Genomic DNA, 72089 nt, shown 5'->3' on the forward strand with positions numbered 1-72089 from the left:
TTTTCAGGACCTCCGAGCTAAAAAGTGGAAATGAACTCACGAATGGAGAGAGGAGCTTGCGAACGTCAAGACGAGCAAATATGAGATGAAAAGGGCCACACAATTGAGCAGAAATGAAGAAATAAGTTTTCCTGTTCCAACTAGGAAACCCTGCGAAATGGAGGAAAGCTTCCCAAGCAAGTTTCCAACGCAACCATGAAAAAGAAATGAAAAAAATGAAGTGTCTTGATGTTGGAGGATGAAAAGGCTTGAAGTTGAAGCAATAAAGTCCAAGAACTCTATGGATTGACTTGGATTTTCGGCAAAATGGATCAAGGCCCATGAAAGCCCATGAAATTAGGGTTTGTGACGCAAGAAGTAAACCCTAGGGATGCTTTGTCGTGAAATACCAAGGGAGGAGAGAAAGTTGGCGTGAAAATCAAGAAGAAAATAAAATATTACGCCAAGAGATTTTCTAGGGTGGAGTTTATGGAAAGAAAAAGTGTGGACATCAAGAAACGAACCAAAAGGCGTCTAGATTCATTCCTAGAAACCCTAAGGATATTTTGGCCGAAATAAGAGAAGAAAATCAGAAATATATTCAAGGAAATTCGGCAAGAATATATTAGGGAATCATCTTAGAGTTTTGTGATTGGTTGGATGACACACTAGGGCTTACTTGGCAATTTCTCATTGGTGGAAGCTATGTGGAATTATTAATTTAATTCCTTGGAAAATAAACAGAAAATCCACGGCTTGGAGACCAAGTTTTGCCGTCCCCTATATATTCTACACCCTAGACGTCTAAAGAACTCCCCCTAATTCAGAAATTACTTCATACGCGAAAGCTCTCTCCATTCTCTAGTTCATCTTCTGCATTTTCAAGCAAGGAAGGAAGAAGCAAGAAGAAGCCGTGTTCATCTCCACCATTCCACCTTGAGGCCGTGAAGTTTGAAGCTTGCTTTCAAGTTTCATTAGTTCATCATTCGAGTTCTTCATCACCATCTCCATTCACGGTGTAATTCAACCTTCTTTCTTGTAATCACTTTTGATTTCCCTTATTTGATTTCGTTAGAGATTGTTCTAGTTAACATTGATGTTTGAACAAGGTTTAAATTCTGAAATTTTATGATTGAATGAAGATTTTGATTCTTATTTTGTGATTCCAACGTTGCTTATGTGTGATTGTTCGATTGAATTTGCTTAATTGATATCTCTTATATGTTAATCTTAATTGGTTCGAAACTTTTAGGGTTTATGTATGAGTGGTGCTAGATTTAAGAACATGATTCAACTTTTTGTGTTATGAACTTAAATCGAAAGTAGTAAAGGTTTTGGACAAAAATCGAATTCAATTGAAAAGGATTGCAATTAGGTGGACTTTTTCATACTAAGTTGTACACTTGAGTTGATAGCCTTTCTATGTGTTTCATGTGTTGAATATGTATGATTGTCTAGCTTTTTAGAGCTTGAATGCATGTTTGATAGGATTAGTCTTTGTGCTTTCACTTAGATTAATTAGCGTTGAAAGTAAAATATGGGAAATCGTTTGCTTTCTAACGTTTCACATGATCAACTCCTTTCACATGACTTGGAAGAACAATGTAGGGTTCATTCGAATTCAATTATAAACTTAGTTTTATTCTTTCTTTTAATTTTCGAAAACCAAAACCTAAAACCCCCCTAATTTTGTGAATAGTGTTTATATGTGTAAATATTATACTTTGTTTTTATTTTAATTGTTTAAATTGTCTTACATTGACAGGTGTACCCTCAATCCCCGGAATAGAACGATCCCTACTTGCTTATACTACTAATGATATTTATAGGGTTAAATTATATGCTTGCTTTGAGCGTATCAGAGGCTGCTGGGTGGTGGAGTACCCGTGGCAGCGCGACGTCTCTCTAATCTTTTTGTACTGATTTGGTCGGATCTTTTGGATCTGATCTGGGGAAGAAGCTGATTGGCGAGGGTAGCATGGATCCATGGCTCAAGGGTGATTCCGGCATGGTGGTGGTGGTGGTCCGGCGTTTCAAGCGAGGCTGCGCTGGTGGTGTTCTGCCGATGGCAGTCCATGGTGAATGGTGACTGGCTTGGATGGCTGCGTGCGATTCCCTTGTTGTCTGTGTTGAGGCTTGGGCTCTTTTGGGCCCAACCTGGGCTGGTTTGGCTTTATGTTTTACTTTTATTTTTCATTATGTTAGTTGGTTAGTATTGTTGCATCTTTGGCGCATAATAAGTCCCTGCATCTATTGTATAGGGTTAGTCGGGCTTTGTGCCTGTGTGTGCACTCAAAGTGCCTTGTCTGCTCTTGGTAGGCGGCGAGTTCCTTGCTTGGTCAAATGGTCGCTTCCTCCTAGTGGCAGGGTGAAACTTGGTGTCACTGGATATATTTTCCAATGGCAACATGATGGGAAAGCTGTGAGAATGGATATTATGCTATGCTATATTCGAGTTGCAAATCGAGTTATCTTTCCGTTGTGTCACTGCTGGGAAGCAAATAGAACCGTCTGGAGTGCGTTTTTTGCTAGTTGGTGCGTATTTGAATACAATTGTTTAGTAGAGATTTCTGATATTATTTCAGGATGTACTCTAAGGGCCTATTGTAATAAGGGGTTTAGGCTCAATGTCCCCCCCCCCTTATATTCAACGGTTTTATTAATCAAGGCTTGAGGGCACCCGCACCAGCCCTTTATTCAAAAAAAAAAAAAAAAAAAAAACACCACGAGTGGTGCTACAGATCCAAAAAGTATTACAAAATCTTAATACCAAATGAGGTGGCATATGCTATGTCATTAGCTTTTGTTTAGAAAATTGGTGAGTTAGATTTTCATATTTTGATAATTATATTATTTAGATAACCAACAGATTGACTATTTACCAACAAGGATACATGCATGAATATGATTCATTGGAAATATAGAAAAAGGGATGTGAATCATCTGATATTAAAGTGCAGCTAGCTAGTGCTATAATCAAAACCCAATCAATAAAAAAATCACGATGGACAAAATAATATAGAAAAAATGACGATCGTGTTCAAGTAAAAGAATATGTGTCTGGCCCAAACTCTAGGTTACTTGACCTAGTTGTAATAGAGTTTTGAATTAGAGATATTCTCGGAGATATTCATAGATATCAGATTAATTGTACGATTATCTTTTCTTGTACAACTCTAATTCTATGTCTTGTAATCCTCTATATAAATAGGCCCCTATTATCATCAAAGTACGACTCAATTCTCTCCCAATTTCAGTTTTCCATAAACACGTTATCAACACAACACCCTAACCCTAAAACGTAATAGCCAAAACCCTAAATCCGAATACAAAACCTTGAAACCCTTTCGGCTCTCGCCGCACACCTTGAAGCCCTCCATATCAGGAGTCCAGAACAGGGGCACCACCCCCAGAACCTGCCGGGAAAATACCGAACTAGCCACCAGAAGAAGTTATAGGTTCCCTTCCCAGTTCGAGTTCTTCCAGTCCACATCCTGCCGCCATATTCCGTCAACGTTAGCCCGCTTACCCTAGATTTCGGGAACCGAAAGAATACATCTTGGAACCTGCCTAAAAGACACGAACCGGCCAGAAGAATAGCTGAAACACCAAATTGGCCTGATTTAACTACAAGGGGACATAATAAAGGAAGCAGCTTGGCTTTTGATGAGCATGAGGACATGGCAGCAACTGACAATTATGGAGGGCTGTGTATAACTCAATTTGGTGTTGAGGAAGATAATTGTAGGATGCCGATATCAGCAATGTTCCCACATAATTCAAGATTGTGGGCAAGACTTATCATGTCAAATGATCGTATTGCTACTTGGTAGGCTAAGAGAGTAAATATGCATATCCCAGTCTCAAATATATATATCCATCTGTGTTGAGAGTTAATAGGTACGGTGCTGCCATCGTTGGATAAATGTCTGTAGACAAATGCATGTCATTTGTATTATAGTATGGCATGGTCAATATGCAGGTGAATCCGTGAATGTCTGGAGACAATGGCATTGATCAAATAACTCTTTCCATGTCTCAAAGAGTGTTGTAATCAGTAGTTTTGACAAAACTGCATGCTTTCAAATGAGGAGATAAAGAGAACATAATGTATTGGCTAGTAGAATTGTTTTGTATGATAGTTAGGCACATGTGATCATGCAGAATCGCATTAGACAGAGCTAGAGCATTAGATGCTTGCTAGTGATGTGTCGGCAAGTGATGCTGGCTGCCGTATGATCCGAGCAAATAAATATATACTTGCAGATTGGTGTAAATCATTAATGCTTATATATATATATATATATATATATATATATATATATATATATATATATATATATGGAAGGCTTCCACTAAGGGATCCATTTTTTTGATATTTTATAGGGATAGGCATTTGTTCGCTCAAAAATCATCTCGGCTGCGTGTCACTAGGCCGAGGGCTTCTTTGGCTTACATGTGTCCTTCTGGAGTGGTGACGTGTGCGCGGGCATGCCAACTCGCTGCCGGTAGCCCAAACGAGGTTTTGTTATAGATTGTAGATCTTGCGCCGATCTGACTTCTGATCAGTTGATTGTGGGCCGAGGAATGATCAATCTCGGCCGCGGGGTTCTCTCTGCCTGGAATAGCACGGATCGGCCTTAACTAGCCGCAGTATTCGTGCTGTGTAACTCGGTGATTGAGGTGAAAGTGAAGTGATGATAATTCTTTTTGTGATTTTGTATAAAGTAAATGACGTAAAGTAACAACAAATAAATAGCATAAACGAAAGTGCAGGTAAAGAAAGTGTAGGAACATAACTGTGCAGCAAATAAAGTGCAGGAAGATAAACTGTTTGAATATAAAGAGCAACAAAGTAAAGTGCATGAAAGATAAATACCAGTAAAGAAAGCGATAAGATAAACACGTAAAGATTGATAAGTGTTGCAGAAATATTGAAATATATTGAGATAAAATTTGAGTAATCGCGTAGAGCGTTTGGTCGAGGACCTCTAACAATGAAACCTATGGTCCTTTTTATAGTGAAACTAAACTACTGAATGAAGGAAAAGAAACAATCTCAACCTTTGACAGCTAAGACCGCATTGATTACAAATAGAACAATATTCATGTTTGTGATATCGTTATCAATGATTGATTCTTTCATGAGCAATCAATCAGGTCTTGTAAGTGATGATTGGTAATAACATGCATCTCCTAATGCTCATTCAAGTTAATTGCCCCAAACTTCGGTAACGTTCCTCCTGACAATCAACCTCTTTGATGTGCCGCGGCTAATTAGCCGCATTCTTTCATTACGACTTGTGGGTTTGCGGTCATTCATTACACCTTGTGATTCATTTGGTCACTCCCAATCTAATAACGACTCTCTACACAGGTTATCTTCGGTATAAATTTGACAACAAACATTTAATGTGCCGCGGCTAATTAAGAATCAACTTTGTAAATCTTTAATGTGTCGCGGCTAATTAACCGCAGATATTCATTACCCTTTGTGGGTCGGGCCCACCTATCTACCACGTGAGCCTTGCCAAATATTGGTTCAAATAGCATTAGACTAAATTTTCGATCATATTTTCACATCTTAACCGTTCAGTTTTTAGGTCCTAATGTATAGATCACTTTTGCAAATTTTCAGCCAAATTGGTGATCGTTAAGGCATCCAAAATAGCCTGTACACACACGCGTACACATACACATACGGGCGGGTTCTAGAGAGGACGTCTGCACTTTAGCGAAAGTGCGGACGGCACTGCAGCAGCAGCTTTCAAGCTACGACGAGGCTACGGGGCTTGCTGGATGGAGGCCAGGGGTCGGACGGACCCGTCTGCAGTCGGGCGGAGTCGCTGGCGACCAAGTTGCAGCGCTGCCCAAAAAGTTGAAGTTGCAGGTGAGGTCACTGCCCAGAACCTGGAACCTCGATCTCCTCCGACCTCAATTGCTGCCCAGAAGAGGTCTGAGATACCTCTGGCCTCCGTCCGGCAAGCCCCGCCGCCCCGTCGCCGCCTGAAAGCTGTTACAGTAGCTCCGTCTGCAACGTCCTCTTTAGAATGCCCTGCTATATATATATATATATATATATATATATATATATATATATGCAGGGGCGGATGCACATAGAGCCCAGCTTAGGCACTTGCCTAGACTGGATTTTTGAGTTTACATAGATTTGGTATAGACAAGCTATGTGAAAATGGCAGAAATTGGGCAGTAATATGGTAAAATAGGCAAGCTTGGTACTGAATATATCCTTAATAGGTTTGGCATAGGCAAGCTATATATATGTGAAAATGGCAGAAATAAGGCAAAAATGGCAGAAATATGGCAGAAACGGGCAAAATAGGCAAGCTTCGTAGGATATATTGACCTACTGAATATATTCTTACTATTTACTTTGAGTCTTGCCTTACCTGAGAAACATTTCTGGATCCGCCCCTGATCCTGTCAATGTAATCTTGGACAAGAGGCCATAAATCATGTCAAGGTTGTTTGAATCCAAAATAACATTTTTTCCCGATAAGGGGGACTCAAAGAAAACAGGGCCAATATCCATGGCCCACGCATATATTTTTGACAAGTTTGAAATATATTGTTTAGAGGTTAAATAAAGCCTAGTTGGAGGCCAAGCAATCTCAAGGCAAATCTGGATATTCCCGAATTTACTTGTGATTATCAAATATTTGATAATTAAAGAGTTGGTTTGCTTGCAAAGATTGTGCAAGAGATGGTTTACTTGTGATTATTAAAACCATGATCAACTTAATTGTCAATTAAGTTGCTATTTGCCTACTGGGCTTCATCATAATCAAAAGCATGGTCAAAAGCATGGCCCACCTTACTAACATTAATTTTGCCTTGGCCATGCTACTGGACGTCATGGTGAAGGTGGCCATAATCATGGCCAACTTAATTATCAATTAAGTTGTGGTCTCGAAAAGCCAATCTGTGGCTTTATTAATCAATTCTACTTCAATTTCTTCATCAGTGCTTCAAGGCCAAGAGGTGGCTTTGATATATGTGGAGGATACATCTGCAACCCACCTTGCAAGAATGGCCAAAATAATTATTCTAGTGGCCATGCAGTTTGTCCTTCGTGACTATAAGTTTGAGTATCATCACTACAAGTTAACTCTTGTTTACAATTATCTAGCATCAAATTTATGGCAAGAGAAATTTGTTTATGATACTATACAGTCCATAGAGGCGTCTCAATATGATGCCTGGAAAGAAAATAGAGGCAAACAAATATGTGCTATGCCTATTTTTGAAGAGGAGATCAATTCACCACTTTTTGGTGATTCTAAATATGATCTCAACATGGAGCCAATCTATGATGAATATGATGATAATTATAATTTGATTATTGGTTCCAAAAATCATATGCAGGAGTTCAAGTTATTTGAGACTCTTGATCATGAGAATTTTTACCAATAAGTGGTCAAATACAAAAGCCAATTCGTGGCTTATTCTGAAGACACCATGTTCTATGATATGGTAGTTGGCAACAAAGCCGATCTTGGGACACCATCATCTCCAAAATTGCAATTGAAGATCATGCTTTGTCAACCAACAAAGATACTTGGGGGGCAATATTACTCTTTATACGAGCCAAATTTCTTCCAAGTTTTTTACGCGAAGTATCTTTGTTGCTTTCCTGCAAGCTCTCACAAGAGAGGTTTTCATGCTATAAATTTTGATGCATCGGAGCTTGGAGTGAAGCATAGGTGGCCTCCCACATGGCCTTCTAGAGGTTAGCCAAATGCACTGCTGCTAGCTTCTTTCTTTGCTTTTAATTTTCTGTCAATTTTCAGTTTGCATTTTTCTTTTAGTTAGTTAAAAAAAATATATAAAAAAATATTAAAAAAATAAAAAAAATACAAAAAGGAAAAATACAAAAAGAGTTTCAAGTTCCAACGCCGCGGGGGATGCAAATAGCTGCGAGGCCATACACCCGTGAAACTCCTAAGGGCCGCGAAGGAGATGGCCTCGAAAGGGATGGTCGCAAAGGAGGCCAAATATTAAATGAACGCTCGCGAGGAACACTTCGCGAAGGCTATTCTCGCGAACAATGATCACGTGAAGCGGCAATCACTAAGTGCAATTGGCGTCAACGCGATACGATCCAGCGAAGCGCTGCGCCAGAACTTCTTCCAACAAGATGTGCATACTCTAAAGAGAAGGCAATCTAAGGGACAGCGAATGGACCTTAATAGAAGATCTTATGCCAATCCCAGTGGCAGACGTCGAGGCAACTAAATTAAGTTGCAGGAGATGACGCATCCTATCCTAGTTAGTCTTCCACTGTTGTTGCGAAGATCAAGTTCAATTTCCGGGCAATAGTGATTGGTTGTCTTCTGCGATGATAAATTGATCTTTTATGGGCTGTTCTGTTGATTTTTCATCACAAGTCTGAAATATGCATACAAGGTGTTTGATGGAATGCTTGAGAGAAACATGCTATGAAGATGACGTGCTTTGCAGACTTTGGGGGCAGAACTGTTGCCTCAAGATTACAGAGGGGAATATCAATCCCCAACAGAACTCAATAGTATTCTCGTGATGGTGAACTTTCACACAAAGTTTGAAGATTTCATGAGAAGGGTAGTAGCAGAGTGTTCCTTGGCTATTGCTTCGCAAATGCACCCTGGGATGTTGCCACAGGTCAGCGGATTGATAAGCTGGACGCCGGCAAGTGGCTTTAGTGGAAGTAGGCCAATTGCAATGGCAGTATACATTGGTTCGCACAGAAGGGAATATGTGGGGTGCTGCATAGCTCTATTGTGTTTTGGAAGTTTCAAAGGTTCAGAGCCAACTTGTGGCTTTTGCCTACATATATATAAGTATATTTGAGCCACATAATTATTCATGATTCTCTCAGAGGCAACGAAGGCATTATGCTTCCCATCGTTTTTTATCAGTTCATCTTGATCAATTCAAATAGCATTTCTTGGTGCCTGGGCACATATACAAGTGGCATTCGATGCCTAGGAGTATGGTATCAGCACTGTGAAATAGAAGAAATCCAAGAGATATTTTTTACCAGTAATTGGTGGTGAAAATAGAGGGCTGCGCTTAGAGCCAGCGAAGTGGCTCAATTACAGGGTCTCGCGAAGAAACGGTTTGTGAAGACTGGTGATTAATCGTTCACTGCTCACATATATATGAAGAAGGAGAGCACGTGGTCGCTCAGCATGCAGCGGTTGCAGATTGTTCGCGAAGCTATTTGACATAATTATCAACACCGCCCCACTTGAATAACATGAAAGCACGTGATGACATTGAAAAGCCAGCTTCTAAGGGCCGCGAAGGCTATTCGGTCGCGATCAATAGCTCCAGCTTCTTTTTAGTTCTTCACATGAGTGGGAGCACGCTAAAGGCTGGGGTCCCTACACCTTTTTCAAAGAGTTGTGATTAGGGGTGGGCTCTCGAAACCGAAAACTAAAAAAAAAACCAAGCCGAAGCCAAAAAAACCGAGCCGAAAAAAAAAACCGAACCGAACAAGGAAAAATCGAACTGAACCAATTCTGATCGATTCGGTTTTCGGTTTTCGGTTTTGGTCCTCCAAGAACTGAACCGAATCTAGAATCGAATTCAAGGAAACGACGTCGTTTTATGCTAGTGTCTCCAAGCCTTATTTATCTTCGCCAGTTCGATGCCCCGACATTTCCTTTCCCTCTAATCCTTTCTTGAGTTTCTGTCTCTCGAGCCCTAAGCAGTTCGACACTTCGATGCTTCGTGAAGACGTGAATCATCATCAAAATCATCACATCGGTGGCTCGCTGGAGGTCCGCCCATCAACAGCCAGCCCAAATATTATCCGATCCAGGTAATATCACTCATCGAACTCAAACTCTCAGTCTTTACATCGACCTCATCAAGCTTTTGGAACATCTTCAGTCCCTAATTTGGTTTTCTCCTTCTTTCTCCTTCAGCAAAACCTCTTAGTCTCCTCCAATCGAAGTCGTCAAGAGGCAAAGCTTCAAGGGTTTTTGAATTCCAGATCTGTACTTCAATAGTTCGAAGTTGGGTAATCTGTTTTGAGTGTTTTCTGATTGAAAGGTAACTAATGAGTTCATAAGGTTTACATCGTTCTTTTGTTTAAGAGATTTCATTGTTTAACTTTTATTTTGGCTAATTTTTTGTTCTTATGTTTATTATGCATATGTAGAAAATGAAGAGGCAATCTAAATCAACTGGTACTACTTCTGGTGTTGATTCGAAGATTAAATCAACTTCATCATCTCAGGTAGCATTTTTGTTTAACTTTAGTTTTATTGCTTTTGGATTTTCTGGAATTTGGATATTTGCATGTGTAGAGACTTGTTGCTCCACTTGCTTAGTGGTTTACTGCATCTATTTTGTTGTTATTTTGCTATTTTGTTGGTTTGTTGGTTGCACATATTAGAAATTTTCATTTGTTACTTTCTGGTGTCATTTCTCATTGTAGTTTGAAGTGACATGTTTGCTGGTTTGCGAATTAGAGAAGGTGACTTTGAGCAATCATTCTTTTGTGATTAATCTTGCAGCATGTTACTTAAGCAATCATCAAGAAGGCAAACTAAAAATATACTTGCAGCATGTTAATTTTACTGCCAAATTTTACTCGCTGTTTCTCGTATAGTTGTATCTGTTTGCAGGTAGCATTTTTGCAGTGTCTGTTTGCTGTTTCTTTTTTTGAAACTGTGTTGCTGAAACTGTTATGCTGCTGTTCTGTTTCTATTTTGCTGAAACTGCTTTGCTATAAATTTTGTTTTGCAGATCAACACTAGTATTGGTGAATCTGTAACACCCGTACCGGTTCACGAAGGAAGTTCTGCTGCAACTCCGGAAGTAGAAGGAAGTCAACCAATAGAGGTTGAAGATGATGAAAGTGAGGAAAGCATTCTTGAGGCTTTGAAACGGAAAAAAAGGTCAGATATTTGGGGTAATTTTGTTAGGAAAATGAAGAAGGGTAGAGTTAAGGGTGAATGCAAATATTGTGGAAAAGACTTTTTTGCTGATCCTAAGAAGAATGGTACCACCAACCTTATAAATCATGTGGAAAAGTGTCCAAAGTATCCCCCTAATATTGAGATGTTGAAAGCTAAAAAGCAAAAGATTTTGTCTTTTAAAAAACCAACTAGTGAGGTGTGTAGTGTAGAATGCACTCAACAAGAGCTTAATTTGTTATGTGTGGAGTACATCATTCTAGATGAGTTACCATTTTCTCATGTGGAGGGAAAAGGTTTTAGGCATTTTATGGGTAGAGCTCTTCATTTTTGGAGAATTCCTTCTAGTAAGACAATAGCAAAGGACGTGTTTAAGCTTTATTTGGGGGAAAAGAAAAAATTGATGGATCAATTGAGTAGATATAGGTTGTGTCTTACAACCAATACATGGACTTCTATTCAAAACATTAATTACATGGTTCTCACTGCACATTTTATTGATGATGATTGGGTGTTGCATAAGAGAATTCTTAATTTTTGTGTGATCCCAAATCATAAGGGAGAGTCTATAGCTAAGCTTTTGGAGGATTGTTTGTTAGAGTGGGGTATAGAGAAGATTCTCACAATTACTGTAGATAATGTTTCATCAAATGATGTTGCATTGAGAGAGTTGATTAAGAGGATAGGTGATTGGCGGGTCCCCAATGCACTTTTGCATGGAGAGAAGCATTTGCATGTTAGGTGTGTAGCCCATATTTTAAACTTGATTGTGAATGATGGGTTGGGTGTAATGAGGATGACAATTGAGTCAATTCGTAATGCAGTGAGGTATGTTAGGTCCTCCCCACAAATACTTGATTTTTTCAAACAGTGTGTTGAAAGGGTGAAAGTAGAGTGCAAAGGGCTTGTAATTTTAGATGTACCTACTAGGTGGAATTCCACATTCTTGATGTTAGAAAGGGCTTTGAAACTTCAAAAAGCCTTTGATAAGATAACAGAAGATGATGCTAGTAATTTTTGGGCATGGCTTCAAGGTGACACGAATGACGAGCCAAAAGAAGGGCCACCGGCAAATGTTGATTGGGAGTATGGGGAGCAGTTTGCTGATTTCTTGAGGCCATTTTATGAAGTCACTTTAAGGGTGTGTTGTTCTAATTCTCCTACTATTCATAACACTTTTGGTGATTACTTCATATTTATGGTGTCTTGCAAGAACAATCTAACCCGATATTATTGGAGATTATATCACCCATGCAAGCCAAGTATAACAAGTATTGGGGTAGTTTTGAAAAGTTGAATCCCTATGTGTTCAATGGTTTTGTTCTTGATCCACGTCATAAGATTGAAAATATTGTTGATTATTTTGAGATTATTGATGGGGACATGGATGAAAAGGTGGAAGGAAATACAAAGAGAGTGAAAGATCTCTTGTATGAGCTTTACAATGTGTATGAAGAAGAGGGAAAGGGAAGTGGTGTTAGTGAGGTTAGTAGTACTCAAACATCAAGTGAGGGGGTGTCTTCTTCAAGTAAGGGTTGTACCTTGTTAGAAAAGAGGTTGAAAGAGAAAGAGCAAAGAAAGCCGAGATTATCAATAATGATGTCGATAGATATCTTGGAGATCCTATTGAAGGTGGTGGTGAAGACTTTGACTTTTTGAGTTGGTGGAGGGTGAATAGAGTTTGTAAATATCCCATATTGGCCCGTGTTGCGAAGGAGATTCTAGCTATTCCGGTGTCGACCATAGCTTCGGAATATTCCTTTAGCACGAGTGGGAGGATTATTGATCCATATCGTAGCTCCTTAAGTCCTAGAATGGTGGAGGCCTTGATATGTACACAAAATTGGCTTAGGAGTGAAAATGTGTATTTACATCATGTGCCTACCATTGAGGAGATGAAGTTGTGTGAAGAATCGGAAAGAGGTAATTGTTTCTATTTTCTTATTTAATGTTTTTTGGATTAATGAAGTTGTAATTTTTATGTTATATATGATTGTATGTATTTCAATGTCTAATGTCTTTCTTTTTATTATTCTCTATGCCAATGTAGAATTGCTTAATATGCCATGTGGAGCTGCAGTGGGGAGTAGTCGGAGTGGTATGTTACCTCCAAAGTCAAACACTTCATCTTTCCGAGCTTGAGATCATGCCTTCCTTCATATGTTGATGTTTGTTCATTCTCTTTGCGATATTTAATTTTTTAGTGAACTTAAACATTTTCAATTTGTGAGGTTAGTGTTGATGACTTGATGGACATTATAAACTTTGGACTCTATATTTTTTTACCATTTCATATGTTGATGGACTTTATAAATTTTGGACTAAATTTATTATTTTGAAGCTTTGAAGTTTGAATTGTGAACTATGGAATATGGATATGGACTATGGAGTATAGATTATTGCCTATTGAATGTACAGGTTCGAAGAAACAAAAAACTCCCCGACTTAAAATACCGAAGAGGTAGAATTAAAAGTGGTAAAAATCTGTTTTACAAAAAAAAAAAAAAAAACCGAACCGAACTGAAGTCCAAGTTCGGTTCAGTTTTCGATTTAGGCACAAAACCGACCAGATTTGACCCGAACCCAACCCTAGTTGTGATCTCTGCTACCACTTTTTTCAAATTTCCTCAACCTTTGACTCAACATTGTGCGTGTTGGATATCAAAAATGGGGAGCAGCATGTGGGGCAGGTAATTCATGTGATTGGTGCAAATAATATAATATTGATGTTTGCTAGAAATATAAGCATATGTGATGGAGTCATGATCACCATTCTTTGATGGCCAAACTCACGTGGCCATAGCTTACCCTCCCAGCATGCCTTCTTCAAGTCATGGTATGTGTTAGAGGGAATTGGAAAATTCTGCCATGCTCCAACCATGGCATGCTCGGGCACGTCACCATATTTTTGGTCCATTGATTTCATTGGGACAATCCTAGCCATTCCTTTGGAAAACCGGCTAACTTGCATAGCTTTTCTAAGTTGAATAAAAATGTAAGGGTCCTAGATATAAGAGGCCAGGGTGAAAAAAATTATGGTGTGTAAAAAAATTCATGGCAACAATTTTTTTTTTTTTGTCTTATTGTTTTCTATGAGTTGGGTACGTTCTTGGCGGAGTACTCGTTTTGGTGTTTACTGTTTATCTCAAACCTCTTTTATCTACCTACCTTTTAAGGTCCCACCTTTTAAATCAAAACAATTTTATTTCGAACAATACAAAACTTCAATTTTAGAAATTATTCACCAAAACTAGAAGTAAAATTTATTTAATTGAATAATTAAAATTTAACCTTTTTGATAAAAAAAAATTAATTTAAATTACTCCTAGCTCACCACATAACAAGGTAACTAGCGTACGACGTATATTCAATGTTAATCGAGAGGAGCCATATTAGCGTTCACACGACCCACTCGACACAGTAAAATAAGTGTATGTAATGCAACTAGTGAAATTTTAAAGTGAGAGCAGACAAATTGAAAAAATAAGTTGCTAATGAACATATTAGTTTTATCTAGTATTTAGGGTTGACCTAGTAGATTGAAACCCAAACAACTTCGAAAATAGCTGAAATTTTGACCATAATCATATATTCTTATCATGATAACATCTAACGGTTGATTTTGATAAAATCTATTTCCTCTACATTGTTCCTCATGGAAGGTATACTATTTGATACAACTAATAAATAAGTTAGACCACATTAGTAGACATATAAAGATTTTGTGCGATATAAATAATCGAAATTGGAAATCGATAAATTTGTCATTACCCATCTATTTATAGAATATTAATGGGTATTTTGTAAAAAATTTCACCCTATCCGCCGTCATTTCGACATTAAATAAAGCAGTCAACCATTTATACGCTTCTACTTCCCAAAGGGGAACTGAACCACAAGGAGATAAACTTCCCAAAATTTTTACATTAGCTGATATAACTCATACCCACGAGAGTGTGAGAGCTGACAGATCGAAAAAATAAGTTGTGAATGAGGGGTTATGAGCATATTAGTTTTATGTGGTATTTAGGGTTTAGGGTTCACTTAGTAGATCGAGACACAAACAACTTCGACAATAGCTTAAATTTTAACCATAATCAAATATTTTTTATCATAATAACATCCAACAGTCGATTTCGATGAAGTCTATTTCCTCTACATAGTTCCTCATGGAATGTGTACTATTTGATACAACTAATAAACAAGTTAGACCATATTAGTAGACATATAAAGATTTTGTGCGATCTAAATAATCGAAATTGGAAATCGATAAATTTGACATTACCTATCTATTTATAGCATATTAATGGGTATTTTGTAAAAAAAAAAAAACCCGATCCGCCTTGATTTCGACATTAAATAAAATGGTCAACCCTTTATACGCTTCTCCTTCCCTAAGGGAAGCTGAACCACGGGGAGATAAACTTCCTGAAATTTTTACATTATCTGATATAGCTCATACCCACGAGGGCGTGAGAGCTGACAGATAAAAAAATAAATTGCGAATGAGTGGTTATGAACATATTAGTTTTATGTGGTATTTAGGGTTTAGGGTTGACCTAGTAGATCGAGACCCAAACAACGATGAAAATAGCTGAAATTTTGACCATAATCATATATTTTTATCATGATAACATCCAACGGTCGATTTTGATGAAATCTATTTCCTCCACATTGTTACTCATGGAAAGTGTACTATTTAATACAACTAATAAATAAGTTGGACCACATTAGTAGACATACAAGGATTTTGTGCTATCCAAATAATTGAAATTGGAAATCGATAAATTTGACATTACCCATCTATTTATAGCATATTAATGGGTATTTTGTAAAAAAATTAACTCGATCCGTTGTCATTTCGACGTTAAATAAAGCGGTCAACCCTTTATACGCTTCTACTTCCCCATGGGGAGCTGAATCACGAGGATATAAACTTTCTGAAATTTTTACATGAGCTGATATAGCTCATACCCACGAGAGTGTGAGAGCTGACATATCAAAAAAATAAGTTGCGAATGAGCAGTTATGAGCATATTAGTTTTATGAGGTATTTAGGGTTTATGGTTGACCTGGTAGATCGAGACCCAAGCAATGATGAAAATAGCTGAAATTTTGACCATAATCATATATTTTTATCATGATAACATCCAACGGTTGATTTTGATAAAATATATTTCCTCTACATTGTTCCTCATGGAAGGTATACTAGTTGATACAACTAATAAACAAGTAGGACCACATTAGTATACAGATAAGAATTTTGTGCGATCCAAATAATTGAAATTGAAAATTGATAAATTTGACATTACTCATCTATTTATAACATATTAATAGGTATTTTGTAAAATAATTAACCAGATCCGTTGTCATTTCGACATTAAATAAAGCGGTCAACCCTTTATATGCTTCTACTTCCCTAAGGGGAATTGAACCATGAGGAGATAAACTTCCCTAAATTTTTACATTAGCTGATATAGCTCATACCCACGAGAGTGTGAGAGCTGACAGATCAAAAAAATAAGTTGCGAATGAGCGGCTATGAGCATATTAGTTTTATGTGGTATTTAGGGTTTAAAGTTGACCTGGTAGATCGAGACCCAAACAATGACAAAAATAGCTGAAATTTTGACCATAATCATATATTGTTATCATAATGACATCCAACGACCGATTTTGATAAATTCTATTTCCTCCACATTGTTCCTCATGGAAGGTATACTATTTGATACAACTAATAAACAAGTTAGACCACACTAGTAAACATATAATGATTTTGTGAGATCCAAATAATCGAAATTGGGAATTGATAAATTTGACATTACCCATCTATTTATAGAGTATAAATAGGTACTGTGTAAAAAAAATTAACTCGATCCGCCGTCATTTCGACATTAAATAAAAATTAACCATTTATATTGAAACAGTGACGAATAAGACTAAGTTGTTCACTCACAAACCTTGTGGGAGAGTGGTTTACTCACACACACATGTTTGTTCAAACTCTATTTACTCATGGAAAATAGTTCGTCAAATTTTGTTATTCTTATGAAATTCTAAATTAACATAACATTTTTCATATGTATATATCTTTTATCTAAAAAACTCTTCTCCACGACTCCACTATTGAAATTAAATATGCATACTTATTTTGTCTTATTATAATTTTGTTTGCACATTTTAATGTTTATTATAAAAGAAATTTAAACACAAACCTTTACATTGCATTCCTTTTTCTGGAAGTCCAACAACAAAAAAAGAAGAAACAGCTTCCCCCAAAAAAAAAAAAAAAAAAAAATTTCGGCTCGAAGTCTCGAACCTGCAGCCTACTGTCCACCATAACTATTACCTAGTATGTGACCGTGTGGCTTCACCCTATGTCAACCAGTATTGGTAGTTCATTTTTCGTTCATTTGAACTATAAATAACAAACGACCTACTGATTTTTCTCTTCTTTATCTGTTTCAGTCTTTCAGGAACCGAAAATTCTTCGTCCTCTGCAACTGCAAGTAGCTCTTCTTGCTGCAAAGTATAAAAGAGCCCAATGTTTTCTCCGTCTTGAATAGGAAAAAGAACAGAACTGCTCTCTACTCCAATTTTGGGTGAAAAGGTGAGTATGAATTTGGGTATTGCAGAATTTGAATAGGATTCATGAGATTTTGCAGAATTTCGGTATCGCATGCAGTTGATGAAGAATCCAACACGTTCTCTTCCGAATTTCATCTCCGTCCAAAATCTATTCAACTAAAATTCATAGTTAGGATATAAATTGTAGCCAATTTCTTCTCCAGTTCTCCAATTCTGCTTGTTCCAGATTCTCTGCAAATTGGAATTCAATTTCGTGTGGAAATTCAAGATCTGAATTATTCAGTCGAATGGAATCAAAGAGAAACAAAAAGAATGAGTTGTGATGGTGACGAGATCCAGATCAATGAATTTCCTCTGGTCTGGATAAAACTCAATTAACCTATCAGTGGGATTCGCGTCTGTGGCTACATGACAAAGGGGGGCTGGGTAAATCAATTGGGTGTTTAACCCGTCTACGACAAACTCGATTTTTACCCCAAGATTCAACCATCAACTGGGAACAGGCTAAGCCTTTCGCGTCTCTAATTCCTTTTAATATGTTTACACGTGCATATCACGTGTCTGGGCCCAAACAAGACGAGCATGGAGAGCTCGGAGCTACAAACTGTGGTGTCACGTGCATGAATGTATTTCTACATGAAAAATGAGCACCGGCCTCCAGCTTCTTTTCTTGGTCAAACTCGCGGCCACTCGCGGCCAACCTAGCTCAGATTATCAAGTAAAAGAAGAGTGGGGTTAATTCATGCAAGGCATATGTGACTCAAGGCTCAGGTCATGCTTATTATATGGTTATTAGTTAATCAGTATGCCACTACGGTAATCAACTACCTCGCTGTTCGTCAAGATGACTTTATGGCATTCAAGCTTCATGGCCTATTTAGAGGCCTCTATGGAATCAGGCAAGTGATTTCATTTTGTACTTATTGTTGAGCCAATGCAAGTGGCTTTAAAGCAACGTTGTTACAAGACTAGTGCTGACTCAAGACCTCTTCAGTCAAGACGGGGAACTTTGACTTCGAGGTCTGGGGGGCAATGTTTGAATCCAAAATAACATTTTTTCACAATAAGGGGGACTCGAAGAAAACCGGGTCAATATCCGTGGCCCACGCATATATTTTTGACAAGTTCGAAATATATTGTTTAGAGGTTAAATAAAGCCTACTTGGAGGCCAAGTAATCTCAAAGCAAATCTGGATATTCCCGAATTTACTTGTGATTATCAAATATTTGATAATCAAAGAGTTGGTTTGCTTGCAAAGATTGTGCAAGAGAGGAAGGCCTAGCAATTATTGAAGAGACAATTAAGGACGGAGAGTTTCTATTGAGATCTCCAAATCTGCTCACTTGACCTCACTCTATTATGAATTATTAAATAATATATATAACCGACTATAAAATGACTATTAAGGACAATAATTATACAAAAAAATATTTTATTTATTTTATGTAGACTTTCCAATTCAATAATATTAGATTGTATTTCTTATTATTTTCCTTATCAATTTTCATTTTTCAATTTCGCTACATACTCATTAAAGTATTCATATATATTTAATAAGAATTAAAAATATGATTTAGATCATATGACATAAAAATGTATGATATTTATGTTGAATGCATATTGGTGAGTTTATGATTTATGACCTAAATCTAAGTCAACCAATTATATTTGCAAAAATAATAATAATAATAATAATAATAATAGTAGTTTAGAAAAAAAAAACTAAAAATATTTAAATAATTAATCATGTGGTACAAAAAATAGAGAAAAAAAAAGATTAAAAACAAATGATTTTTTTTTTAGAATAAAAAAATGATTTCTTCAATTTTTTTTTGCACAGCTAAAATAGAAAAAAAAAAAAAAAACAGAATAGTTCATGGCATTTTCTTATTGATTAGACATTAATTTTTGAAACCCAAGTTTGATTAAGAAATGTATATTTAGTTAAGATTTAAAGAGTGATTAAATCATTGAAATGACTAACTTTTTTATTTTAAAGATAACAATTTGTTTGCAAATTATATGATTGAGGTTATTTGAGGAAGTTTAGTGAGGTTTACTGAGTAAATTTAGTATTTGAAAATTTGATAAGAGGTGTATAAAGCATAGAGGTCAAGTGAGCAAATTTGGAGGTTCCAATAGAAAAACGTAGGCTGCTATATATATATATATAATACTATACTATTATTAAGAGAAGAGGGTTTGTTAGCTAAAGTGGACGTGAGAATACTCAAATACCCTCACACCATAAGTTATATTAAATTAATATTTAATAAATTAGGGATATAAATATAATTAACAAAATAGCAGAAAAGTAAAAACAAAAGAGTTTTTCTGCAGATAACTACCCCTACCCACTATTTGCATTACCTTTACTTCCCCTACCCACTATCTGCAGATATCTAACACTACTTACAAATATTAATTTTTTAGAAAAAACAATTCTTGCACATGCAGTGCATGTGACTGCAGACTAGTATGTATGTGTGTGTGTGTGTGTGTGTGTGTGTGTGTATATATATATATATATATATATATATATATACCTAGATTATCTAGGCTAGATATAATGCTTTAGAGCTGAAGGTGGATTTGAGGACACCCTTTAGCAGCGATGGATGGATCCAAAATCTGACCATCACCATTTCTTTGGTTAAATTAATTAATTAATTAATTTGCCTTGGTAATTTTAATGTCAAAGATAATTAGTGTCACTATTCTATTGCTTATAGTAAGACCTATTTATTCTAATCCAACAGGATTTTTCAAAACTAGTTTAAATCCCTTTGTTCTAGTTAGGTACTTACAGTGTCGGAGAAAAGTTGATTTGCAGGCAAGACAAGGCCGGAAAAGGAAGAAAGGAGGAGGTCGTTACCAGGGAGTATACCATCAATCTCCACAAGCGCTTGCATGGATGCACCTTTAAAAAGAAGGCTCCAAACGCCATAAAGGAAATCAGGAAGTTTGCTCAAAAGGCCATGGCTACTACTGATGTCAGAGTCAATGTTAAACTCAACAAGCACATTTGGAGCCGTGGGATTCGAAGTGTGCCAAGAAGGGTTTGCGTCCGAATTGCACGAAAGAGAAACGATGAAGAAGATGCCAAGGAAGAGTTCTACTCCCTGGTTACTGTTACAGAGGTTCCGCCAGAGGGATTGAAGGGTTTGGGTACCAAGGTGATTGACGAAGAAGACTGAACTAGTTAGGTACTTACAGTTTTGGCTGTAGTTCTATTTACTTAATGATATTTAGTCCAATTTTTGACTAAAAAAACATGATTTTTCAAACTATTTTAGTATCATTTGAATATTTTCTCTAATTAACGCTAATTAAGGACACTCCCATGGTGTCAATTTACAATTGCTCTGCACTTCCTTTTTCATGTGTAGGCAGATAATGTATTGACATTATGTGGGTCTTAACAGCAATGCCCTTATTGTAAGGAATTTAATATAATTAACTAAGCCGCTCTGCCTAGTTTCATTTGGCCTAATTATATAAATCTCATTTCCGTAAGTGAGAGGTTGTGAGTTTAACTTACGAAAAATTAATTGTTGTATTTCTCAGTTGTTGATTTAAAAAAAAAAAAAAAAAAATTCTAAGCGGCTTTAGGAGAAGAGAAGTTTCACACCGGAATGTAACTTAAAAATCCAATGCTAACATATATGAGAAGAGAATTAATGCATGATAATAACTACATATTTCATTCTTGTTTGGAATACATAAATTACTTTACCTTTTGTATTAATTATGTAATGTATACAATTTATTTAAAAGGCCCCTCTTGACTCAAAGCACAAAAAGAGTTTTTCTATTGGAACCTCCAAATTTACTCACTTGACCTCTATGTTTTTTATACCTCTTACCAAATTTTCAAATACTAAATTTACTCACTAAATCTCACTAAACTTCCTCAAATAACCTTACCCATATAATTTGCAAACAAATTATTATCTTTAAAATAAAAAAATTAAGTCATTTCAATGATTTAATCACTCTATAAATCTTAACTAAATATGCATTTCTTAATCAAACTTAAGTTTCAAAAATTAATGTCTAATCAATAAAAAAATGCCATGAACTATTATGTTTTTTTTTAATTTTATTTTCTTTCTATTTTAGCGTGCAAAAAAATAAAATAAAGAAATCATTTGTTTATATTCTCAAAAAAAAAAATCATTCGTTTTTTAATGTTTATATTTTTTCTGTATTTTTTGTTCCATATGATTAATTATTTAAATATTTTGTAATTTTTTTTTTTTTGTAAATATAATGGATTGACTTAGATTTAGGTCATAAATCATAAGAGGATTTATTTTATTTTCCCTCACCAATATGCGTTCAACATATATATCATACATTTTTATGTCACATGAACTTAATCATATATTTAATTCTTATTAAATATATATGAATGTTGTAATAAGTATGTAGTGAAATTAGAAAATGAAAATAGATAAGGAAAGGAATACAATCTAATATTATTGAATTGGAAAGTCTACATAAAATAAATACAATATTTTTTTGGTATAATTATTGTCCTTAATAGTCATTTTATAATAGGTTATATATGTCATTTAATAATTCATAATAAAGTGAGGTCAAGTGAGCAGATTTGGAGGTCCCAATAAAAACTGTCGCACAAAAATAGCTTAACATCAACCCACTTACCCTATCAACAGATTTTTATTTTTACTAACCCAATTTAAAGTAAAATGACAATTTTACCTTCGACCTAATTAATGAACCACATATGTCACTCATCATCATCATCATCTCTCTCTCTCTCTCTCTCTGCCAGATCCCTGCCGATTGTCATTCGGGTAAGCTCTGTTCTTGTCACGACCTTCAGCTTCGGTTTCTGGTCCAGATGGTCGGCGGCGAGTTATTGGGACCTCTAAGCCTCGGGCTCGACGATCGATTCCATCCACTCATGTTTTTTTCCAGCTTGACCTTCAATTCAGGCAAGTTGTATGGGGTCCAGAGAAGCAATGATTTGTGGTAAAGGTTGAGTTTGCTAACCTTCCGTTGTTCAAGGTATTGTTAGAGGATGCTGCAAAGGTACAAGAGCTTGTGAATAAAAATATTACAAATGAGCATTATTATCAGGTCAATATACTTAATGCTGTAAAAGATTTTCAGTTGGCAGAGCTAGATATATGGTAGATTTACAGATAATTAGTTGGGGCTCCTTGTTCTTAGTGCTACATTTGATCCACGTGATAATTTTTTATCATTCAAATATGAAGATGTTTGCATTCTTGCTTTGAAGTTTTATCCTCAAGATTTTACATCACATGATATGCTTGCTCTAGATATGGAGTGTGGGTATTTTCTAACAGATATGAAGAAGGATCCTCAAGAAAATTTCTATGTCTAATTTGTGTAGGCGGTCAGTTGAATCAACAAAGTCATCATTCTTTCCTATGATTTTATAAGTTGATATGTCTTGTGTTGACTCTGCCAGTTTCTACAACAACAACAGAAAGAGCATTTTTATCTATCAACATCATAAAAAACAAACTTTGAAATAGGTTGGAAGATGAGTTTCTCGATGATTTGATGGTTCTCTATATTGAAAAGGAGTTTGCTAATAGTATTGAGAATGATTATGTGATTGTTGAGTTTAAAGTGAGTGGGCCTCTGAGGGTACAATTCAGTTGGTTTTAAATTACGGTTTTATTGTTGTTCTACAATAAATTTATGCTTGTAATTTTTAATTTATGGGATTTTGGTTTTATGTTCTTCCATTGTATGTTTTGAATGATAAAAAAAAGAGCGTGAGGATGAGCTTCTAACTGGGTTCCAAACCTTTAAAATATATATATATATATATATATATATATATATATATATATATATATATAGATGTTTGCAAATTATGTACTTAAAATTAGCCCACCCCATTTGGATCTTGGATCCGCCACTAAATATGGGTACAGTAGGAATGCATCCTTGAGATGTGGAATTGTTCTACAATGTATTGGCAGAGATGGAGAACAATGGGGGTTTACTTTTTTCTTGTTTAACGTAATTTGCATCTAGGTAAAAGACTACTGCAAAACACCTCAAAAACATAATTTTTATTTTTTTGGGAAAATACACATATACTATATGTGTATTTGGCTTCTCTTTTTTCTCGATCTTTCAGTCTTTCTTTTGGCAATTGAATAATATGGAACATGTATGGTATAAGGTCAATTGAATAATAAGGATTAAATAAATATTTTATTAGGGGACAATAAAATTTTATTATGGGTTGATAAATCTTCTAAAATTTTTAAAATTAAGAACATCTTCATTTTTCACTGATCATTTACTCTCAATAATTTTTTTTTTTGTGGCGGGGATAAACTTTTACTGGAGGGGCGGTAAATTTTATTGGGGGTCAATATATCTTCCAAAATTTTATTGTGGGGCAATAAATTTTTATTGGGAGGCAATAACAAATTTTATTGGAAGGCAATAAAACTTTTATTATAGACATGAATTCTAAAAATAATTTTCTAGAGTTTCCTAATTTCCTGAAAATAAAGTATGAAAAAAAATTCTCAGAATTCATTCTATCTAAAACTGTAGACTTATTTTCTTAATAAATATTTTCACCCTGAAATAATGAATTTTAAATACTTTTGGAACTGATAAACTCAAAAACCAAGATGAATATTTTGTTATGATTTTTCAAAATCATAAAACAATGAAATTCACAAAAAAAAAAAAAAATTTGTTCCAGGTTTCAATGTGTCTTCAATTGGAACATGTTCTAAAAACCATGCTCAATGAGTAGTGAACTTATGGTATATATGAGAATTTTAAGAAAAAATAGTGTTAATAAGGTTAACATGTTTCGATAGTTGGGTGATTATTAGAAGTACATTGTCTAAAAAAAAAAAAACACGATAACTCCACCTTTTCTTGAAGACGTGTTCCAATTGACGGAACACAAAAACCTCAAACGATTATTTTTTTTGTTAATTTTCTTGTTTTCTAACTTAGAAATTCATAAAAAAAAAAAAATTGTTTCGTGATTTGAATCCATTCAATTCCAGAAGTTTAAAAGTTAATATTTGAGAGTGAAAAAAATGTTGGTAAGGAAATAAGAAAATACAATTTTGGCTAAAAATCGTATGTTATAGTCCCCACAATTTTGATAGAATTCATGATTTCAGAGTTTTTATTTTATTTTTTAATAAAACTAATTAAAGCATAAGCAACAAGTTGAAAAGTTAATCATCACAGGTGATCGAGTTGGTAAGAGGCTCCAAGTGTGGAACTCCCACACTCAGGTTCGATTCCTAATCGTCGAATCTATTCTTGATAGCTGGGGAAGGAATCATTTTGACATGACTCTTTAAGCATTTAAGAATATGTGTCTCTACTTGAGGTCAACTCCAAATCAGACTGGTCGGTTCATCGAATCTGGCCAAAAAAATATTTCTCATGAAGGAATCATTTTGACATAAATCTTTTAAGCCTTTAAGGATACGTCTGATCTCGATTTAATCTCTACTCGATCACTACCACAAATGTTGGCTTTAGACACCATTACTAATAGTGTGAGTTGGGCTATTGGGCACCAATGATTGGTGGGTACAACCAATAGCCAGTTAGCAACGATCTAGTTAGCGAACTTGCTGATGGTTTCTATTTCTGCCGTGACAAATACCTATGTACTCACCATTACAATGCATGGTGTCTGCCAATGTGAACAACCCACCGATCAAGTCTTTGGTGACTACATGTATTCCAATTTAAATATATGTATATATATACACACACATATAGCAATAAAAATTTAATTAATTTGAATATTTAAATACCATGACAAACACCTATGTACTCACCATTACAATTAATGCATGGTGTCTGCCAATGTGAACAACCCACCAATCAAGTTAAAATTTTCAAAGTTGATAATTGTTTCTACTTTCGTTTTTTTTTTTTTTTGGTATTACAAAGCAGACAAAGGCCAGAGAGGCACCAAGGAAAGAAAACAACAGACTAAAAAAAAGAAAAAACTAGCAGTGACGCATTGCCCAAGCTATGGAGGAGGGCCAGCCGCGTCAAAGAGCAGAATACGCATGAGGGACGTAGGAGGGTTGGTGACCCAATCCGCCGTACACACCCTGCGAGATGCCAAAGCTGCCACACAGTCTGCAGCAGCATTTGCATTCCTACTGGTCCAAAGCCAGTTAACACGAGTAAACTGATAGGCATTAACACGAGTTCGAGATACAATCTGAGAAGCCGACCAATCCACCGCCGAGTGGGGGTTTTTAAAGGCTGAAATCAGAACCAGAGAGTCGGATTCCAGCTGAAAAGAAGAGAGAGAGAGAGAGAGAGAGAGAGAGAGAGAGAGAGAGAGAGAGAGAGAGAGAGAGAGAGAGAGAGAGAGAGAGAGAGAGAGAGAGAGAGAGAGAGAGAGAGAGAGAGAGAGAGAGAGAGAGAGAGAGAGAGAGGAGGCTAAACTGAGGCCAAGGTTGATAGCCAGAGCTTCAGCAGCCATAGAGGAGGAGGCTAGCATTCTTTGAGATGAGCCGCCAATTAAGGTCCTTGCAGAATCTCGAAGAATAGCCGCCAAACCACAAACAAGGGACACTGGATCCCAAGCCGCATCAGTATTAATTTTCAGCACTCCCCGGGCCGGAGCAACCCAACCAGCAACTTGGGATGTCTCTGACGAGGATCTCGATGGATTCTTCTGATTTAGTGTGCGGGGCATCATGAGAAATTCCTGCGAGGCAGTAGAAGCCCTTGAGGCAACAGCAATTGGATCCGGTGAGGTGTGGTTGAAAACAGTGCGGCATCGTTGCTTCCAAATGTACCATAGCAGATAAACCACATGTGTTGTGAACTCGGCATCCTGAATTGCAAGATGGTCACCAAACAGAGCAAGGATCCATCTATCCAAGGATGTAATAGCTTGAAGATCAATTCTGTAGGAAAAAGGGTGAGAAAACCAAGCTCTAGTCGCCCACGGGCAAAGAAATAAGACATGTTCAATGGTTTCTGGATGTGCATCACAGATAGGGCACATAGGGGAAGTAGATAGATGCCTTCGGTGTCGGTTATCATTTGTTGCCAGAGCATTAGAAATAGCCCGCCAAAGAAAATGGTTAATTCTGGGAGTGGCCCTGACCGCCCACAGCCATTTCCAAACCATCTCGTTAATGGAATGGGAGTGAAAAGGATGTATGGAGCGAAGTGGGGTATGTGTCGAAATTTTGAGCTTGTAACCAGATTTAACAGAATAAGTTCCCGTAGTAGTAGCTGACCAAATAAGTTTGTAGTAGTAGCTGACCAAATAAGTTTCTGCTTTCGTTTGAAACAAATTATTTTAGTATTTTAGTATTGGTGACAACTTTTAGTATTAAAAAATTGTCTAAGCCCACTGCTATTATTTTTTTTATTTTTTTAAACCTCACTCAACTCCCACTCATGATGGGGCTCGAACTCCTTACCTCTCAGATGAGAGACCAAAACCTTACTAACCCACCAAAGACACACACCCAGGCCCACTGCTATTATAGCGGCAATGAGATGTTTCTCACCATTCTCTAAATCTTGGGGAGACAATAGTATCACGTGCTTAGTTTTGTAGTAGCGTGGGGTCAACTCCAGATCAGACTGGTCGGCTTATCGAATCTCGCCATGAAAATATTTCTTATGGAAAATTCATCATGTTTTCGGGTTTGAATTATATGGTTAAAAATGTAACCAGAAGTTTCGTACGTATGACAAAGTTTACTGGTCCAACTCAGATGACGATTAACAACAATATAATAACATTGAGATTTCGTTAAATATAAACAACAAAGGAGGAGACAAGATAACGGTCCTAAAGGTCCTAAAGTCCTAAACCCCACACACCAGTGGAAAAATGGGAGATGATGATGTTATCCAACTTACATAGTAAAGGTCCGGGCCACATAAAAATCCAGGGATATCGGCATGGTTTTCTCAAGTTTTGGATTTGGAATTTTCCTTTCTGTACAACTTCTGGTACTCGTTATCATTGAAGCCGTTGATCTACACTTCGTTTGTTCAAACAACAGGGGTAACTACACCAACGGTAGTGTCTATCAGAAAAACCTCGACGACTTTCTCTCCTCCCTCGTCACTAATAAGAGCAGCAACGGCTATGGCTTCTACAAATCCTCTTTTGGCCAAGACGATGATGTCGTCGACAAGGTTCATGCCATCGGGCTTTGTAGACCGGATCTTATACCGGATGCTTCCCTCAGTACCTTCAACGACTCGGCATACAATCTCACAAGGGCTTGTCCAAATCAGAAGGAGGCAATCATATGGAATGGGTATTGCATGGTACGCTACTCCAACCGCTCCTTTCATCTTGAGCTTTCTCCTAGTTACAATCAATCGACCACGAGAAACCTATCGTCGTCGGATGTCGATTCATTCAATGTCGATTCATTCAATTCTGAGCTGGAGGGGTTAATCAGAGGAATGAAATATCAAGCAGCTGCAGGTGGTCTTCAGAAAAAGTTTGCAACGGAAAAGAGAAGGGTTATGTATTCCAACAATCAATCAATATTTGGTAAAGTACAGTGCATTCCGGACTTGTCGGAGGAAGAGTGCGGTGTCTGCTTGGATGAGGGTCTGAGACAGCTTCAGAAATGTTGTTATGGGATGGATTCTGCGACATTTGGTAATCCGAGCTGTAATTTGATGTATGAAGTTTTCACCTCCGATGATCCAGCTGAATATGGTGAACCACGAACACTATCTCATCCTACTCCGCCATCAGCTAAAAATTTAGGAGGTAAGAGCATCTTTAGCAATGTTAGCCATTTTTGAGTCAAATTTTAGCTAAATAGCTAAAAAGTTATTTCAGCTAGCCACTTTAGAATTACGTCTGCATCAATACTCTCCATTTGAGCTAATTTTGAATTTATATTATTTTTTAAATTAAAATTAAATAGTTTAAATGTATTTATAAATTACATAAAATATTTTAAATTTTAGAAAGTCTCATCTTGCTCTCTATATTTAGGAGCAAGATAGCTAAAAATTATAATATAGAACCACTTAGGAATCTGGTGCAGCTGCTAAAATAAATAAAAAGCTGAACATGCTCTCCAAAATAGCTAAAGGAGTCAAAATAGAGAGTCTGCTAAAAATGCTCTAAAAGTGCTGCTAAAGATTTGTATGTAGTATTTACTTTAATTTAGGATGAGATAATTTTTTTTTTTTTTTTTATCGAAAGAGATAATTATTTTGATTTTTTTTTTTTTTGAGAGAAATTGTCGGTTTTAGACTTTAGAGACTAGTTTATAGTTGATTGTAGTACCTTGCCCTTGGAAAGGAAGCGTGTTGGATTAGGAAAAGTCTTCTTAATTTCCTAATATTCTTGGTCAATATATGTATTCTTGGCCAATAGTTAGGATTGTTCGGCTGTCCAATCACGTACGTTCATGTGATACAAATGTTGGAAAACAACGACAATGTAAATCTCATCTACTCATATCCTTGATATAGAACCAACGATTACAAAGACCATGAGTCGATAGGGTCTTAACTATAGCTTATACATATCTCAGGAGTGTCGATACAACCTTGCAGCCAACCTCAAGAAGATACTAACACCTTCCAACACCATACACATACCGGCGGTTTTGATGTGTAGAGGTGTCTCCCCATTACATTGACAACAAGAAAACATCGAAATTAAAAGCAACTAGTCCTTGAAAATAACACCATATCAATGGCACAACCACTAAACTAGACCACAACCCTAACTCAAAAGAGTAGGGACTTGCCTAAAAACCAAAACAAAATACTTAATATAGAAACCAAAACAAGCCGTCGTGAACCACCACTCTTCCCGAAGGAGCCGACAGCCGACGGTGAATGCTGGAGATCAGGCTAGACCCAGAAAACAACAATAATCTGACTTTGACTCGCCATTCTTCCAGAACCACCAATATCATATAACACCTATTCCACTGCCACAAGAGCGACCCACTGACTGTGCACCACTGCTCCCAGCCCGAGGACAAAAGAAGAATATCCGCCTTTAACCACTGGCCAGAAACTAAAGAAAATCAGACAATGAAGAACTCCGCCGGAGAACCCTCACAACCCAATCCATCAGAGAACCAGATCTTGATATCACTGCCACGCCTCGACCAGCTATAATCCGAGAAGAAGAAGAAGAAGAAGACCAACATGGGCCACCAAGCTACCTAAATGACTGGAGAAACATATCAGCCTTTTCCGACTGCACCCAAGCCACCTCGACGAGGGCGGAAACCAATGCCGGAGTAGAGGAACCACCGGAAAAGCAAAGAAAAACCAAAGTGTTAACTGCCTTTCGCTGTTTCCTTTATTTACGGTGCTCTCGAAACTACCAGAAAAATTTTTAACACTGGAAGGTCTCTTGCACAATGACCCTGCTTAGTGGCTCAACCACAAGATGAAAAAGTGCAGACCCTACCCTAATATCACCAGAACTTAATTTGTACAGGAAGTTGGCACATTTACTTACTTGAAATAGGAGGAAATGATTACGGGGTAAAACTATTCCTATGTTTACTAACACATAAAGGAATCAGATGATTCTGGGTAAAAGTATTACTGCGTTTACTAAAACATGAAGGAATCAGAATTGGTGTAGGTTCCACCTCCTTATAAGGAATCAATTCATAAATACTCAGGAATTCGATTACGAAGGAGGGAGATGGGTTTAGGAATCAACTCATCCGGAATCAATACCGATTCCTTTCTTCTCCCATTCCAGTTGTCTCCGATTCATGATTATTTTCCACTCCAAGTAAGTAAACATGTTAATGTGAATAACAAAGGGCACGTTCATTTCAAAAAAAAAGGGGCACGTTGGGGCTACTTTTGGAGACCATGTTGTTTTTTTTTGGTCAATAATGAAATTTCATTAGGCCACACGGGCAAAGGAAAGGAACAATGGGAGACAGCAACTACAAACAGGGAAATCCAAATTACAACAGAGAGCCAAAAGAAGAGGACATATCCTCATAACTAGCTACAGGGAGGTCCTGGAAGACCGTCACTTCTGAGAATGGAGACAATAGAGGTTGGAGGCCTGTTGGCCCATTCCTGAGAGCGCAACCTCAATTTGGCAAGCTTAGCCGCTGCATCCGCAACACGGTTAGCTTCACGAGGGATCCAATTCCAATTGATCCCGGCAAACAAAGTTTTTAAATGAGAGATCTTGTCGATACTAGGGGATATTCTCCAGTTTGGATGGCAGGATGAATTGTTGAGGGCAGTTAGGACTTCATTGCAGTCCCCTTCAACAATGATCTTTTGAAGATTCATGTGTGCAGCGAGCTGGAGGCCTTTAACCACTGCCTCAGCCTCCACTTCAATGGCAGAGTTATGGCTTCCGTGGATGCTTGCTCCAGCAATAGAGTGTCCCCTGTGATTTCTGATAATGATTCCAACCCCGCTATGATGACTTTCTTCATCCCATGCTCCATCCACATTAACTTTTACAAAGGGGGGGTTGGAGGGTTGCCAACCAGGGTGGGGTTCTTGATTAATCACACCTTGTTGACTTTTGGTCAGCAAGCTTGACATGTTTGACCATTCAGAGATGCTCCGTTGAATATTCTCAATTGTGATGAAAGGGTTTGGTTGGCCATGCTTCATAACAACCTCACACCTGTGCTTCCATATTTCCCATAAGTGAATGAAGACACAATTCAACAAGTACTCTAACTCATCAGACAAGAGGGCAGCTTTTTGAGATATTTCCAGTAGCCATGCTTCCAAGGTGGTGATTTGTTGCTTATCTGGTTTGTATCCAATTGTGCCTCCAAACCACACTGTCGTGGTCCAAGGACACAAGAGTAAACAGTGCTCAACTGTTTCAGGATATTCACCACAGACTTGACAAGTGGGGTTAAGAGCCAGCTTCCTTGAGAACAAATTCCAACTAGTGGGAACGGCATTCGAAATAGCCTTCCAGAGGAAATTTGAAATCTTTGGGATGGAATGAGAATGCCAGACCAGTTTCCAAATTTTCGGGTTGACTTGCTTGGAAGATGACGGCTTGCATTTTGTAGTTGGTTTGAGAGAAGTCTTCAGTCTTTGGTAGCCACTTTTGACTGAGTAGCTACCATTCTTTGTATGCGGCCAGATAAGTGTATCGGACTCATCTGCACGTCCAATTGGAATGGCCTTTATATTCCTGATATCAGACGCTTCAAGAAATGGCTCAAGATGGCAGATGTTCCAATTTCTGTCCTCATCAATGATCTCTGAAACCAAGAGTGGAGTGAATCTACTAGAAGTGATTGTAGGTTTGATCAAACCCCCATTTTTGTTCGGAACCCATCGGTCACTCCAGACATCAATTGCTCTACCATTTCGTACCTGCCATAAAGCGTTCTCATTAATTGTGTCTCTCCCTGCCAGCAGACTATTCCAAACCCAAGATGGACGGGCACCCTTCTTAGCCTTTAAGAAAGTGGTATTGTCAAAGTATCTGGCCTTCAAAATTTTACTCCAAAGGGAGTCCGGGTTTTTGATCAAACGCCAGCATTGCTTCGCCAAGAGAGCTTTATTATACGTCAACAGCTCTTTGAAGCCTAAACCTCCCTCCGACTTGCTTTTGCATAGAGAATCCCAAGCTTTCCAGTGGATTTTCCCTTTGCTCCCATTTGATCCCCACCAAAATTTAGCGATATCAGAGTTTATCGCCTTGCAAAGAGTGCTAGGCATCAGAAATACGGACATCGGGTAAGTTGGGACTGCCATTGCCACTGCTTTTATTAAGATTTCTCTGCCAGCTTGGGATAATACGTCCGCTTTCCATCCATCCAACTTCTTCGTGATTCGATCCCTGATGTAGGACAATGCCTTCTTTTTGGAATTTCCCCAGTGGGTTGGCAGACCAAGGTAAGTGCCAGGCTCCTTCGAAATAGGTATGTTAAGCACAGCAGCAATATCATATTGAGTTTCCAAAGGAGTATTAGCTGAGAAGAAGATTGAGGATTTTTCATAATTGACCGACTGCCCCGAGGCTACACAATAGGCATCAATGATTGAGCACAGGGATTGGCAGTTGGTCGCGGTAGCCTTCATGAAAAACAATGCGTCATCCGCAAAGAATAAATGTGATAAACCTGGGCAATTTCTACTGAGTTTCAGACCTTGGAGAGCGTTGGAGGATAAAGCAGTAGAAATGTTTCTAGAAAGGACTTCCCCAATTATAAGGAATAGATAAGGGGAGAGGGGGTCTCCTTGTCTAATGCCCCTGGAGGGATGAAACTTTTTGCCTTGTTTTCCATTAATCAACAGAGAGAAAGAGACAGTCGTCACCACATTCATTACCAAACTCACCCATTTAGAGTCAAAACCAAATTTCAAAAGAGCTGCCTCCAAGAAGTCCCATTCCACCCTATCGTAAGCTTTGTTCATATCCAGTTTCAAGGCAAGCTCATGATCAGATTTTGAGTGTTTCAACTTCAAATAGTGATACGCTTCATGAGCAAGGATGAGATTGTCTTGAATTTGTCTGCCCGGGACGAATGCGTTCTGGTGTTCTGAGATAATAAGTGGGAGAATTGGCTTGATCCGGTTTGCAAGAAGCTTGGAGAGGATTTTGACTGAGTTGTTGCAGAGACTAATGGGTCTAAACTGGTTGACTGATTCAGGAAGAGGAACTTTTGGGATCAAGACAATATTTGTTTGGTTTAGAATGTCCACAGAGCAATCCCCACTGTAGAAGCCGGAAACAGCTTGATTTAAATTATCTCGAACAATCTCCCAGAATTTGCTATAGAATAAACCAGGGAAGCCATCCGGTCCAGGTGCCTTGAAGTTTCCAAGCTGTTTAGTGGCCGTATGAATCTCCTCAAGTGAGAAGGGCCTGGTAAGGTTTGAGTTTTGTTCTGAGGAAATCTGTGGGACCACATTATCAAGAGTATTTCCCCAATTCCTTGGGCCAGAAGAAGAGTAAAGAGTTCCAAAGAACCTAGTGAACGCCTCCCGGATTTGACCCTCCTCCGAAATCCACACATCAGAGTCAATACACAGACTGCTTATCTTGTTTCTTTGCCTTCTGTGTAAAGTGGATAAATGAAAGAACCTTGTATTCCGGTCCCCCTTCAAAAGCCAATTGATTCTTGACCTCTGCCTCCAGAAACTCTCTTCCAATTTCCAAGTTGTCTCTAATTCAGCCACAATCTCCTTCTCCCTAGTTTTCGCCTCGGGAGAAACATCTCCAGAATGTATGTCACTCAATTCCCAGCTCAGCGCATTGATCAAGGCTCTATTGTTTGGGTATTTTCTTTTGCTCCACTGCACAAGACTCCTCTTGCAGGCTAGAAGATTGGAGTCCCAACGAATGAAGGGATTGGAGTTGAGAGTAGAGGCCCAGTTCATATTGACTATTTCCTCACACTCCGGGTCATCCGCCCAGGTTGCTTCGAAACGGAAGAGTTTAGGGCCTTTTTTAACTCGAGGGTGAGTATACAGCACCAATGGACAGTGATCCGATCCGACTCTTGGCTCATGGTGGACGATGGAGTCAGGCCATGTGCTTACCCATACATTGTTTCCAATAGCTCTGTCTAGCCTTTCACGGACAACATCATTGGAGTCTTCTCTCTTATTCTCCCAAGTGAATTTGGGTCCCCTGAATTTCAAGTCAAAAAGAGCATTTTGATCCATAAAGCTTTTCAAGTACCTGGGTCGATTCCAGTGCCAGGGAACTCCTCCCTCTTTCTCGTCAATAGAGATCATTTCATTGAAATCACCAAGGCAAATCCAAGGAATATCCAGTGGATTTGAAAGAAAGGATAGAGATGACCAAAAACTATATTTCTCGTCCTGGTAAGGAGGGCCATAAAACCATGTAATTCTCACCCGAGAGTTCAAATTGGTGAAATTAACAAAAGTATCAATAATGTTCTTATCTTTAAACAGTACCTCAACCTCCACCTCGGGGCGCCACCACAGAGCCAATCCTCCTGCAGAATTAGGAGATGGATCTATGGTGGTACCTTTATAGAATTTGAGTTGGCGTCGAAGTTTGTTGATTCTGAAGCTTGGTTGTTTGGTCTCACAAAGGAAAACCAGGGACGGGGAGTGGGAGCGGATGAGCTCCCCTAACTTCTGGACTGTCAAGGCTCGCCCCAAGCCACGACAGTTCCAGGAAAGGAGTTGACTCATGACCTCCTTGTGGCTGTTGGCCAGCCACCACCGCCCTGGAGTATGGATACTTCCTCCAGATCCTGAGAATCATCTTGAATATTAGCACTGATTTCCGAAGAATCCTCTAGAATTTCAACTCGGATCTCCTGGACAGCTCCAAGGTTGAGATCAATGCTTGGGTAAGTCCCAAAGGAACGCTTTCTTGTTCCAAACCTGCTTCCACTTCTGCCCGAACTTGTCCCTGGGGAGTATGATTCAGGTCGTCCTCCTCTTCTTCCTCTACCCCTTCCTCTGGGGCGACCTCTACCCCTAGATTGAGTAGCTGAGTATGGGATGGGAATTGGGAGAAAGGTGTCACCCCCTCCATCTTGAGTAAGGTTGTGAGGCTGTTGGGATATGAGTCTGGTTTTGGCATGTCGGGGGCTTGTAGATGGGTCGGTTTGGGAGTGGCGTCTCTTAGTTGAGGTTGGTAGAGGGGCTGGGGAGTTAAAGGTCAGTTTTTGTGTTTGAGGTTGGGGTAGCAGAGCAACAGAGGTGGAAACGTTCTGGGTTATTGTGGGATGGATTGGGCATTTCCCCTTAGATTGTTCCCGAGTCAAATCATTAACCACGTGCCTACCCGTGGTTACATCATGACTAGCCACATGCTCAGAAGTAAGGAGGGGTCCCGGGTGTCTTTGTGGGTGATGGGCTGAGAGCGGGTATGATATGGGCCTATTAGAATGTCTGGGGTGGTTTGGGCTGGGAGAGAGGATTTTCTTTGACCATTCCACATGCGTTTTTGTAGTTGTGACAGCAAGTTTCAACCAATTTGGACTAGGGTAGGGGTTTACCTTTACAGAAGAAGATGTATGTGGGGCAGGAGGCAGATAGGAGTCTGGGCCGTGGAGTACTACGAGGGAATCTTGAGGATTTGAATTTTGAGGTGATGAGTCAACATCAACCGGCTCAGTGATCAGAGGGAGAGTCACGTCACTGACTCTAATTGATGATTCAGTTCTGACCTCATGGAGCTTTCTGCTAGGGTTAGCATGTGACTCGAAAGGAGAATTTGAACATGAACCCGTGACTCTCTTGCTTTTCGGTTTTCGCCGGTGGACCCTTGCCGGCCGGTCTAGCCAAGACTGTTGCCTGATGGGAATGGAACGCCTCTTCATCCAAGGTCCGTACCAGATATTCTCTGGTTCTCCTTCTTCTGGGTTTACCACCCTATAACTTTTGCACACATCAAGGTGGTGCCCAAGCTTCCCACACTTATAGCAGAAGTCACACAGACCTTCATACCCATACTCCACCCTAGTGTTTGTGTGCTCGTTTAGTGGGAACCAGAATCCAGTGGGAAACGGGTTCCTGGAGTCCATGAGGACCTTGACTCTCAAGTAGCCACGGAGGGTAGCATCCACCACTTCAGGGTCTTCAATTTCAAGAACAGTACCAATTTCAGAGCCTATTAATGCAGCGTTCTTGGTATTCATCTTCTCCCTTGTGAGACCGGAGATCTGGACCCAATACCAAACTTTGTGGAAATGAATATCACTTATGGTGAGGTTCGGGAGCCATTTAACCACGTTGAACCTCATGTTGTCTACATGCCAGGGACCACCTTCCAGAAGAGTAGAGGCAGCATGAGGGGGGGCCTTTATGGAGAAGATGTTGTGGTGCAGATGGGCAATCTTAATTGTACCCAGGTCCCTCCAGGAGGTTCTGAGGGATCCCTTGATGCCACCGATGTTTGGTACAACATCTGCAATGATAGCTCCAAGGAGAGAGACACCGTTCTCAACCTCATCTAGACAGCAGGTGTTTTCCAAACGGGAAGCAAGGTGGTCATGAGATGTCATGTAGAGCAAAGGGTAGCAGGACAAAAGGCAGAGATGTTTCCCACAGGGAAGAAAAAGTAGCAAAGTAGGGAGGGCTACCACGTGTGGGTAGAGCTGTAAAGAACCTCCAACTAGGGAGAGAGTACGAACTACCACAAATTTGGTGAAGAACTGGGTAGAGCAGTTGTTAAACAGTGGATAATAGTAAAGGAGGGGACAAGGAGGACAAGTGGGAAGACAAGGAGGACAAGTGGGAAGATTGTAGGAGCATGGAGAGCTAAGGGATGAAGGGCTGGGTCAAAGGTGAAGTTTGAGGGAAGGTTAGGATTTTTAGAGAGAAGGAGGAGCTTCTCACTCTAGCCATCCCGTTGGAGACCATGTTGTTACTTGTTAGATTCCCAACTCTCAATGGATGAATACCGCGCAGACTAACTCATTAACTGAAAATTCAGATTCAGCTTTGATAACATTGGTGACTTTTGCACGGGTAATACATGGTCATGCATATCCAGTCCTTTCTTTTATACATAGCGAGTAGATATTGAACAAGTATCAACTAAAGTCAGCCCCAGAATGCTTTGAGCAGATCAGAACATCGATTTTTGATTATTGCAGGAAATAAGAAGAGCAGCACATCTGCAGGGACCGTCATCATTATTGCTATGGCAACGGTTGTTTCCTTCTTGATTCTAATTATGTCCATCTGCATCTATCTGAGAGTGAAGTATAAAAGGAAAAGAATTGAAGGTAATTGAGATAACTGTATGTGAGGTATATGGTTAGAACTCCTAAACATGCAACGGACTTAATATTTTCTCTTATTTTTCTTCCCATTAAGAAAGAGCAGAAGAAATGAAATCTGCGGAAGCTTTGCAATTCGACTTTCGCTCCATTAGAGCTGCCACAAATAACTTTTCGGAAGCAAATAAACTTGGACGGGGAGGGTTTGGTATTGTTTACAGTGTATGTAATCCAACATCATTTGTGAAAATGATATCAATTATGTGCCTCAAAAATTAGATAATGATCAGATTCCCTTTTTATGCAGGGTATACTTCCCGATGATAAGGACATAGCGGTTAAAAGGCTTTCGAGGGATTCTGCACAAGGAGATTTAGAATTCAAAACTGAGGTCTCGCTAGTGGCCAGGCTTCAACATAGGAATTTGGTTAGGCTTCTTGGTTTTTGCTTGGGAAAAAATGAAAAGATTCTTGTTTATGAGTTTGTCCCTAACGGAAGTCTTGATCAATTCATATTTGGTAGGGTTTGTCTTCTTATCAGAGTGTTTCGATTAAGTCCATTTGCATGTATGTTATGTTTACAAAATAGTACAACATTGCAACAAACTTCATTATGAAATTCGCATTTGCTTGAACATGTAGGTGAAGTCAAGCGCGCACATTTGGATTGGGATGTTCGCTACAAAATCATAGTAGGCATTGCGAGAGGGCTCCTTTACCTCCATGAAGATTCTCGTCTTAAAATCATTCACCGTGATCTCAAAGCTAGCAACATTCTATTAGATGCAGACATGAACCCCAAAATTGCAGATTTTGGTATGGCGAGATTGTTTGATCTTGATCAATCACAAGGCGAAACCAGACGAGTTGTGGGAACTTAGTAAGTACTACCACCAAGAAATGTATACGGTATATATGTAATGGTATTTGTGCAATACTAATGATACTCCAAACTCAATTGTACATTGAATATATTGATAGAAATATCCTGCTAATACTACTAGTACATGTAAAGAACAAGTAACAAGTTGGGATAAGCATAACCATAAAAGATTTACATGGAGGCAGTATTGACTTTTTTGTTGTATCAATGCAGCGGATATATGGCTCCAGAGTATGTGATGCGTGGACAATTTTCGGTTAAGTCTGATGTCTTTAGCTTTGGTGTCTTAGTTTTGGAGATAGTAAGTGGACAAAAGAATAGTTCTTTTCGTAATAGAGGAAATGTGGAGGATCTTCTAAGCTATGTAAGTATAATAGAAACTTGTACTTCTATGTTTCTCTACGAACTAATAACTGTATTAGATGCAACTAGAGAAAGAAGTATTCAGAGCCTAATTTGTTTATGTAATTTCCAATTCATTCAGGCATGGAAAAATTGGAGAGCAGATACGGCTTCAAATATAATAGATCCCATCTTGAGTTCTGGTTCAAGAACTGAGATGATGAGATGCATCAACATTGGATTGTTATGTGTGCAACAAAATATAGCTGATAGGCCAACTATGACTTCAGTTATTCTCATGCTCACTGGCAACTCTCTCACTCTTCCAGTACCCTCACAGCCAGCATTTTTTATGGGTGCATCCGACTTTTCAAAGGTTGTAGAATTGGATCAAGCTCAAAGCAGCAGTTCTGTCCAAAAATCTGTTAATGAGGCTTCAATTACTGAACTATCACCTCGCTAATGTACAAAGAGATTGCTAATTTTTAAGGTAGGGTTCTGATCAGTTCTGACAAATGTCAACTAGCCAGAATTTGGTCTCAGATCAACAAATTAATTTCTTGGTCAATATGACCTCACGACAAAGGGAGCAGCCATTGCCACAGCTAAAATGTTGGTAAAAGATACGCATGCTATCGGAGTGATGTAAATGAACCATTGGTACGTGGTACAGGTATGCAACCACCTCATTCTATCTAGCAACGAATTTGTTTTCGATGGAAGAGATATATGTCCCCAGTATTTGCCGGAATGGCTGAGGCAAACATAGTTTACTAATCGGAGGGTAATGACATATTTCTTGCAGTATATGCTTACAATTGAAGGCTAGCGGAACGAATTTGTTCACCTAAGTGTGGGGGATGCTACAAGTCATACAAACACTCTTTTATGCAGCTGCCCTGTCTTATACAGCCAACATTTTTTTTCTTCTAATTATAGTTTGTTGTAGAATGAGAGTATTTGAGAGAGAAATTTGTGTGTTATAAAGTATTGACTTACTTTGTAGAGAGTAAGAAATGTATAAAGAGAGATAAGGGGAAAATGGAGAAGTATATTATTCAGTCTCAGAGGCCTCCCTTATATAGAGGTAGGGTTTACATGATAAGTGTTCAGACTATTGAGATATTACATGTAGGTCCCTAACTAATAACATGGACAGCCACATAAGAAATAATATTTGCAACTCTCCCCCTTGGATGTCCACCAATTGATGATGACATTGGACACGCTTATTGTTGCTTCATTAAAAACCTTGTCAGGTAACAAAAACCCAGTAGGATAAAAATAACCCTGGTCGAAGGACAAAAAGAACACAACGCGCATATGTCCTAGGTAACATGTTTCTTGATGCTCCCCCTGATTGAAATCTCCCCCTGATCTTTGCATGCATCTCTTGATGGCTTCGAGAGTCGTCTCAATCCAATCTCTTCCACTAACTTCTGGAAAGTACTCTTAGTTAGAGATTTGGTGAATAAATCAGCCAAGTTTTCATCGGATCGAATTTGCTTCACTGCAATTTCTTGATTCTTTTGAAGCTCATGGGTGTGGAAGAAATGTGGTGCAATATGCTTAGTCTTGTCACCTTTGATGAATCCTTCTTTAATCTGAGCAATACAAGCAGCATTGTCTTCATACATGACTGTTGGATTGTCAGTTACTGAAGGTAAATCACAAGTGCTTCGAATATGGCGAATCATGGATCTTAACCAAAAACATTCTCGGCCGGCTTCATATAATGTAATTATTTCTGAATGATTAGAGGAAGTTGCTATGAGTGTTTGCTTAGATGATCGCCATGAAATTGATGTGTCTCTACAAGTAAAAACATATCCTGTTTGAGAACGACCTCTATGCGGATAAGAGAGATATCCTGCATCAGCATATCCAACAATTGTGGGATTATCAACAGATTTATTTGTATAAAATAAACCCATATCTGTTGTACCACGAAGGTAGTGTAAAATGTCTTTTACCCCTTTCCAATGGCTTATAGTTGGAGCAGAGCTATATCTTGCCAACACACTAACTGCAAATGCAATGTCTAGTCTTGTACATTGTGCCAGATAAAGTAGGGCACCAATAGCACTAAGATATGGTACTTCGGGACCGAGGATAATTTTGTCATCTTGTCTTGGACGAAATGGATCTTTCATAGTGTCGAGACTCCGAACAACCATTGGGGTACTCAGTGGGTGAGCCTTTTCCATACCAAATCTCTTCAGAATTTTTTCGATATAAGCAGATTGATGGACAAGAATCCCACTATCCAAATGCTCAATCTGCAGTCCAAGGCAATATCTTGTTTTTCCAAGGTCTTTCATTTCAAAATTCTTTCTTTAAATATTCAGCAGTTTTTCCAAGTTCGGAAGAACTTCCAATCATATTCATGTCATCGACATAAATTGTGACTATTGCAAAACCAGAATTTGATTTCTTAATGAACACGCAAGAACATATAGGATCATTGACATATCCTTCCTTAAGTTGATACTCACTGAGGCGGTTGTACCACATTCGTCCAGATTGCTTCAATCCATATAAGGATCGTCTCAGTTTGATTAAGTACATATTGCGTGGTTTTGTAGTTGCTTCAGGCAGCCTAAGTCCTTCTGGGACTTTCATGTAGATATTAGTATCTAACTCACCGTATAGGTATGCAGTAACAACATCCATAAGTTGCATGTCAAGTTTTTCCAAAACTACTAAACTTATTAGATAGCGGAATGTGATAGCGGAATGTGATAGCATCCATTAATATGTTTCCTCATAATCTATCCCAGGCCTTTGTGAAAAACCTTGCGCAACAAGTCGCGCTTTATATCTTGCAATCTCATTTTTCTCATTACGCTTTCTTACAAATACCCATTTATATCCAACCAGTTTGACATTAGGTGGTGTTTGGACAACAGGTCTGAAAACACTGTGTTTTTCTAGAGAATTTAATTCAATTTGGATTGCATCTTTCCATTTGTGCCAATCATGTCTCTGTCTACATTCATTAACAGAGCGAGGTTCAGTGTCATCGCCTTTTATTATTTCAGTAGCTACTGCGAATGAGAATATATTGTCTATGATCATATCTCTACGATCCCACAACTCATTGGTGTACACATAGTTTACGGAAATTTCCTTATTTTCAGGAACCTGAGCCTCTTCATGGGCTAGTGTCTCACCGATCTCATTTTCCTCTTCTGTAGTCACAAAATCATGAATTGTGGATCGGACATTAATGTCTTGCCCAATATTCTCTTCAGGGGCGATTTCATTTGGATTCAGATGTGCCTTTGATTTCCTCTTTCTGGGAACTGAATCTTTTGAACCTACAGGTCTGCCACGCTTCAGGCGTCCAACAGATGGCTCATTGGCCGCCCCGTTATTTTGTCCAATTTGGACATTAATTCTTACCAGTGCATTTATTGCTGGGATATGTGATCTTGTCACTTTTGCTGTGTCAGTGAATGCATCAGGCATTGTGTTAGCAATATTTTGAAGGTGCAGAATCCTTCGTACTTCAATTTCACTTTCTTTAGTACGAGGATCAAGATGAGATATAGTGGGCACAGTTCACATTAATTCACGCCGTTCATTAATAACAGTCTTATCTCCCCCTAACGGCAGAAATATTGTCTCATCAAAATGGCAATCTGCAAACTGTGCCGTAAAGGTATCACCCGTCATGGGTTCTAAATACCTAATAATGGATGGTGAATCAAAACCAATATAGATTCCCAATCGACGTTGAGGGCCGATTTTTGTACGTTGTGGCGGTGCCATAGGCACATAAACAACACAACCAAATGTTCGAAGATGGGAGATATTGGGCTGGCTCCCAGAAACAAGTTGTAATGGGGAATACTAATGGTTGGGTATGGGCCTCAACCGAATTAAAGTTGTTGCATGCAAAATTGCATGTCCCCATGCAGAAATTGGCATCTTTGTTTTCATTAGCAAAGTGCGCGCTATTATTTGAAGTCGCTTAATAAAAGCTTCTGCCAAACCATTTTGTGTATAAACATGAGGGACCGAATGTTCAATTTCAATTCCCATAGACATGCAATAATCATCAAAGGTTTGAGATGTAAATTCACCAGCATTGTCTAAACGAATGGACTTGATAGAGTAGTCCGGGAATTGAGCTCGTAATTTAATTATCTGAGCAAGTAGTTTGGCAAATGCCACATTACGGGTAGACAAGAGGCAAACATGTGACCATCTTGTAGAGGCATCAACTAGGACCATAAAATATTGAAATGGTCCACAAGATGGGTCAATAGGTCCACAAATGTCCCCTTGAATTCTTTATAGAAAAGATGGGGATTCGATATCTATCTTTGCATAAGATGGTTTAACCACCAATTTCCCTTGTGAGCAGGCTTTGCAAGGGTTGCTTGGCAAAACAATATGTTTAGTCATCAATGGATGTCCATTGGAATTTGTAATGATCCTACACATCGTAATGGATCGAGGGTGACCCAAACGGTCATGCCAAAGCATAAATGTATGTTGATTTTTGAACTGCTGGTTCACAACATGGTATACCTCAATTGGTTGAATGGTTGAGTAATACAACCCAGATGATAGGGCAACCAATTTTTCCAATTTCTTTTGGCAGTTTTTATTGGACGTAATGCAAAGATATTCCACATGATTATCATTTGTGGTCTCAATGTGGTATCCATTTAAACGGATATCTCTAAAACTGAGGAGATTTCTTCTGGATCTCAAAGAGTATAAAGCCTCTTGAATGGACAATTGAGTTCCATTTGGTAGCCTAATGTAGGCTTTTCCGGAGCCTTCAATCAGATTTGCAGGACCTGAGATAGTAGTCACATTAGAAGGTGTTAAAGTGGAGAAATAAATCCGATCGAGAAGGATCGTATGTGTAGTGGCACTATCAGCAACACATATATCTTCTCCATCCTTCAAAACTTTAGAGCACCCGAAATCTCTTTCCATGCCTTCATAAAAGAAATAATAACAATTAATCAATCTGACTAAGGCATAATATTGTATTTGTTTATATTCTTATTGACAAAACAATTTAGTCATTGCGTTGGGTGCCAAAAAGAAATATAAATTTCTCTTTTTTTTCAAACGGAAGTTTAAATAAACAAAAATAATCAAGGAATTAAGACTAGTTAGAAGTAGTTTTAAATACAACTTCCTACTGATAACTATAGTCGCAAGACATAAAGTCATTGAGATATCTACTTGTGATAAAATGATAATTATTGGTGATATTCCTTGCACAAAGATAAGTACGTAAACATTCCATGCACGAGTTGGTTTCACTGATCTTTATCTACATGCTGTATTACTACAACAAATATTCTACTTTGAAAAACGTTAAAAAGGATTCTATGATGATTGCATCATTGCATGTGTGCATGCACGCCTGAACAAGGACTTCTTTTTCTTTTTAGCAAGACCAAAAAAAAAACTGTGAAAGTTATAATTAAACCATAATTAGAGACAAGTAGAGTAATGGTCATAACAAAAAAAATGGAAATTCAAATTGTTCGGGGAAAAAATATATATAATAGAATAGAAACATTCTTCTTTTATTGAACTTCTAAACTAGAGAGAAAAATACAACTAATAAAAACATCCAATTTAGAGACCAAAACAAAGGGAAATACGACTAATGCGAGGAAAACATAAAGGAAAAAGTGCCTAAGCATAGGCTGACAACTAGTTGTGGTCAAGGACTCCACCACTAGTCATATCATCAAAATTTCTTCCATTGTTCGCAAAAAAATCTGAGACATCAAGAGGGGTAATGTCCAGAGGCTCAGATGAATCCCAAGGGTCAGAGTGATCAATGTAGCTTGTCTCCACATTTTTCTTTTTTAGGGAAGCTTTATAGAGTGCCACCAAATGGTCTTCTACACAACAGGTACGAACCCAATGGCCTTTACCACCGCATCTAAGACAAACACTATCTTCATTTTTATGAGTTTTGATCATCTGACCATTTCTGTTAGTAATCTTGACATTGTTCCTTGGGCCCAACTGTTGGTTGTAGTCCCCACGAGCTTGACCATTTTGTCGACCCTAACCACTTCTATGACCACGGTTACGGGCTTTGCCATGCCTTCCACCACATCTATTGCCATGACCACTAGTAAAAATAGCATTCGCTTCAGGGAATGGCTGTGATCCTGTAGGGCGAGACTGATGGTTCTTCATTAAGAGCTCATTGTTTTGCTTAGCCACCAGAAGACAAGATATGAGATCAGAGTATTTGGTAATCCTCTTTCTTGGTATTGTTGCTGTAAGACCATATTTGAGGCATGAAAGGTGGAGAAGGTTTTTTCAAGCATCATGGCCTGAGTGACAGTTTCTCCACAAAGATTCATCTAGGAGGTGATCCTAAACATGGCGGAATTGTAATCTATCACAGAATTGTAATCTTGAAGGAGCAGATGCGTCCATTCATAACGTGCTTTAGGGAGCACAACAGTCTTTTGATGAGCGAATCTATCTGCCAAGCCTGTCCATAGCTCAAGTGGGTCTTTGACAGTTAAGTACTCGTCCTTCAATCCCTGATGGAGATGGTGGCGCAGAAAAATCATGGCCTTAGCTTTATTCTGCGGGGACGCTGAGTTTCCTTCCTTGATTGTAGGCCCAAGATTTTGGGGCTACGAGATGAATCTCGGCATCAAGGGCCCAAGACTGGTAGTTCTTACCAGAGATGTCAAGGGCGACAAAATCCAATTTTGCCAAATTCGTCATCTTCCTGCCATAATGAAGATGAGGTATGTTAGGATCCATATATAGTGTTAGAACTATAGGTTCTTAACAAATAAGCAATCAGTGTCAAAACTTCAGGTTCGAAAAATAAAATGAACGTTGGATCGCAATTATCTGCACGAAACTTCAGGTTCGTGTTCTTATGATTAGAACTTCAGGTTCTAAAATTCCGTATTTTTGAACTTCGGGTTCAAACGGATATGTACTCGAAACTTCTGGCTCGAGTAACAGTGGTGAAACTTCAAGTTCACTTGTATTATGAATAGTAAGTATGCTTGACAAAACAGATAAGATAAATTTATTTAAATACATATTAAATATGTGATAAGTAATGAAACAACAAACATATATCCATTATGGTGACAGCATATATATATATATATATATATATATATATCCAGAGCGGAGCTCCGCTTTGAAATTAACGTGTGAAGTTCGAGTTTTGGGTCACTTTTCGGTCGCATATCCACATCTCGACCGTTCAGATTTTAGATACTAGTGTATAGATGATCTCTGTAAATTTTCAGCTAAATTTATGATTGTTAAGGTATCTAACTCGATTAAACCAATGGACGGACATAATCTGTCAACCTAAACTGTACTAGCTTTATGACAGTTATCAATGTCTTAACGATCATCATTTTTGCTGAAAATTTGCAGAGATGATCTATACATTAGTACCTAAAAACTGAACAATCGAGATGTGGATATGAGACCGAAAAGTGACCCAAAACTCAAACTTCACACGTTAATTTCAAAGCGGAGCTCCGCTCTAGATAGGATATGTATATATGTGTGTGTGTGTGTGTATATATATATATATATGTGTGTGTATATATATCTATGCAAAGTGAAGTTAGAGATCATTGCCCATAATTAGCAAACATAGGAGAAAACATTGGCGCATGCTTGCCAATAAATATTATACAGTAAATGTAAAAATTGCTGCAAAAAGTAAATTGAAGTATAAGACTCATAGATCTTGAGTAATGGTTAGAAGCAACAGAGTTGCACCATAAGGACTCATGGATCGTCATAGAGTTTTAAAGAAAAGAATAGAGCGTGCTGATAACGTGTTATAAAGTATTGACTTACTTTGTAGAGAGTAAGAAATGTATAAAGAGAGATGAGGGGAAAATGGAGAAGTATATTATTCAGTCTCAGAGACCTCCCTTATATAGAGGTAGGGTTTACATGATAAGTGTTCAGACTATTGAGATATTACATGTAGGTCCTTAACTAATAACATGGACAACCACATAAGAAATAATATTTGCAACAGTGTGCTTGTTTATAAATAATATGGCCATTTATATAGAGGGGCAAGAGTACAAAGATTACATAATATTACAAAGAATTCTATTTCGAAAAGAGATAGGAGATCTATGATTAATTTTACTCTCTCTATTATATAAGGTATCACATTCTTATTTGGACTAGTCACACCAAATATGGGTTTCCTGCAACATAGTTATATATAAGTGATAAAACGTGAAAGCTATATATATAAAATGGTGGTGAGCAATTTTTTTTTTTGGGGTTTTGTCCCTTTAAATTAATTCTAGGGATTTTTTTCCTCTCCCTTACACCACTCACTTATTTTTCTTTCCACTTACCCATAGTAACTCTTATAAGTTCCCTATATAATACCTAATTAAGTTTTTAAAAAAAAAAAAATTATTTTTGAGATTATTTTATTCTCACCCCTTTGTCACATAGAGAGAGAAGCCATAGGAGACTTCACGGGACTCCGGTCACCCATCGCCGGAATCCGGTCACCAATCACCAGACTCTGATTACCCATCTCAGGAATTCGGTGAATCCAGTGACCGGCCATCGGACTTCTCCGAAAACCTCACTTGAGGTCCCCAAAGAGGACGTCGGAGTTCTCATAGGTCACTGGAGACTTTTATTGCCCCTCAATAAAACTCAATTAACTTTTATTGTCCCCCAATAAAAGTTTAGTTTATTGGGGGGCAATAAATGTTTAATAGGGAGAATGGGGACTAATTTCCTTAAAATTAGACAAATAAAACATTGGTTGAGATTGAGGAGATTATATCAATTCAAATTGTTTTATAGGAGGCAATAAAGGTCTATTAGGGGGCAATAAAACCAATAAAATTTAGGCATTTGGAATGCGGACTAATCTTCTTAAACTTAGACAAATAAAACTTTGATTGAGGAACTCTATTATATTAGAGGTTAGAGATAGACTAATAGGTGCTTCGCGCTCTGGAACCCTTGGAAAAATTTTCACTGGTGTCGAACCTGTCCGGCTGCTCCACGGCGCTAGGTTCTTGACGGTGTTCGATGTGTGAGGCCGGATGGGATCTTTGTTTCCTGGGCGAGTCTGATGCTCGGAGGCTAAGGTCGAGAGAAGTCTTTCTTTGTTTCTCTTGGTTAGAGGATGTGTCTGCTTCGAAGAGTGAGTTAGGGCGGTGGGATGGGATTGAAATTTATAGTCGAGTCGGGTCAGGGACTTATTGTCGACAGTTTATGGTGGGCCGAGATTGTTGGTTTGCTAGGTTGGTAGGTGGCAATGTTTTGACTTTTGAGCTGGTGGTCGTTGTCGATCCATGATGAATCCGTGCTTGGTTGGATCATAGACTGGTGGAGTGGGAGAGGGACAGTGGTTGGGACGGTGTGGTTTCTAGATCTGGACTCTGGCGGTACGGTGTAGAGACAATGCTGAAGATAGGTGTTGCTGGCCAATGGCCCGACTGTGGTGGTGGCGCGATGATGGTGGAGTTCCAACATTGGTCTCGGCGCGGTGGGTATGGTGGCGAAGTGGTGGTGCAGCTGCTGACTTGGGCCAAGATGGATGGACTGAACGCTTTCTTTGCAGACTTGGGCTTGTGGGCCTGGACTTTGCTTGTGGGCCCTGTTTGGGCTTTTGTTGGCATTATTCTTAAGTTGTTAATTTCCATAGTATTGGCTTGTTTTGTGTTTTCAATAAGTCCCCATCTAAGCATGGTAGGCGAATGTGGGCTTTGTCTTGGTCTGCACACTCTGTGTGCCTTATCTGGCCTACTGAGACGGCGATCTGTTTTAAAATAAAAGTAACCTCTTAGTGACAGGATGAAATGAAATGTTGTCAGATATGATTCTATGTGGCAAAATAGTAGGAAAGCTTTGCTACTTGTTATGATGCTTTTCCTTAGTAGAGTTATTTTTTGGTTATGTCACTGCTTTGTCAGAGCAAATAGAGTTTCCAGTAGTGCACTCTTTGCTAATTGGTGCATGTTAGAATACTTACCTTTAGTAGAGACTCCTGGTATTATTCCAAGATGTTCTCTTGTATTCTATGGTTTCATTAATCAAGGCTTAAGGGCAGCCGCACTGGCCCTTATTCAAAAAAAAAAAAAAAAAAGACTTTGATTGAGGAAGAAGATAAGGAAATTACATCAATTCAAAACATTTTATTAGGGGAATAAACTTTTTATTGACCCTCAATAAAAGGATTTCATTGTCCCCTCAATAAAAGGATTTCATTGTCCACGAATACACCTGCTTATAGGTCTTCTAGTTAATTTGTTTCTTTTGCTCTTTTATTGACCATAAACCTAATTGGATAGAAAGTTAATTGGCTGGAAAAAGCTAAAAAAAGATATCAGAAATGCATCTCTACAGTGAACGAAGATACTATGTAAGATTTAAAACCCTAACAGGAACCATACTTATTTAATGCATTGACTGTCTATACAATCAGCCAGAGAAGAGCTAAAGTAGGCATATTAACTTGATGTCTCCATAATCAGGCCACAAGAAACAAATTGAAGCTTAAAGTTCAGAAAAGCAAAAATCCCAGAACTAAAAGAATTTACCCCCAAAATGAATGTGTGCCTCCCAACTAATCTAAAATCCATGAATTGAACCTTAATACTCATTACAACAATCAAATTACTGAAAACCAGACAAAGGGTACCTCCTAATCAACATATATTAGAAGAAAGAATGGCAGAGAAATTATTTAATTTGCTAGAAAAAGCTAAAAATAGATATCATAAGTGTATCTCTGCCGTGAACCCCTTGAAACAAAAAAAAAAAGGATTTTATTGAAAAAATAACAAGAAATCAGAGGAGCATTTCCTTTCGCTTGAGCATAACCTTCTTCAGAAATTGGAGGCCATCAAGTGCAAAATCTAGACCCTAGAGCACGAGACGAAGGAGAGCCTCGACCAGCGAGAGATTACCACCAACCAGAGCGTTGAGATCGCACTCGTCAAGGTCGAGGAGACCAAGAAGGCCGTGCTCAAGGTCCTCAAGCGAGCCTGCTCCGATGATGAGTGCGATGAGGTGGACAACGACGAGGGGTTGATGGAGATGAAGTTGTTATGCTTGAAGATGGAGATCCAACTTTTTGGACCTGGATCTCGTGACCATTGGCGCCCATCCAAAGTGAGACAACGACGTCGTATAAGCACCATGAAAGTGGAGAAGAATAAGGGAGGGAGGGAGGGAGGGAGAGAGTATTCATTGATTAGGCTGAGGGAAAAATTGTAATTTAAATGTTAAATTGGGTTAGTAGGAATAAAAATCTGGGGATAATGACCATTTACACAATCTTGCGGTTAATTAACCCCACTTACCCAAACACTCTAAGAGATTGTCCACTTACACAATATCTTATATATATTTTGCCCTAATACTCAATTAAGTATTTTTTTTATTGCTTTTTATTTATTTTTAGGACAATTTTTCCCTCTCCTTCTGTGTCACTTAGAGAGAGAAGTCATCAGAGACCTCGCAGGACTCTAATGACAGGTGGTCGGCCGCGGACTCGGATGACTGGAATCCTGCAACCGGTAACCGGATTCCGGCGTCCGATTTTATTGCCCCTAATAATACCTAGTAATCATATTATTCCCCCCCCCCCAGTAATCATATTATTGACCCCCAATAATCGTATTATTGCCCCCACTAATCGTATTATTGCCCTTCAATAATCGTATTATTGCCCCCAATAATCATATTAATGCCCCCCAGTAATCGTATTATTGACCCAAATAATCATATTATTGCCTCCTAAATTTTTTTTTTCTGTTTTCTTTTTTCTTTCCTTCGAGGCATTTTGCCCCAATTTTACCAAAAAGAAAAAAAAATTGATTTGGGCACCCAGAAAATGCTCTGGGTACCCACATCTTCTTCTCCTCCCATCTTCGACTTCGACGGTTGCAGACCTGCCTTCTTCGAGGCTTGAATTCATCGGATTTCACCATCTTATACATTCATTCCATCACAATCAAATTTAAATCGAAAATCCAAAACGCAGACCAGAATCAAAATCAAAATCAGGATCCAGAAATCTCTCCCTCCGGTTCTGCATGTTTTTTGATCTAGACTGGGACCAGCAAGTCGTCGAGGTCGATTTCGATCTGGATCGAGTCATCGAGGCCAATTTCGATCTAGATCACCACTGGGAAACCCTAAATCCGGGGGAGAAGAAGCCGTCTAATCCAAGGAGATAGTTCAGGAGGCCGTCGCGGTCTGATTCGCTGGAGACCTGGGTCGATTGTCAGTGACAGTGAGAGGGAGGTTGTCGCGGTTTGGGTCACCAGGATTCGTCGAGTACTGCAGAGTCTAGTGAGAGAGAGAGAGAGAGAGAGAGAGAGAGAGACGAGTTGAGAGAAAGAGAGAGAGAAATCGGTGAGGGGGAGGAGAGAAAGAATAGATCGAAGAGGGGTGGGGGAGAGAGAGATGAGTATAATTTGTTAATTAAAATGAGGGCAATACTGTCAATAGATGTTTGATTGGGTAAATGGGAGTAAAAAACTCTTAGTGGAGTAAGTGGACAATTTTTAGGCCAAAATTGTGTAAATGGTCATTATCCCAAAAATCTATTGTTATGGTAAGTGAGCTAATTTTAACCCATTTTAGTGCTTTGGGTCAAGACCCTTTAAATTAATGATAGTTCAACTAACCAAAATAACATAATTTCCAAATAAATAAGATTCGTCCATGAGAGATATATGAAATTCTGACAAAACGAATACCAGATAGATTTTTTCTTTCTTTCTAAAAATGTGAACCCTTTATTGAATCGAACACTTAAACAAATTTGATTCTGAGCCCATTGTTTTCTCACAAACCATAGATATTTGATTTAAATGCGTGAATCTCTATCAACCATTCAGACGGCAAATAAAAACCATGTATTTTCCAAAACCGCATTTTCTTCATCTTCTCCATTAGGTTATGAAGATTTTCTTAAGATTGCTTAATTGAATTGTACATCAATCTTCTGCAATCAAATATTCCCTCTTTATTGGATATGGTTCTAATTCATGAAGGAGTGATGAAACCTGTTAACACACTTAAAGGACATGGTGTAGAGGAAGACGATCCTCTTACTGAATAGGCCCATTGTGGTTCTGCATCATTGAATCAATGATTTACCACAGGTATATATAATATTACCAATCAATAACTTGTCAATTATAATTTTTTTATGCACTTGTTAATCTTGATTTTGCTTCAAGTTGTCATTATTTTATTTCAAAAAAAATTCGACATAGTTTTCTCTATCAAGAATGGTCACTTCTCAATTTATAGTTATTGTTTCTTTGAAGTTTTTAGTTGTTTCTAGTTTTTAGATGTGTGATCAAATCTCAAATAAGTCTATTATGTTTCGAGTTAAGGTTGTCGTCAATGATTCCAGTGTGTGCCTAGATTTGGGTAGTTGGTACATCATCAATAAGACCTAGTTTTTTATTGGCTCAAGGCCATGAGTTTTAATACCGATCTACGTGATGTGATAGGAAGATCCTGGATAGCTCACCCAATAATTTTCTATTGTCATCATATGTCTCAGTTATTGCTTACTTTTTTATCAATTGCCCAATTTTTCATACAACAAATAAAGAGAATGTATTTTCCAAAACCACATTTTCTTAATCTTCCCCATTGGGTTATGAAGATTCTTTAAGCTTGCTTAATTGAATTGTACACCAATCTTCTATCATCAAATATTCTCTCTCTCTACTGGATACATTTTGTTTCATGACAAGAGTGATGAAATCTTTGGACACATATGAAGGACACGAGATAGAGGAAGACGATCCTATTACTAAAGAGCCTAACTGTGGTTCTGCATTATTGAATCAATGATTTACTAGAAGTATAATATCATGAACCAATAACTTGTCAATCATGATTTGGTTTTTTTTTTTTTGCGCACTTGTTAATCATGATTTTGCTTGAAGTTATCATTGTTTTTGTCTAAAAGCCCTTTTCAACATAGTTTTCTCCATCCGAGATGGTGGTTTCTTTTCAATTTATAGTTATTATTTATGTGAAGTTTCTAGTGGTTTCTAGCTTTCGGATATGTTTGATCAGATCTCAAATAAGTCCATGCCTTTTCAAGTTAAGGTTATCATCATAGATTTCAGTGGGTGCCTAGATTTGGTCACTTGTCCCAGTTATTGCTGAATGTTTGGGTCGGTTGACATATCAGTCTCTTATCTTTCAAGTGAGGATGCTCAATGATGTTGTCGTTGGTTGTAATAGGTATTGAGATTGCGGTATGTTTGTAATTGCACTTTATTATATTAAATTTCTTTTGATAAATATAAATGCTTTTTCCTAATTAGATTTTTGCTTTTAGCGTAGATCATGTTATGCTTATTCAAAGAAGAAATCCATATTATTTGTGGATGTGGTCTTCAAACCTTTGAAAGTATCTCGTTATTAGATTTAGACTTTTTTTAAGACTATTTCTCTAAAAACGTTTTTGTAATAAAGTGTTTTTACCTAAAGCAGCTATGTTATAAACACGCATGGATATTTAAAATATGTCCAAATGCTTTTAGGAAGCAATGCTTAATGTCGTTAAAACACCACCAAAAATACGATTTTATAACTTAAAAATTATTTATAACTTCTTTTGCCAAATGCTATCGAAAACCACTTTACATAGTTTGGAAGCACTTTTACCCATTTTAAAAGCTAAGCTCACAAACATAGCCTTAGTACTAGTTGGTTGCTCTCCTTGTCCATTGTAGATTGGGGTTATTTTGTGTTGTAGTGTTCATACACATTCAAAGAAGAAGAAGAAAAAAAAAAAACAAATGGTTATGCTTGTTTGGAATTTATTTTTATAACAAAATCATATGCATTTGCTATAGCTATAAAATATTTTTGCTCATTATTATAACTTTTGTTGTCAAGAAATTAGCATAGTTAATTTATGATGCAAGAATGTTACCATTGTTTTTTGAAAATACACTCAAACGTGATGGAGAGTATTATACACAGAAACCCTAAGGCCGTGCTTATGCGCAGTCACCAAACCAACAAAACCTTGCGTTGTCCTTCATCTTCCCCAAGCCGCCACCATGTCCACCGTTGACGACATGACCTCGTCCTTCGCTGCATCGCTTGCGCTAGCTTGCAAAGATGTGGTTGATCTCTCAAGACCCTCTGGAGGAGTCCAAAAGCATGCAACACAATCCTTTTTACTGGCACGACCACTGGTGAAGAAACCGGCAGTGCTCAATGATCTAAACTTTTTTTCAAGCTAGTTTGGGTCCTCGATAAGGGTTTCAAGATTCAAGAGAGGGCACCAAATAGGATTGTCCTTGCTTTTGATTTACGCAGGGATCGCAACAAGGTGTTGAAAGGAGGGCCTTGGAGTAGGGCTACCAATGCGTCGTGTAGGGATGGGTTCGTGTCGGGTTAAGGTATTTGTCGTATCGCAAAATACAAACCCAAATCCAAACCCAACCCATTTAATAATCGTGTCAAAAATTAAAACTCAATCCCAACCTATTTATTAAACGGGTTACCCGTTTCCAACCCGCTTAACCCATTTAATAAATAGGTCATGTAGTGTTAGACAAAATGACCCCATTTAAGAGTTAATAATGCGACCCGTTTAACTAAAGAAATGCATAAATTGATTAAATTCACTAAAAACTCCACAAGATGAAGAATATAAATAATTATATATAATTCACAAATAATTAAATCCAATAATAATAAAGCAAAATATTTCAAATTGTCTAATCCTATGATCAAATACTCTGAACATCCAAAATTTCAAGAAGAAATACAGTATAATAGGGTTATACGAGTTCACTTCATGTTGGCGGGTTGACCCGTGGCCAACCCATTTATTAAATGGGTCATGGCTGGTTGACCCACAACCGACCCGCTTTATTTCGTGCGGGTTTCGAGTCATGTTATCGGGTCGTGTCGGAATTGACAGCCCTACCTTAGAGATTCAGTTAGGCTCTTGTTGTGCTTTAAGAATATGATGGTGTTTTCCCCTATTCATGAGATTGATCTGAACTCACTTTTCTTCTAGGTTTGAATCGGCAACATACCGCCGCTGTTTGAAGAGCCTGACATGATCAAGCGCATTGCGTTGGTGGCTGGTAAGTTCCTTGAAATGGATGATAAACTCTTTGCAAATGTTGGTAAAGTTAGGGTTCATGTGGCACATGATATTTCAAAACCCTTCTTCCTCAAGAAAACCCTAAAGCTTGCACCTCATGTTGAAGTCGAAATCTCGTATTTCTTTGAGAACCTTAAATGTGATCATTGCAATCTGATCTATGATGAAGGGGATCATTGCCCTTTACTAGGAAACCATGCAGCACCGGTTACAACTAGTGGATTGGGTGATCCAAGAGTTGAAATTGGACGTCCTTCCCTAGGGTTTGTTACTAATAATTTTGTGGATGGGACTTTTAGATTTTAGGGTGTGCAAACACCCATATTACCATATGTTTGCAGATCTTTATTTCAATCCACTGAGAGCAATAAGGGTGGCAAATCGATCATTCTACATGAGAAGATCTTCAACTCTAAGCAGTCTAAGGAAGTACCAGATCAAGCATTGGCGTTAACTATGTTTGATGCATCGGCCAAAAATACTACAGAGCCTGCTAGCCATGATCCAGGTACGTGCATGGAACTTGTGAATGGGAATGAGGATGTGGTTAGTCCAAATAGCAATGCTGAAATGGCTCTTGAGGAGCAGACAGGTATGCTTGAGCTGGCTGTAGGAAAAGAAAAACAAAATAGAGGTGACAAGCGTACCCAACCTCCCTCTCCTGCCAAGTCTCCACAGAAACTCAAAATACTGCTGCCTGAACTTTTCAAACCACTTCTGACTGAGGTGCCAGCAAAAAAGCAAAAAATGCCAATGTTCACAAGCAAATTCTCTACTAGATCCTTGGGTATGATTGAAGCTCCAGGGAACATTCTTGTGCCAAAAGATGTGATGCAGCCAAAGCCTGAACCAAAGAAGAAAAGGGGAAGGCCTCTGGGATCCAGGAATAAAAATCCCCCAAAATCAAAGAAGATTGTGGAAGCACAAGAACAATGTTTAGCTTATCTTTCCAAACCTCCTAGCCCAACTATTAAGGGCAAGGAGAAAATTTATAAGTTTAGTTTTTATTTCTGAATTTGCCTAATTGCTATGTGTTACTTTTTATAGTTCTTAGGCTCGTTGAATAAGTGAGCACTGGTTGTCTAATGTGTGGTGCTAGCATACCACGTCCTAAACTTTCCCTTGAGTTTGGCAAGGGAAGGTATGTATCCGTGCCATTCTAGCTTGAGATGAATGAATTGCTTGGTTAAAAAAAATTTGTTTTTTGAAAATACAATATAATTGTATAATTGCTATAGTCAGGAAATAAAGAAGTTGCCTTTTATAACATAAACCTCTCTTTTGGCAGAGACACTGAATTTTCCCAGGAGAAAATGGAAAAATACAATGAGTATAGAAGGGAAAATCATAATGGGAACAATTTCAGCCACTTTTTTACCCCCAGAATCAGCCCATTGTTTTGCTACCCATGGAGTTTCTGGAACTCAGCCGTTGTTTTCTCTCAAAACAGCCTCTATCTTCTCCTATAAAAATGACCAAGACTCTGAGTCAGTCTTCATCCCAAGTTCTGCATTCACTAACATCTTTAGGTTCTAATATAGAGAATAGTAAAGTTTCTTTAGGCATGCTTAAGGTTATGATGAAGAGGAAGAAGATGGTTATAGGGCAGGAGAGCCTAAAATGGCTATAAACTACTCATCGAATCAATGATTTACCATATGTATAATCTTTCTCTGAGTTCATTGCTTTGGTCCCAGTTTAATTATTGTTATTATTTTTTCTTGGTGTGATATTGATTGTGTCTCTATATTTTATTCAGTCAAAACACCCTTAGCGTAGGACATGCTTTCCAAGCCTTGGCCTTCCTCTTGAGTTTGGAAAGTGTGAATCTTGTGGTACTTCCGAACTTGGAAAGTGCGAAGGTGCATAACTATCTTCTTACTGTTTTTATCTTTCATTAATTTATAGAATGTTGCAAAACTAGGTAACAATAAATAAACATATTATAAGTCCACCTCTTCTAATGACAATGTTTGTTTTATGCCATTTTCAGGACATTTTGGACATATATTGGCTTGACATTACCTGAAGCTTCTGCTATCCACCTGGTGACCCTCACCTGTCGTCAACACATTGCGTGGGGTACACGCGCTGACGGTATAGTTCCAAAACAAAAAAAAAGTCTTTGGCTCTGTTAAAAGATTAGGATCCCCCGGCCGCGTTCCGTCGATGACACGCAGCCCATCACACTCGTCGACATTCGGTTCGTCCAGGTGTCCAGAACCCCCAGACAGTGACGCACAAGAACACGGCTGTAGGTGACACCTTCCAGTCATTCAACCTGGCCCAACCCCACCACCTCCGAAGAACCAGTCGCTGCGCTGCACAGCCACCTTCGCAGGACCGCCGCCTTCATCCCACCGCCATTCCCATCGAGCGGTCGACCATTTAACCATGGAGCAGCGACATGCTTTCCATCCCATCCCTTGCTACTCCATCCCATCCCTTCCCCACATCGGACTCATGCGACCCAACCCAAACTGGATCAAATTGATCGGATTCAAGTCGCGTCGGCACGACCTCATCCCCAACAGGCAATCTCATCCTCACATCAAACCCATTTTTTACCCGTCCTCTCTCTGTCTCAATCAAAGTTACCTTTTTTTTTTTTCCTTCAAACCGGTTTCTAAGAAGACAGTCACAGAGAGATACACATTAGTCAGATTAGGTCAGACCTATAGCTAGATCTACCAATTTGCGGCTATCGTTCAGCCACGTCACCAGGTGAGGGTCACCTGGTGGATAGCAGAAGCTCCGGACATTACCAATATATCATCCTAACCATGTCAGTGAGCTGAAGCTGTTGTTGAGTTTTTTGTGCCTGAAATGAGCTACTTTTGGGGTTGGCCTGGAATTTCCTTTTGCCTTAGAATCGCTTTGGCTCCTTGTGCACTTGACACCTATTAGTACTTTTTGAACTGTAACTTTGATTTCAGAACCGTCAATTTTATTTCTTTGTAAAGTTCTATAAAGAAATTAACTACCTAGAGACTAAAATTAGAATAGCTCTACTTTTTGTGTTGAAATTGAGCATGATGGATAAAACATACATTTATGTATTAAAAGAAATAAAAATAGTCTAATTTTCCTTATATTATTCTATAATTATTTACAAATAATTAGATAAACACAATAAATTTCTATACATGGCCTCCGCATTTAATACAAGAATAAAGTTAGAAACCATCTAATTAATTTTTTTAAAAAATATTAATTAAATTGGGTGAGAAATTATATAATTTATAATTTCGGAATCAATGTCATTAAATGTTTTTAAAACATATCGCTTTACTCCTATGTTTTAGTTAATATCTTTTTTTTTTGTTCTAAAAGTTATGATTAGTCAATTAATATCTAACATAAAACATCACAGATAGAAAACTTTGTAATTGTAATTCTTTTATCTCCTCCAGTGACAACTTCATAGTTCCACAACTATGGAAAAACTCCTGATATAGTTTTGGTTGAATGCTCAACTCAAAATTTTATACTTGATCAACACGATGTTTGGTGGATGAGAACTGAAATAATACAAAACTTATCTCTACGCAAGGGAACAATAATAAATCTGCATGGATTTTCCAATCAATAACTAAGTCAAGGAATCAATATGGTCATCACAAAACGTCAATATACTAATATACACTAATAATATTAAAATAGTAGCCTTAATCTAGTCGTGTAATAAGATATTTCATGATTTTTGAGATTAAGGATATTTTAGGTACTTTGAGTTGTGTATTTAGCAAAATATTAGATTGAGACATTAAATGAATGGTGTATTTAGTAGGGGGTGTGTATTTAAAACTTCTCCAGAATGTAACTTTATCAGAGTGAGAAAAAAAAAATCAGACAATCTACGTAGCAACTAATGAAAGTCGAAACAACAATACTTAGAAGTGTAGTAGCAGACTAATCTATAATCGAGTTTTAACACTATTCCTAATTAATAGGTAGTGAAAAACAAACCACTACTACTTAGTTTATTTTTATTTTTTTTAATGGCCCATGCAGCTGCCCTCAAGTCTTAATTAATAAAACCGCAAAATACTTAGGGAGGGAGAGGGAGACATGGTGCCTAAATTCTGGATTACAATATGCAGCAATAGAACTTTATGAAGTAATAACAAGAGTCTCAGCTAAAACAATGTATTCTAACAAGCACCAACTAGCGAAAAGTGCTCTAGTGACTACTCCATTCGCTTAACAATTGTGGTGACATACCAGAAAGATAACTCTATTACGAAGAAGAGTCATTGTAAATAGCACGGTTTTTCCACTATGTTGCCAGACACACACATATATATAGTTTCTTGCTACCACTAGAAGGTTGTGACTATTTGACCAAGCAAGAAACTCTCCACCTACCTAGATTAAACACATTACTGCCACTAGAAAGCTGCAACTATTTGCAGATGCAAGGAACTTGCCACCAACCTAGGATACACAAGGGGCACAGACCAAGACAAAGCCCAACTTGTCATACCAAAATATGGCATAAACTTATTAGCAACAAAATAACAATGGTGGAAAAATAACTAAAACCTAAACAACTATTAACCAAAGACCACAAGCGAAGGCCCAACACCAAAGGGCCGAGCCAACCACCACCCTCCCAAGCAAGGGATCTTAGCGCTGCAGGCAATCAACTCGGCCGCCAATGATAACCTTGTTACCATGCATCACCACACCATTGCACCACCGCACAACAACGACACGCCTCTGAATTCCGGCTGATGCTAGAATTCGGATCCCAAGCTGAAGTCGACCCTTTTCGTCATCTTTGCCATGAGATTACAACCCCAACCACTTACTAGAATTTAGTATCATTAGAGGCACCAGATCCACCCGCCGGCCAACAATACCCTGACGCTGATCCTTACTAGTGCTTGCCCACGATCCAAGAAAATCAGATCGAGATCGATCACCCCAACCCGGGATCAAACCCCCGACCCTCTTCCCTGGACCACGCCTCTACCATAAAACCACTCTTGTAGCCTTGACCAACATCCTTTCCAGGGCCGAAACATAGCAATGGGAGCACCGGCGACATTCGGCTGGGAGAGAGCGCACTCACACGGGATCTCTTTTTGGCTTCCCATGTAGGGTACGCTCTATAGTAAAAGGTTTTTTTTTTTTTTTTTTTTTCGCACATACTAAGCTTCTTTTAAGATATGCAAAAGGCATCTTCATTTCTAGAATATTACATTTGTACTAGGTATCAAAAGTGCAAACATATATATGCATAAGGTAGTGAAAAAAAAAGTAGGATAGTTTTAATATTGTTCCTAATCAGAAGGTGGTTTTAACATTAAACCCATACCTAACTCAAAGGCAAATAATATGACGGAGAAAGTGAAAAGATAATGAGAGAACCTTAGATATAGAGATATATATAAACTTCAATTTTTAGAAACTTGTGAAATCTTACCTACAAATAGAGGTGGCAAACGGGCCGGCCCAGCCCGACCCGGCCCATTTTAAGCCGGCCTAGTCGTGCTTCGTGCCATGCTTAGGTCAACCCATTTATTATCGTGTCAGGCTCGTGCCGGCCCATTTACTTAAACATTAATCCCGGTCCGGCCCATGGCCTGAGCCCATATCGTGCTGAGCCAATAAACGGGCCGTGCTCATGCCTACCCACTATAAAGCACGATTTTAAAATCTTAATTTGAATAAATAAAAAATAATTTTATTTAACTATTTAGAAAATTCAAATAAATTAAGTTCTACAATGTTTTTCTCAATCTTAGCTTTTTAAGATTAGTTTTCTAATAATTTTTTATATTCCACTACAAGAAAAAAATAAAGAAAAAAAATAACTCAAAATATATTGCTTTTAGTATATTATTGTGAGATTAATCTTTATTAATATAATGAAGATTTAGTATCATATTATTATTTCCTTCATTCTATAGTTGTATTATTATGAGATTAGTCTTTATTAATAAACATATATTTAATATTTAGAAAAAATACTTTCTGTCAAAACAAGGATATAATGTTTTATTTCACTATTTTGATAACATAAAAGAAATAGCATTTGTGGAATTGTCATGAGATTTTAAATAAAAAATTCTAATATTCAAATCTCATCATTGTGATTTTTTAATATTAAAAAAAAAATGAAATTTTGTGTTTGTAACAGGCCGGCCAATAATATGTGGTGCTCGGGCCGTGCCGGGCTCATTAAGGGCTCGGGCCTGGCCAATGGGCCAATATTCCTAAGCCCAACATGACCCGTTATTCTAACGTGCTCGGGCCGTGTCAGGCCACTAACAGGCTTGGGCCGTGCCGGGCCGCTTTTAAGCGTGCTGGGTCCTTGCCTTACTCGTGCTTAGCAGGACGTTTGCCACCTCTACCTACAAATAAGGCATATAAATGTGAAATGAAAATGTCTAATCAAACTCTAAAACAAAAATTAACTAACACCATAATCGATTCTATATTGAAGTCAAGCAAAAACTTCTTACCAATCCTATATTAAAGGTAGCTAAGAATTGAAGAGGTCACGTCAACAAAACATAAAAATGAGCTAAGAAGGGAGAAGCTCACAAAATAGATAGGTATGAGAGAAAAAGAAAGAAACAATGAAATGAGACGTATGTATTGGAAAAAAGATGGCCATGGAAGAAAAGAGAGGAAGAAAGAGATGATTCGGTTTCGGTTGGAAAGAGAAGGAAACGTTAGGATTGTTAGGTGCTAACCAATATATAAGGATCGAGTTTATAAAAGTTAATGCATTAATGATTAACTTTGATTAAAAATAAAATTTAAGGAAACCTTGTATGGGGGCGGATCCGTGGCATCACAAATTATAGTTAAAATTATACTTCAATTACCAACCATTAGATTAAAAGATTATCAATGGATGAGATTAGTCATAAAGAATATATCATTACCTATTATTTTTGTTTTCTTTTCTTTTCTTTTTAATTAATTAATCAAATCTATTTATTATGACTTAATAAAAATCAATAATTGCTATTCTGATTTGGAATACAATTAAGGAATCATATCTTTCAATTGTTTTCCTATTGAAACTCATCTACTGCTCAGAAAAGAACTGATGAGGCGGTTGACGAAGCATGATGAAAACTGACTAAATTATCTACCTCTTTCTCACCTTTTCTTCAACAAGATGACAGAGCAAAATCAAGATTCATCATATTTCATTGCATATCTCCTGTAGGTTACCCTTAATTCTTTTCTTTTTCTTTTTGTTTGCTCTAAATATTATACAGTTCATGCTATTTGTTGATGATAAACATCAGGTCTCATGATATCTAGTTGACGTTGTGTAAAATTCTTTCATGTTCATTTAGTTTGTTAAAGTCTTCATTTAGTTCATCAAAGGCCTCATCTGATCGATTTCTTTTTCTTTTTTGAGGAGTAGATGAGTTTCAATAGGAAAACAATTGAAAGATTTGATTCCTTAATTGTATTCCAAATCAGAATAGCAATTATTGATTTTTATTAAATCATAATAAATAGATTTGATTAATTAATTAAAAAGAAAACAAAAGAAAAATAATGGGTAATGATATATTATTCTTTATGACTAATCTCATCTATAGATAGTCTTTTAATCTAATGGTTGGTAATTGAAGTATAATTTTAACTATAATTTATGATGCCACGGATCCGCCCCCAAATGGAACTTTGTATTCAATGAAATCTTGTTTGACCTATCTATAATTATGTTAGTTATGATGACAATATATTGTAATTTATTACAAAATTGTATAATAGGAATGCAAAAAAATATATTCATTGAACAAAACTGAAAATGAAAGAAATCCTATGTGGCAGGTGAGTCATAGGACCGTAACAAAAAAGATTCATCTGAATTGCATCTAATACAAATTAATGATGAATTTTGGACTTAAAATCAGTTTTGTCTAGATTTTATAGGCCATCAGTTCATTAAATTTAGGGAAAATTTTGGTAAGTGAAATGAAGTTTGGCCTACTATGAATTTTTGTACATGAAGTTCCAAAATAATAACTTTGGTACATCAAATTGCAAACCCGACCTAATATATGTGCATGACATCAATGACACTGCTAGTTTGTGTGACAAGTGTCATATTTTGGGGGGTAAAACGGTCTCTCTCTTTCTCTTTCCCTCTCTCACTTCACTTCATTGATTTTGCCTCTTAAATCCCAAGCCCTTCTGCTCATAACCACCACCACCATCGCCGTCGATGCCTCCACCCCCAACCTCACCACCTGTCTCTACCACACTGACTTCGCCTTCTTCTTCTTGACCTAGTCTCGCTCCTTCTTTGGCGGCTACTCTCTCCACCTCAACCTCTTCTACCACACCTTCGACTCTCCCCCACCTTCTTCTTTCTCCCCTTCTTTCCACATCAACATCAAGCTTTCTGTATAGGCGCGAGAGATTGAGCTGACCTCGATTGCCAGAGAAGTGGAGGAAGAGTGGAGGGTTTGAATTAGGGCGAGTGGTAGTGAGACGTTGCAGTTCTCTATCAGTTTTGAATTGGATCAGGGAAAAAACCCGATCGATTAGGCTATAGCAGATGACATTGAGGTCACCGCCGGTGTAGTAAGGAACAACCCATTCCAAATACTCGTTGCAGTCAAAGGACCCAAGGAGGGACTGCAAAAATGGGTGCATATTTTGGGTCGTGGACCAAGGGTGATTGGTGGTGGGGATGGGGTTGAGATTAGAATTGGGGTTGAGTTTGGTGGGTATGGATTCAGAAGGTGGAGGAGATGTGGTGGTCGTGGCCATGGAGGAGAGAAAGGGAATGGGTCTGTGTACATAGAGAGAGAGAGAGAGAGAGAGAGAGAGAGAGAGAGAGAGTGTGTGTGTGTGTGTGTGTGTGTGTGTGTGTGTGAGAGTGAGAGATTGAGGAAACTAAAAGTACTAAATCACCCTTTGATAAATGAATAATGACATAAGGGTTAACGCTGTTCCTGACGTCGTGTACATATATTGGGTCGGGCTTGCAATTTGATGTACTAAAGTTTATGTTTTGGAACTCCATGTACTGAAATTCATAGTGAGCCTAACTTCATGTACTATTCCTGAATTTTTCCCTTAAATTTGTTTTATATATGATGAGATTTGAGTTAATTTGAGATGTCATTGCTATATATATTGCAACAGAGGCTTCCTCACTTAAGGGACTTTTTTTTTAAGGGATTGTAAGGGACAAGTGAATCTAACGGCTAAAAATAAATGCACAATTTTAAGTTGTTATAATTTCAGCTTCTAAATTTAATATATGTGGTTGAAATGCATTTGTTTTTCACAGTCCTTTTAAACTATCCCTTTGGTGAACAATATTGGAACAATTAGACAACAATAATAAGTAAAAAACGTAATGCTACAGCACAACGACAAATATTCGGTGTGTCATGTCACATCACACATACATTTAATTTTCAAAGTCTCCACACCACACTTTATGATTGTCATATGTATAAAATACGCACAATAGCTAGAAAATAAGAACCAGCCTGTTAATTACAAAGAGACAACAGAGAGCTCATGTTGCCTGTTGTTTGAATAAAAATCCCACAACAGCATATTGTTGTTGACATATACTAGATGTTTCTGGTGGCTTTCTCCGGGTACCTCACTCAGAATGCTATACCGCCTGGGGTACCAATCCAACTCCTCAATCCTGTACCAGGAACACAGCGTTAGAGGGATAAACCGTGCCGGACGGTTTATGCCCCTCTGATGCCTGAGTAAGATACTAACATATAACCGAATTATATAAAGGGTGGTGCTATTCACACACCCTTTTTATCTATTCACACAACTCTTCTAATTTTCTATTACTTTAATTCAATTTTTTTATAGATTCTCTAACTACCCTCCTTGTAAATCTGTTTCTTTTTCAATTTGCAGTTTTCTTTTTTCTATTTGGTCATTCAATCATGAATCAAACATAATTATACAATAAATCAAATTTTTTACCTATAAATGAAGGAAAAATAATACGTTTATTAAGTGGAATGACATGTATTATTAGAGAAAGAATATGCTTCTTAGGTAATCACCTTCACCCAACTGAATCTAAATTGTAAAGTTTGTCTTTATACTTTGCAAACTACCAAACTCAATGCTTGTTGGTTTATGATTCTTAATCCAAGTACATCATCCTGGAAAAAAAAAATTGAATCAGTGTACTATCCACTTTAGCCACATGCTTCCATATTGCAGCTGATGATGTGCACAAAATTTGGAGATGCTCTACATAATATTGAATGCAATGAGTTGCAATCTTCGTGTAGGGACAAAATTATGTTCTACTAGCATAATATAGTAGAACAAATCATGTTTATAATCATAAGGCCATCATTATTAGGTTGTTGTAAAGATCTATAATTGCTCAATGGATTCAAATACACCAAATAATTTTAGTTAGAATCTTACCATGAATAATGGATTTAAAGGGGCTCGAATGATCACTGAACTCATATTTTTTTTTTCATGTAAAATTTTCTCAAAAGATGGGTCTAAAGTTTCTTATTCTACCATGATTAAACTTCAAAGCATCATATTAGATAGATAGAATGACTATGCTAGAGAAGTTTTTGATGAAAAAAAAAAAAAAAAAAAGAGGGAATGGAAAAGAGTTGCGGGAAAATAAGGGTTTAGGATTTGAAGATGATTGACTTGCCAAATAAAAAAATAAAAAAGAAGCATAATTATAAGAAGGGTAATTAGGGTAATTTTTAAAAGAAAATTGAATTAAAGTAATAGAAAAATAGAGGGGTGTGTGAATAGAGAAAAATGGTGCGTGAATAGCACCACCCTATATAAATAGTGGATCAAGGAGTTATTACCCGTAAAAGGTGGTTGTGCTGATGCCTTAATACTCGTGCAAGGGAAAGGAGTTTCCCTTATCTTCGATGTGGGACACATATTGTCCCTTTGTAGCTACATCAGCTTTCTGGTGTCTATTTAGATTGACTGTGCTGATCAGGTCCGAACCCCTTTGTGCTCGGGGTGTCGTCCGTGACGTGTACCATCATGGTGGGATGCAAGGTTCGAAAAATCGCTAGGCGCTAGTCGGGCGGTGGGTTAGGGAGGAGTCTAGGCGGCCTAGGCGGTTTTGTATTTTTTTAATTTTTATAACTTTTATTTATATAATTAAAAATATATAAACTTATAAAGACTTAAAGAGTAATAAACTAAATATTTATCTTCCTCAAATAAAAAATAAACTAAATGGAAATTTGGTGGAGCGATGTGAGACATGGATCCCCTCACTGCTTGATCTGGGCCGTCCATTGTTAAATGGACCAATTTATTTATAGTCGTTGATCAGATCAAAGAGAGAGGGAGAGAATAAGCGAGAGAGAGAGAGAGAGAGAGAGAGAGAGAGAGAGCCCGAGAGCTCGGTGTTCTCAGACCCGAAGCACGACCCGACTGGCGCCACTCCTTCCGGCCACTGCATAGCGACGGACCACCGGCATCGTCTTCGTCTCGCTGTCGCCAGAAACCTCCAATCCTTGTATCGTACATGCACTGAACGGAGAAGGAGACTCGACGACTGAAAGCTCCGAGACTTCTCCAACGATCTCTGCAATTTCCGGCAATTTCGGCCACAGTTTAGGCCACCTGTGGTCTAGGCGAGATATTGTGAAGCCTTCCGGGCTGTAGCCCGACGAATCATCAGTTCATCACCATTCTAGTTTTGGCAGTGAGCTTGGGGAAACTGAGCTTGGGGATTTCTGACTTCCGAAGGTATAATTCGAATTCTTGAGTGGTAGTTTGGTTCTTGTTGTGTGGCTGGTTTTGGAACTTTGTAATCAATGGTTGTGTGTGCAATGACCTGTGGAGTTGTGGTGGAGCACGGATTTTTCTGGGATGTGTGGGATGTGTGTTTAGCTTGTTAAGTTGTTGTAGTTAGCAAGCTAGAATATACCTTGACTTGATTGTATATTTATTTAATTAACTATTTATTTAATTAAATAGCGGTAAGAGAGAGAGAGGTAGAACTGAAGTTGAATTGTCCAACAACTCCAGAACGCCCAGATGGCTGAGGCGGATGCCCAAATTCTATTCGCCTAAGGCTTCCGATTTGCCGTTACTCACCTCGGTCTGCTGCCGCCCAGCTCCTAGGCGGCTTGGGAGGCCGAGTTTTAGAACACTGGTGGGATGTGAACCCGACCCGTGGCCTGGTACTTGGGTATTCCTACGGGCCCCAGCTGAGTGCCAAAATCTAGTGACGTATCAGCTAGTGTGTACAAGTCCCCCAAGTTCCCATTCAAGAGATGTCTTGAGTGGGTTGCGATGTAGGTAGCTAATCTAGAGGCACCCGCTGATATCTATTAGCTAATCTCTGGTACCCGTTTAGGGTGGAGTGAGGGCTTAGGCCTCTGGTACCCGGTGGGGTAGAGTGAGGGCTTAAGCCTCTGGTACTCGGTGGGGTAGAGTGAGGGCTTAAGCCTCTGGTACTCGGTGGGGTAGAGTGAGGGCTTAGGCCTCTGGTACCCGGTAAGGTGAAGTGAGGGCTTAGGCCTCTGGTACCCGGTAAGGTGAAGTGAGGGCTTAGGCCTCTGGTACCCGGTGGGGTAGAGTGAGGGCTTAGGCCTCTGGTACCCGGTGGGGTGAAGTGAGGGCTTAGGCCTTTGGTACCTTGTGGGGTAAACTTAGGGCTTAGGCCTCTGGTACCCTGTGGGGTAAAGTGAGGGCTTATGCCTCTAGTACCCATTGGGGTAGGGTGCTGGGTGCATGTTGGGCATGTGGCACGTATAATTTCGAGGATGTAATAAATGCCCGTCGCCTCGAGTTCTGTCGATTGGCATGCTGAAGGAGTTAATAGAGTTAGTGGGACACGTGGCGTGATTAGGCCGTTGGCGACGTTTCGCTATCAACGGTTGTGATTGCAAGAGAGTTGAATTTAAGAGGGAAAACCTCTGTTCCTCGTTATCATTCTGCGAATACTGTGAGAAAACTCTGCCCAAATTTGCGTTGGTCTGTGATACTACTGTGGAGAAGAGACACGAATAGCTGACTTGATTTTGCGAAGGGCTTGATCGGAATAGCGATCGTAGTAGTGCAAGGTAAGGAATCGTCTCTTCCTTTGTTGAAAAATCTCTAGTTTTTTTTTTCTTCTTTTGCTTCTTTCTCTTTTTTTTGTTGGGTTTGCGATTTGAAACTATCTGGCCTACTGGGATTTCGCCTTGTGTGAAGAATCTAGTTTTCGTTTGCCTTTGCATTGTTGCTTGTGGTACCAAATATGCTTATTAGTGACTAAACCTGTGTTTAGCAATGATAGATAGATGTAGGAATATGTCTAGATTTTCTGGGTTTGATGAATATCTGGGTTTCTGGATTTTTCTGGGTTTATGGTAGTGGGGAGTGATCCACATAACCACGGGGCCCTAGATATGGATCTGGGCTAACTCCCCCTTCTTCTAATTCTAGGTAGACGTGAAGGCTAGGGTACTCGTAGGCTAATAGGATGGAATCAGAAACAAGAGCCACACTAGGGGGAGAGTAGTCGTATCAAGCCTCGGAGAGGTAGGCAGAGCAGGCGATAGATACCTATCTCGCCAGCAGCGGTACTTGTTGTGGGTACGGGGACGAGGAGACCGCTTCATCAGCCAGGGTGGTATCCGTGAGTTCCGGGAGTGAGGAAATCAGTGGGAGCGCGGAGGGTCCTGGTTCTGATGACGGGGCTATCGTTGCAATTTCAGAAGGCATGCCAGTAGGTAGGTATACGCTGGTGGATGGAACGAAGTGCGATGAGCCAGTAAGAAGCATGACCATGAAGGAGATAACTTCTGTTAGGTTGAGGTGGGGAATCCCGGACTAAGTGGAGCTTAGGCCTCTAGGACCGAAGGAGTTGGCATGTAATCCGCCTACGGGACGGGTAGCGTTATACGAGAACTAGCTGCACCAGGGGCTATCGTTACCATTGCCGAAGCCAATTCAGTACATATTAAGGATGCTGAATTTGTCATCGGGGCAATTGACCCCAAACTCATGGAGGCAACTTCTCAGCATACTGGCGATTTGGGATATATGCGAGCAGGGCTGGCCCACCATAAATGAGTCTCGGGCGGTTTATCGAGTAACTTACTCAAAGAAGTATGGAGAGACCGTGACTTTTGATGCACGGGACTATGAGCTGCTTGTTACCGATCTACAGACCTCACAAAGTAAGAAGTGGAAGAACAAAGTATTCCTTGCTGGGGGTAGGTGGCAGATCAAGAATAAGAAATGGCAGGTGTTTGGAACGTACCAAGCCATCGGGGACCAGTCTTATGTGCTATCAGATGTGGAGAAGAAATGTATTGCAAGGGTATATACCGTATGCGGTGACGTGGAATGAAGGAGCTTTTACAGATTCATTTTGTACTCTATATTGGATAGGTTGGGCTTAGGAAGAGTACCTGGTGAGGAACGACGCCAGAGTACTTGTACTAATAATAACTTAATTTTTATCTTGACGGAATCGTGTCATTGTTCTTGCAGTCAAAGTACCAAAGAGGAAGCTAAGGAAAGGCAAGGAAGAAGAAAAAATGGATGACTTGCAGCTGATGGATAGACTGATGAACCAGGGAGACGAGGCCTTACGGATCGACGTGGACCTGGAGGGCAAGAAGACCCGGACCTCAATTGAGGATATCCTACTGGAGATACCGGGTGAAGGGTATGGGGAACCGGACCCCAATGCCCAAATTGTGAGGCGGGAGGCTTCTGGACCGGAAGCTGTGCTTACCATGGTGGACCCTGAAAGGGGCAAGGGAAAAGGAACCAGGTCCCAGGCTTCTCTCTCCAGCTGTTCCCTTGGTAGCGAAGGCGTGCTTTTGCCTGGGGAGAAGAGGAAAAGGGTTCATCGCCACAGTCATCGCAGTGGGGGGAATGTGGAGGTGACGTACACTAGCCTGGATGTAAAGGGGGACTCAAAGAAGTCTAAGAAGAGTCATCAGGCCCTTTCGGAGTCGACCCAGTCACTGGGGCTGCTGTCTCCAGTGCTGCCGGTTGTCCCTAAGAAACTGATCAAGTAGCTGCTCTCCGAGTATGGCGTGGCAGATGAAAAATTCGTGAGGTCGATGCTTGGGGACCTCAAGGACATTGACCTGGACCGTATCCGGGTCAAGGATAACACTCCCTAAGAAAACAGGAGGTTGGCAAGAGAGTTGATGATGTGGGTACATGCCACGTAGTTGTTCAACGCTTTATACGTACATACCATTATTTATTTTATTATTATTATTATTATTATATATATATATATATTTTAAAGAGCATCACTAATAATATTGCTTCCTGGTGCAGGCGCTATATAATGTCTACACCATGGATGCTAGTGAGGAGGATACCCACCTGAAGGAGGAACTGAGCAGCTTCTCAGGGCAAGTGAAGTGTCTCCATGGGGAGAAGGCTAAGTTGGAGAAGGAATGGGACTCCTTGAAGGGGAAGGTAGAGTCCTTGACTCCTAAGGTGGCCGAACTAGAGGCGGTGGAGAAAAGGATCTCGACTCTTGAAAGTGAACTTGCTGTGCCCTAAGCTGAGATAGAAAGTGTCCGAGACTCTCTGAAAGAAGCTCAAGAATCTGTCAAGTCTTGGAAGGCAAAAACAGAGCATCTAGAGGAGCACCTTCCCACTGAAAGGCAAGAGGCCGTTGCCACGTACAAGGGCTCTCAAGAGTTTGTCGATATGCTGCTCAGTGCTCAAGACAAAGCCATGATCACCAAGTATAAAGAGTGGGTGGCAGCCGGGTACCTGGATGAGGCTAAGTTCAAGCGGGGTGCCCTTGAGAGGAGGAAGAAACAGGAAGCTACATCTAAGGGAGATGCCAGCGGATCTCAAAGTACAAGGCCTGACTAGTAGTAATTTTTATTTGTTTTTCTTTTTAAGTAGAAATTGTCCTTGCTTTGAACAATGGCTAGAAGAGCCGATAGGCAAGATTAATTCTTAATTCCTTTGCCTGGTAGTCCAGGTTTTTTGTGAATGATGATTTTTTGTAACTTGAATGGGAATTTAAAAGGAATTACAATTTATAGGATTTTATGCCTTGTTTTAAGCGTTTGTGCTTACATTACTTATTACCGAAATAGAGTAACTGGCAACAACTGTTTGTAGGGGATCGTCCGGTGACTAAGGTAAAAAAAAAATGCTAGAAATGGTTTGAATAATTCATTTTTCCATTCAAGTACCACATGGTGGTTAATACATAATGAGTACCCGTTGGGTAGCTTGCCATAGCTGTATGATAAAAAAGCAAAAGCTAGGACAAGATGCTCCGGGAGCTACTTGTAATAGTAACGAAGGCACTGTGTATTCCACGAGTGCCGTGATACCACTCCGTCCATGTCCCGTATGTAGAAGGTTGCCGGTCCTACCTCTTCTACGATTTCATAAGGACTCGTCCACAAAGGATCCAGTCCCCAAGGTTCTGGGTAAACCTGCTTCATGACCCAGTCCCCCAACTTCAATGTCCGGGACTGTACCTTGGCATCGTAATAACTAGCTATTCTCCTCTTGTTTGCGAGATTATGTATGTGTGCCACATCCCTCCGTTCCTCGAGCAAATCAGCATCGAGTTGTAGGCCTTCCCCGTTGGTACCCGCATCGAAGTATTCGATCCTGGGACTCTGGATTTGAGTTTCAATGGGGAGGACCGCCTCAGTCCCAAAAGCCATGCAGAAAAGGGTCTCTCCAGTGGCCTCTGTCGTCGTGGTCCTGATAGCCCACAATACCTCCGGGAGTTTAAAAGCCCAAAGGCCCTTGGCCTCGCCAAGCTTCTTTTTCAGTATCTTCTTAATTATCTTGTTGACAACCTCGACTTGACCGTTGGTTTAGGGGTGAGTTGGTGATGCGTAAAGGGTTCTAGTTCCCAAATTCTCTATGTAAGCCCTAAGTTCATTGTTGTCAAACTGGGTCCCATTGTTCGTGACAATGGTGTCCGGGACTCCAAACCTACAGTAGATGTTTTTCCATAGAAAGTTCTTCACTTTCTCCGTATAGCAACGAGGGGTTCTGCCTCTACCCACTTTGTTTGGTAGTCAATGGCCATAATGGCATACTTGAATTGTCCCACTGTTGTAGGAAGCTTATTGATCAAGTCTAAGCCCCATTGGCAGAAAGGCCAGGGTGCAAGGAGTATGGAGAGGGCAATGGGCGATGCCCTTGGAATGTTCGCATACATTTGGCACTTGTGGCAAGAGCTTGATATTGTTTGAGCTAGGTCCAACAGGGTTGGCCAAAAGTATCCAGACCTCAGGGTCTTGTGTGCAAGGGAACAGGCCCCTGCATGGTTGCCGCATACACCAGCGTGTATGTCATTCATTATCTTGTGGCCGTCCTCTGGTGTCACGCACTTGAGGTTAGGGAAGCAATGACCTCTTCTATACAATTTTCCATGCATGATCGTGTATCGAGCTGACCTCAATTGGAGTCTCCTGGCCTCAACCTTATCGTCCGGGGCCAGACCGTCAACCATGTATTTCAAGATTGGATCCATCTAGGAAGCAGTGTGGTCCACCGTAAATATTTCTGAC

General features: G+C 38.8%; 1 protein-coding gene and 1 long non-coding RNA gene across 4 annotated transcripts; both read left to right on the top strand.

Moving 5' to 3' along the window:
* Positions 1-27331: 27331 nt before the first annotated feature.
* LOC112196075 (putative receptor-like protein kinase At4g00960) lies at positions 27332-39553 on the top strand. 3 transcript variants are annotated; one of them, XM_024336383.2, is made up of 9 exons: positions 27664-27822; positions 27980-28279; positions 37089-37220; positions 37312-37436; positions 37522-37732; positions 37856-38093; positions 38310-38460; positions 38581-39111; positions 39244-39553. In XM_024336383.2, the coding sequence occupies exons 1-8, from the start codon at positions 27804-27806 to the stop codon at positions 38899-38901; spliced, it is 1497 nt and encodes a 498-aa protein (XP_024192151.1). In that variant the 5' UTR covers positions 27664-27803; the 3' UTR covers positions 38902-39111; positions 39244-39553. The 3 variants fall into 3 exon arrangements, with proteins under 3 accessions (XP_024192144.2, XP_024192135.2, XP_024192151.1); XM_024336376.2 differs by having other exon boundaries at positions 27332-28279; positions 37321-37436; XM_024336367.2 differs by having other exon boundaries at positions 27333-28279.
* An 11732-nt stretch (positions 39554-51285) lies between these two features.
* Positions 51286-55680, top strand: LOC121051112. Its single transcript, XR_005805172.1, has 3 exons — positions 51286-51595; positions 54499-54568; positions 54930-55680. It is a non-coding gene; the product is annotated as an uncharacterized LOC121051112 (long non-coding RNA).
* The last annotated feature ends 16409 nt before the right edge of the window (positions 55681-72089 follow it).

The sequence above is a fragment of the Rosa chinensis genome, chromosome 1, assembly GCF_002994745.2.
Source record: "Rosa chinensis cultivar Old Blush chromosome 1, RchiOBHm-V2, whole genome shotgun sequence".
Lineage (NCBI taxonomy): Eukaryota > Viridiplantae > Streptophyta > Magnoliopsida > Rosales > Rosaceae > Rosa > Rosa chinensis.

What these genes read in the sequence shown, in the direction of transcription:
- LOC112196075 (XM_024336367.2), top strand. Translation starts at nt 27,448, where the DNA reads ATGGTTTTCTCAAGTTTTGGATTTGGAATTTTCCTTTCTGTACAACTT. An exon ending in TAAAAGGAAAAGAATTGAAG is followed by an intron (nt 37,221 to 37,311) that starts GTAATTGAGATA and finishes CTTCCCATTAAG; the next exon opens with AAAGAGCAGAAGAAATGAAA. An exon ending in TCTTGATCAATTCATATTTG is followed by an intron (nt 37,733 to 37,855) that starts GTAGGGTTTGTC and finishes TTGAACATGTAG; the next exon opens with GTGAAGTCAAGCGCGCACAT.